The sequence below is a fragment of the Vigna angularis genome, chromosome 9 (assembly GCF_016808095.1).
Source record: "Vigna angularis cultivar LongXiaoDou No.4 chromosome 9, ASM1680809v1, whole genome shotgun sequence".
Lineage (NCBI taxonomy): Eukaryota > Viridiplantae > Streptophyta > Magnoliopsida > Fabales > Fabaceae > Vigna > Vigna angularis.
The window spans coordinates 28,041,803-28,113,197 of record NC_068978.1 but is presented as its reverse complement, the minus strand read 5'-3'; the positions used below and the strand labels follow the sequence as shown (position 1 = coordinate 28,113,197).

The 71,395-nt window shown below is 34.7% G+C and overlaps 6 protein-coding genes across 9 annotated transcripts; all 6 read right to left on the bottom strand.

Annotated features, from left to right (window-relative positions):
• Positions 1-19,017: 19,017 nt before the first annotated feature.
• On the bottom strand, positions 19,018-23,036 carry LOC108346747 (disease resistance protein Roq1). Of its 3 annotated transcripts, none has more exons than XM_017585798.2 (5): positions 22,356-23,029; positions 21,173-22,256; positions 20,806-21,090; positions 19,946-20,674; positions 19,018-19,567 (listed from the first exon to the last, which is right to left on the bottom strand). In XM_017585798.2, the coding sequence occupies exons 1-5, from the start codon at positions 22,859-22,861 to the stop codon at positions 19,115-19,117; spliced, it is 3,057 nt and encodes a 1,018-aa protein (XP_017441287.1). In that variant the 5' UTR covers positions 22,862-23,029; the 3' UTR covers positions 19,018-19,114. The 3 variants fall into 3 exon arrangements, with proteins under 3 accessions (XP_017441287.1, XP_052724608.1, XP_052724609.1); XM_052868648.1 differs by having other exon boundaries at positions 19,295-19,527; positions 22,356-23,034; XM_052868649.1 differs by lacking the exon at positions 19,018-19,567 and having other exon boundaries at positions 20,215-20,349; positions 20,468-20,674; positions 22,356-23,036.
• LOC108346746 (disease resistance protein RUN1) lies at positions 22,747-28,608 on the bottom strand. Its single transcript, XM_052868650.1, has 7 exons — positions 28,057-28,608; positions 26,883-27,966; positions 26,536-26,799; positions 25,679-26,407; positions 24,665-25,212; positions 23,996-24,229; positions 22,747-22,836 (listed from the first exon to the last, which is right to left on the bottom strand). Exons 1-5 carry the CDS (start codon positions 28,560-28,562, stop codon positions 24,745-24,747), a joined length of 3,051 nt encoding a protein of 1,016 aa, XP_052724610.1. The 5' UTR covers positions 28,563-28,608; the 3' UTR covers positions 22,747-22,836; positions 23,996-24,229; positions 24,665-24,744.
• A 1,981-nt stretch (positions 28,609-30,589) lies between these two features.
• LOC108347375 (disease resistance protein RUN1) lies at positions 30,590-35,528 on the bottom strand. 2 transcript variants are annotated; one of them, XM_052868647.1, is made up of 6 exons: positions 34,923-35,528; positions 33,727-34,831; positions 33,311-33,586; positions 32,429-33,181; positions 31,279-31,511; positions 31,129-31,216 (listed from the first exon to the last, which is right to left on the bottom strand). In XM_052868647.1, exons 1-6 carry the CDS (start codon positions 35,423-35,425, stop codon positions 31,177-31,179), a joined length of 2,910 nt encoding a protein of 969 aa, XP_052724607.1. In that variant the 5' UTR covers positions 35,426-35,528; the 3' UTR covers positions 31,129-31,176. The 2 variants fall into 2 exon arrangements, with proteins under 2 accessions (XP_017442061.1, XP_052724607.1); XM_017586572.2 differs by having other exon boundaries at positions 30,590-31,511; positions 34,923-35,526.
• Positions 35,529-40,828: 5,300 nt separating this feature from the next.
• On the bottom strand, positions 40,829-46,135 carry LOC108347454 (disease resistance protein RPV1). Its single transcript, XM_017586701.2, has 5 exons — positions 45,549-46,135; positions 43,755-44,856; positions 43,344-43,619; positions 42,467-43,243; positions 40,829-41,467 (listed from the first exon to the last, which is right to left on the bottom strand). Exons 1-5 carry the CDS (start codon positions 46,043-46,045, stop codon positions 40,982-40,984), a joined length of 3,138 nt encoding a protein of 1,045 aa, XP_017442190.1. The 5' UTR covers positions 46,046-46,135; the 3' UTR covers positions 40,829-40,981.
• Positions 46,136-53,551: 7,416 nt separating this feature from the next.
• LOC108347453 (disease resistance protein RPV1-like) lies at positions 53,552-58,966 on the bottom strand. Its single transcript, XM_017586700.2, has 6 exons — positions 58,405-58,966; positions 58,050-58,150; positions 56,605-57,700; positions 56,222-56,497; positions 55,351-56,127; positions 53,552-54,551 (listed from the first exon to the last, which is right to left on the bottom strand). The coding sequence occupies exons 1-6, from the start codon at positions 58,852-58,854 to the stop codon at positions 54,150-54,152; spliced, it is 3,102 nt and encodes a 1,033-aa protein (XP_017442189.1). The 5' UTR covers positions 58,855-58,966; the 3' UTR covers positions 53,552-54,149.
• Positions 58,967-63,414: 4,448 nt separating this feature from the next.
• Positions 63,415-64,482, bottom strand: LOC108346745 (protein ANTAGONIST OF LIKE HETEROCHROMATIN PROTEIN 1-like). Its single transcript, XM_017585796.2, has 3 exons — positions 64,261-64,482; positions 63,943-64,168; positions 63,415-63,866 (listed from the first exon to the last, which is right to left on the bottom strand). The coding sequence occupies exons 1-3, from the start codon at positions 64,480-64,482 to the stop codon at positions 63,415-63,417; spliced, it is 900 nt and encodes a 299-aa protein (XP_017441285.2).
• Positions 64,483-71,395: the final 6,913 nt, after the last annotated feature.

Here is a 71,395-nt window from a genome sequence, read left to right as displayed (position 1 = left end):
TGATATTATTATTTACCCTAGACACTTGAGAGAAACACTATAGTGCATCTGTGAGGTTTTGTTATTTTCAAATCACCTATTGAGCTGATTAATCATTTTGCTATGTATTGAATTGCTTGGATGATTTCTATGAGTATCTGCTTTCCTTGATGATGTGTTGGATAATTTCTACTTCTTTCATCTGTTCATAATTCTTGAGAACTATGTAAATTCTTTTTATTTTTCTTGTGAGTTTTATTTTCTGTATGCTGCATTTGTGTCACGTCCTCTGAAAGTCCTTTGAACTATTCCCTGATTTGTGTCTTAATTTTGCCCAGGAGTGCAAAAGACTAAGTGTGGTCTATTTTGATGAATCATTATTTTCTTCACTTCACTTAGCTTATTGTACTAGATTTAATCAGGGAATTGTGCATAATTATCCAGTATTTTCCTATTTTACTGAATTGAGCTTAATTCGATCAGAAATTCTTATTTTAATTAATTTGAATTGTCTGAGACTAATTACTTACATTATTGAGTGTAGGGAAAATTTTGGAAATAAAAATTGGGACAATTGGAAAAACATTCACACAATATTATTTATTTAGAAAAAGTTGTACTGTATTAATTTAATTTGTGTGTTGAGCAATGGAAAATTGAACAAAATTGGCTTAGAAGCATTACACACCACACGGCCTAGCAGCCAGCAGGAAAATCTTCTTTCTCTTTTAACAAATATAGGACAACAATGAAAGTGCAATGTTGAATGAAGTAAAGCTCACGGTTTTCTTTATTTAAGTAAAGGGTGCTATTTTAAGAGAATGTTTATACACTTTTGAAAATGAATTGAACTAGTATGTGGATTGGTTTTGTTATTTCTTTTAAATGGTTTAACATGCAGGTTGCACGGCCCCATATCAACAATTTAATTTGGCATATATGTTTGGAAAAGGGCCACCACTCATTCACGGTTTTCACTTGATAATGTGCCAAAATTCATAACCTTGGGAGACAATGATCACGTGAAAGAGAATTCACATTCTATTTAACAAATAAAGAAAGATGGAGGGGACCACAAGGAAAGAAGTTTACGATTCTTGGAGGAAAAAAAAAAGAGAGAATCTCTTTTAAAGTAAAGCATATGCGTTTTTGACTTGGCATGGGTGAAGATTAAAGAATGAATTTATGGAAACGCAAAACTCAACAATTGGAAAGAAAGGGGCGCTGAATTGTCAGAAGAGAGTGGCCACCTTTGTCACTTTTGTTTTTCATTGTTTTGGAGATATGAGAATGCGGTTTCAAAGAGGGAGAGGCCGCGAGTTTGAGGGGGAGGCCGTGAGAGTCCAGCTAATCCAGCACCTTCACGATCCATAAAAGAGGGAGTTGTTGCTGCCACTTCCAGGAGGTGTTCATGGTGATCTTTATTTTAGAAAAGAGAATACACGTTAGTCTTGATTCAATTTGATGGAGAAGGGTGAGCTGGAATGTGGAAATAGAGAGGAGAAATGACACGGCCCATGGAGAAATAATTCTGGAATAGTTTGGTGTGCATGAAGAGCTGAAGGAGGAGGTGTCTCGGTCTTGAGCAGCAGCACTCACTTGCCATTTGTTTTAGAGAATGATGCACGGTTGAGAAGAATGCAGCAGCGTGAAGAAGGGTTGAACGTCCAGCTGGAAGAAGATGTGGAGATCACAACCTGCTGGAAGTAAGAAGGAGTGCATCAGCTGGTCCACCAAAGAAGAGGAGGTCACGGCTGTGTTGATTTAATTTGGAAGGAAGAAGAGAGGCACCATGTGTACACGGAAAGGAAGATGGAACCAGCCACTTGTTGATTGGAGAAGAGAAGCCAGCAAGCGGTGCAGCTCCGTCCATGCATCCAGCCATCTCCACCAGTCCAGCTCCATCACGGTCCAGTAGCTTTGGACGCTGGCTGGAAGGAAGAAGAGAGCTACGTTCCAGTACAGAAGACGTGCATGGTAATGGCAGCAAAGAAAAGCAGCATAGGCTGCACTCATTGGCAGGGAGAATGGAGATGCAGCATGATGATTAATGGAGCTCTCGGTACCATCCAGCAAGCAGCCCACGGTGCAGCAAAGACAAACAACACACGGCCTTGGAAGAAGATTGGAAGCTCATGGTTCCCTTGAGTAGTTGCGTTCAGTGGTTTGGAGAATTAGCACAGAAGAGGGGCCGTTCAAAATGAAGGATTGTCGGTTTAGAGCCGGATGTGTAAGCTCACGGCCCCATTGGAAAATTTAGAAAAACATTTACCAAACATCACTAAGTTGGAATCAATTGAAGGGGCCACCATATTGCAAATGCAGTCACGGCCAGGAGGTGTTCACGGGAAGAGAATGGAATAGTGAAAAGAGCCATGGTTGGAAGGAAACTCACGAGAATTTTAGCTGGGAAGCAAGGAAGCAAACAGATACAAGAATGAAGGGACCCATCCTAATTTTTTTTGCAATTGTTGAAATGAAGGAGAAGTCACGGGAGGATGAGTTTTCTCTATAAAATGGAATGGGCAGCAGAGAAGAAATTATTAGATTTTAGGAGTAGAGTTAGGACTGCAAATTTACGTTCTGGTTTTCTCCTCCCCTTTGGGGAGGTTTTGTGTTTGATTCAATTTCCAGTGTCCAGAAGTGAATTATAATTGTATTTTTCAGTTGCATTTTTCAATCAATGTTGTTGAATTTCATTTTCATACAAATCAATTTCGTTTACAGTTCTGATTTCACATTTAGAATTTGGATCTATGAATTTCAGTCGTTCATTTTAATTCTGTCAAATTTCGATTCAAATTTATAAAACTTCATTTAGTTATTTCTTAGCTTTATATTTTACCGTTTTCCCAAATTTTCCGTTTTTCTCTATTTTCTTCATTGCTGTGTTTTCTGCACTTTTCTTTTTAATTTTAATTTTACCGCATTCAAACCAAAAAATCACAAACCCCCCCACTTCGTGTAAAAAAATCTGAGACTAAACCACCAAAATTGGTCCTTGAGAGACGACCTAGGAGTCACTTCCTAGTCCTGTACTGCATTAATTTTGTTGTATCAAATTTGTATGACCGCGACAGTCGTAGCAAATTTTGGCGCCGCTGCCGGGGACCAATAACGGTTTGGTTTTAGATTTTTGTTGTGTAAATTTTTGTTCTGTTAATATGTTTGTTTTGTGTGTTTTGTCTTGTATATTTTTGTAGGCGACAACGACACCTTCAGCAAATTTTGGCGGCGTTGTCACTTCAGTCCAGGTTCTTGTTTTAGATTTTTACTGTTTTTGTTTTATTACGTGGTTGTAATATATGTTTTGTCTTTTATATGTTTATTGTGTTGTGTTTTGTATTATATCTGTTAATTAAAAAAAAATTAATTAATAAAAAAAAAAAATTTAAAAAAAAAATATAAATAAATAAATAAAATTTCTATCTTGTTTGTGTCTGAAGCATGTTTAATTGTGTTGTGTTTTATTTTGTATTGTGATGTGATGTTCTATTTTCTGTATGCGTGTCATATGTATTTTATCTGTTAATTAAAAAAAAAAATTTGTGTTTTATTTTGAATTTTTCTTTTTAGATGTCTACCTATTTTAATTTTGTGAACAGTGTTTATTCTGCCAATACCTCTAATTATGAATCTCCTTCTGCATGGTACTTTAATTATTCTGCTGATTTTTGTAATGAGAACAATATTGTGCATCCTCTGGTGAGGGGCGTGCATGATGATGTTGCCAAGTCTATATCAGACTTTGAAAGCAAGTTGGACGATAAGATTGATTCTCTTGAGAAGTTGGTGACACAATTGACTACCAACCGGATATCTACATCTCCATCTGCGTTTGTTGCACGACTATGTGCTATTTGTCCTTCCAGTGACCACTATACAGATGCATGTCCTTCTTTGCAGTACCATGTTGCTTCTGTTGCACCTCAAGCTTATTCTGCGAACATCTACAACAGGCAACAAAAACAGCAACAACAGCAGATGCAATTTTATGATGCTCCCTTTCAAATAACTCCTCAACCTTCAACTTCTGAACCTACATTGAAGGAGTTATTAGAGCAGATGACCATGCAGAATCTCAAGTTCAAGCAAGAGAGCATGAAGATCCAGCAGGAAACTCAAGCTGCCATGCAGAATCTGAGTAATCAGATCAGGCAGATGGCCACTCTTGCACCTGAGGAGAATGCTGAAGTTTTTGAGGACCAGGCAAGAATAAGCAGTACTATGGAGCCAGGTAGACCATTTTTATCTTCCACCGTGGAGGTAAATGTACCTCAACTTGAATGTGCAGTTGATGAATTGGAAATTCATGAGAAAATTTCTACTGAGCAAAAACATGTTTATTCTGAAACTGATATAGATTTGATTGACAATTCTAAAGTTTTTGATTCAGTATTAGTTTCTGAAACCATTGGTATAAATGTTGTGTTGAATGAACATGATTACAGTGATGAAATTTCAATTGATAATAGCTTTGAACTGAATGTGGATTTTGTTGATAATGCATATGTCAATATTGATTTTGAGACAGGAATTTTGCAATCGCATAATATGATAGAGTTAGAACAAAATTTTGATCTGACTCAGTTTTCTGAGAATTGTGAATGTGATTGTGAATCTGGTTCTTGCCCGATTTGTATTGAAATTGATTATGTGTTACAAACAGATTCTGAATTCATAACAGATGCTATTGATTATGAGTTTGATGACCAGGTTACAAAAGTAAATGAGAATACAGGTACTGACATAGACGAAATAATGATAGATGAAGGAAAGTATTTTGCTATTTCTCTTATTACTCCGGTGTCACAGACTCAACAACTGCTAGTGGACAGAAGGCTCCTGATTTTATTGATTCAACAACTTGCTCGGAGGAGAAGCAAGAAAAGTCTTGATTTGAATGAGAGGGCAGTACTGGGCGAGCTGCTCCTGAAGACATCTTCGCCGGATCCTGAGGTGGAAGATATATCATTGATGGTCCAGAATTGGCAACTGCCACCATGACCAGGGAGCACTCTTTCTCCTCATTATGTACATATTATTTAGCTTTTCTAGTGTGTTTTCATGGTTGCATTTATTTCATTTTAAATTATTTTTTTTTAAATTGTGCGCATGAATTAATTTTTAAAAAAAAAAAAGCATAAAAAATTTTTTGTGATAAAATATTTTGTTTTAAGTGTGCCAAATCTTTATTCCGATATGTATATTTATTTATTTATTTATTTTGTTTTTTTTTCTTTTCTTTTTCTTAGTTTTCAAATTGTTATCCTTAAAAAAAAAAATTCAAAAATTGTTTTGCGTATTCCTTGATTTTATTTCGACCCTCAGTACCTTTTATTTCATACCAATAAAAATTTTCACTTCAGATCTTATTTTTCCTTATTTTCCTTCACTGTAAATATAATTTCTTAGTTGTTTTCATACAGATGTTTGATTGAAAAATTTGTTTAGACTAAGAAAATATTTCATTCATCAATGCTAAAATTACAGTAATGGAAAAGGGATTGAGCAGATCTGAAAATGAAAATTGGAGTAGATATATGAAAATAAAGTGTTCGAGGTTCGATCAATGCTGATCGTTAATATTACAGACCAAATAAAATAAAACACATAAAAAAAACACATATAAAAAAAAAATAATAATAACATAAAACATTAAAACTGGAAGAATTCACGAGCTGGTTGTGGTGGTCTAAGGGAGAGCTCCGTTGAGGGAGCTCTGGTACGAAAAGTCACGAGCGGAGGCGGAGGAATCTCTGTTTCTGGATCAATTATGATAGGAATGGGGAAGAGGTCCAACAGCCTCGGTGCCCTCATTACCACCCAGCCATTTTCTTTCAACAAAAAAAAATCTTGTTAATAAAAAAAAAAAGAAAAAAAAAGAAGAAAAAAATAATTTCAATAAAAATTGAGATCTGATGAGAGTTCTTACCGTACATGTACAGCGGCAGTTGTGAAAACTGAGTGCCAGTGGGGTCTATCTCCGCTTGCCAGCGCCTGACCCGATTGCCGTGGTTGTTGAACCAGCAGTGCACGTTGTATTCACTGGCATCTCCGTAGGTCCTTAGTCGAGACGTGATCTCGACGACTTGCGCTCGGCTTGGATGAGTGACCCCATAGTTGAAGATGTTGGTCATCATCTTGACCTGATCATCTGTTGGGCGCCACCGCTGACTCGTGTATCTCTCGATTTCCATCTCACTCATCATATTTTCTAAAAAAATATATATAAAAATAAAAAGAACAAAACATAAAAAAAAAATAAAAGGAAAAACATGAAGCATAAAAAAAATTAGATTAGTTCTGTGTTTTCTTTATTTGTTCTTGTTTCCTTTTAGATTTATTTTGTCCTGTCTGTCTTTGATTGTTTTTGTGTCTGGTCTCAGATTTGTTTCACGGTCCTTGCAAATGGGTCCTAAATGGATCTACGTCCAATTGTCCTTGTCCATATTGTTCTTGTATATTTATGTTTCTGTGTTTATTTAGTTTTAAGTGGGGTACGTGGCGTTGTTCTACCCGATTGTCTCTGCCATACCTTCAATCGAAGGGAGATTAACATCTGGTTTCCAGCCGATATACCCCTTAAGTTTTTTTGACAGTTGTGTTTTATGTGTTTAAGTGTTTTCAGTTTCAGAAAAATAAAAAAATTGATTGAAGAAGAAGAAAGAAGATAGATCGGGCAGGGGGAGAGGACCAGTATTGCAGAAATGAAAAAAAAAATGAAATGAAAGACTGGAAAGCAGTAAAGCAGGAAAGCAGGAAAAGGGAGAGGGAGAGCAGGAAAGAAGCAAGCAGAAAGAAACAGAGATCCAGGTGCAGAGGACTTACCTGGAGTAGTAGGGCTTGCAGATTCAGCAGGCGTAGTGGCAGGGGCTCTACGCTGATCTCAGATCTTCAGCGGACGCGGGGGGAGAGGCTCCCTGCAGAGATCCAGACGCTCAGGTTGAGAGAGTGAGGAGAGCGGAGAGAGAAGAGAGGGAAGAGAGGAGTAGAGAGATAAGAGAGGAGTAGAGAGAGAGCGAGGCTAGGTCAGGAAATGCTGCTCAGACGCCGATAATGGCCTATTTATAGCCAGATTGTTTCCACTGTAGCAACAGTTTCGGTCATTGCCACCGAAACTGTTGTCACAGTGCCGGTCATCTCCTTTTTTCAAAAAAAAAAAAATTAAAAAATTAAATAAAAAAAAATTATTAATTAGCATCTACTGATGGGTGCTAGGTGATTTAGACATCTACTGATGGATGTCACTGATAACATCTACTGATGGATGTCACTGATAACATCTACTGATGGATGTTGCTGAAAAATTTCTTCCTATTTTTCCTACTTTTTATTACACTTGTTTATCTTATTTCACTGCTCTGAAATTGATAATCTGATGATTGTTACACACTGAGGACATTGTGTGATTTAAGTGTGGTCTACTGGGGAGAAATTCTGATTTTTCTGTTAGTTTCTGTTAAGTTTGTATTTTGTGTGTTAAATTTTTTTTGTTTTTGAGTGTTAAATTTTTTTTTTTTTTGTTTTAAGTTGTTTTTAGTGTTCTTGAGTGAAATAAATTTTACATTTTTCTCTTGATTTCTGGATTATCTAAGTTGTAGATTTTTCCTTCACTTACTTACTACTTATAGATTGTAATCCTTGCTTTTCTTTGCTTGGAAAGATGATTATACGTTTGAGAGGTTGATTTGATTGTGACGAATACCCTGTGAGAGATTTGAGCCACTTAATTTTCTTTCTTGTGTGTGATATGTATCTTGAATGCTTGCACATATGCCTTGGCTTGATTCTTTTTGATATACTTAATTTATATGCATTTTTGGAAGTGATAAAGGCATTTTATTTCTTGAGCCTCTTTAGCCAAATAAGCCTACCTTGTTATTATCCTTTGATAACCCTTTGAGCCTATACTTTCCCCATTTCTTTGTTTTAAAGCTCATACACTGATCCTAAGTGAAAAATAAATGATTACCTCAACCTTAGGAAAGTCTGGAGCTATAGAAGTAATTTGTGAATAAGTGTGGTCTCCTTGGGAATTCTGATAAATTGGCTAGTTGGTTCCTCATCTTGTTTTGAAATGATAATTTATATCCTGTTGTGTGAAAAAAAAAAAAAAAAGAAGACAGGATAAAAAAAAAATTGATGAGAAAAAGAGAAAAATTGAAAAATAATTCTGTGAATAATGGAGTCGAGAAGAGGATTGAATTAGAGGTTTGGGGTGAGATTTCACTGTGTTTACATTTTTTCCTAGTGCACCTCTATTTCTTCTGAGCTATAGCTACTTATCCAAATTTATCCTCCCCTGTCCTTGGCCCCATTACAACCCAGTAAAGACCTTTTGATCTGAACATGCATATGTTTTAAGTATTGATAATTAGAGACTTGCCAAGTCTACTTGTGTTTGTTTTCTTGAGTACATCGAGCTGATATTATTATTTACCCTAGACACTTGAGAGAAACACTATAGTGCATCTGTGAGGTTTTGTTATTTTCAAATCACCTATTGAGCTGATTAATCATTTTGCTATGTATTGAATTGCTTGGATGATTTCTATGAGTATCTGCTTTCCTTGATGATGTGTTGGATAATTTCTACTTCTTTCATCTGTTCATAATTCTTGAGAACTATGTAAATTCTTTTTATTTTTCTTGTGAGTTTTATTTTCTGTATGCTGCATTTGTGTCACGTCCTCTGAAAGTCCTTTGAACTATTCCCTGATTTGTGTCTTAATTTTGCCCAGGAGTGCAAAAGACTAAGTGTGGTCTATTTTGATGAATCATTATTTTCTTCACTTCACTTAGCTTATTGTACTAGATTTAATCAGGGAATTGTGCATAATTATCCAGTATTTTCCTATTTTACTGAATTGAGCTTAATTCGATCAGAAATTCTTATTTTAATTAATTTGAATTGTCTGAGACTAATTACTTACATTATTGAGTGTAGGGAAAATTTTGGAAATAAAAATTGGGACAATTGGAAAAACATTCACACAATATTATTTATTTAGAAAAAGTTGTACTGTATTAATTTAATTTGTGTGTTGAGCAATGGAAAATTGAACAAAATTGGCTTAGAAGCATTACACACCACACGGCCTAGCAGCCAGCAGGAAAATCTTCTTTCTCTTTTAACAAATATAGGACAACAATGAAAGTGCAATGTTGAATGAAGTAAAGCTCACGGTTTTCTTTATTTAAGTAAAGGGTGCTATTTTAAGAGAATGTTTATACACTTTTGAAAATGAATTGAACTAGTATGTGGATTGGTTTTGTTATTTCTTTTAAATGGTTTAACATGCAGGTTGCACGGCCCCATATCAACAATTTAATTTGGCATATATGTTTGGAAAAGGGCCACCACTCATTCACGGTTTTCACTTGATAATGTGCCAAAATTCATAACCTTGGGAGACAATGATCACGTGAAAGAGAATTCACATTCTATTTAACAAATAAAGAAAGATGGAGGGGACCACAAGGAAAGAAGTTTACGATTCTTGGAGGAAAAAAAAAAGAGAGAATCTCTTTTAAAGTAAAGCATATGCGTTTTTGACTTGGCATGGGTGAAGATTAAAGAATGAATTTATGGAAACGCAAAACTCAACAATTGGAAAGAAAGGGGCGCTGAATTGTCAGAAGAGAGTGGCCACCTTTGTCACTTTTGTTTTTCATTGTTTTGGAGATATGAGAATGCGGTTTCAAAGAGGGAGAGGCCGCGAGTTTGAGGGGGAGGCCGTGAGAGTCCAGCTAATCCAGCACCTTCACGATCCATAAAAGAGGGAGTTGTTGCTGCCACTTCCAGGAGGTGTTCATGGTGATCTTTATTTTAGAAAAGAGAATACACGTTAGTCTTGATTCAATTTGATGGAGAAGGGTGAGCTGGAATGTGGAAATAGAGAGGAGAAATGACACGGCCCATGGAGAAATAATTCTGGAATAGTTTGGTGTGCATGAAGAGCTGAAGGAGGAGGTGTCTCGGTCTTGAGCAGCAGCACTCACTTGCCATTTGTTTTAGAGAATGATGCACGGTTGAGAAGAATGCAGCAGCGTGAAGAAGGGTTGAACGTCCAGCTGGAAGAAGATGTGGAGATCACAACCTGCTGGAAGTAAGAAGGAGTGCATCAGCTGGTCCACCAAAGAAGAGGAGGTCACGGCTGTGTTGATTTAATTTGGAAGGAAGAAGAGAGGCACCATGTGTACACGGAAAGGAAGATGGAACCAGCCACTTGTTGATTGGAGAAGAGAAGCCAGCAAGCGGTGCAGCTCCGTCCATGCATCCAGCCATCTCCACCAGTCCAGCTCCATCACGGTCCAGTAGCTTTGGACGCTGGCTGGAAGGAAGAAGAGAGCTACGTTCCAGTACAGAAGACGTGCATGGTAATGGCAGCAAAGAAAAGCAGCATAGGCTGCACTCATTGGCAGGGAGAATGGAGATGCAGCATGATGATTAATGGAGCTCTCGGTACCATCCAGCAAGCAGCCCACGGTGCAGCAAAGACAAACAACACACGGCCTTGGAAGAAGATTGGAAGCTCATGGTTCCCTTGAGTAGTTGCGTTCAGTGGTTTGGAGAATTAGCACAGAAGAGGGGCCGTTCAAAATGAAGGATTGTCGGTTTAGAGCCGGATGTGTAAGCTCACGGCCCCATTGGAAAATTTAGAAAAACATTTACCAAACATCACTAAGTTGGAATCAATTGAAGGGGCCACCATATTGCAAATGCAGTCACGGCCAGGAGGTGTTCACGGGAAGAGAATGGAATAGTGAAAAGAGCCATGGTTGGAAGGAAACTCACGAGAATTTTAGCTGGGAAGCAAGGAAGCAAACAGATACAAGAATGAAGGGACCCATCCTAATTTTTTTTGCAATTGTTGAAATGAAGGAGAAGTCACGGGAGGATGAGTTTTCTCTATAAAATGGAATGGGCAGCAGAGGAGAAATTATTAGATTTTAGGAGTAGAGTTAGGACTGCAAATTTACGTTCTGGTTTTCTCCTCCCCTTTGGGGAGGTTTTGTGTTTGATTCAATTTCCAGTGTCCAGAAGTGAATTATAATTGTATTTTTCAGTTGCATTTTTCAATCAATGTTGTTGAATTTCATTTTCATACAAATCAATTTCGTTTACAGTTCTGATTTCACATTTAGAATTTGGATCTATGAATTTCAGTCGTTCATTTTAATTCTGTCAAATTTCGATTCAAATTTATAAAACTTCATTTAGTTATTTCTTAGCTTTATATTTTACCGTTTTCCCAAATTTTCCGTTTTTCTCTATTTTCTTCATTGCTGTGTTTTCTGCACTTTTCTTTTTAATTTTAATTTTACCGCATTCAAACCAAAAAATCACAAACCCCCCCACTTCGTGTAAAAAAATCTGAGACTAAACCACCAAAATTGGTCCTTGAGAGACGACCTAGGAGTCACTTCCTAGTCCTGTACTGCATTAATTTTGTTGTATCAAATTTGTATGACCGCGACAGTCGTAGCAACGATCTCTAGAGATTTTCATTCCAAGTATCTTATTTACTGCACCCAGGTCTTTCATGGCAAAAGACTTGCTCAATGCCTTCTTGAGAGCAGCTATTTTAATTTTGTTCTTCCCTACAATCAACATATCATCAACATACAAGAGAAGTATGATGGACTCACCATTTTCATAATTCTTCACAAACACGCAATGGTCTGCGAAGGTCTTCTTGAAATTATGTTGGATCATGAAGGAATCAAATTTCTTGTACCATTGTCTTGGAGCTTGCTTCAGACCATAGAGGCTTCTCTTCAGACGACACACCAAGTGTTCTTTGCCTGGTTCTTCAAAACCCTCTGGTTGCTTCATGTAAATTTCTTCTTCTAGGTCTCCATGTAAGAATGTTGTCTTGACGTCCAGTTGTTCAATCTCCAGGTCTAGTGTTGCTGCCAGACCGATAATTGCTCTAATGGATGTCATCTTCACCACTGGTGAACATATTTCGTCAAAATCTATTCCTTTCTTCTGGTTGCACCCCTTCACGACAATTCGTGCTTTGTACCTTGGGCTTGGGTTGTTCTCTTCATTCTTGAGCTTGAACACCCATTTGTTTTGCAATGCTCTCCTTTCTTTTAGTAATTCTACCAAATCATAAGTCTGATTTTCCTTTAAGGATTGCATCTCCTCTTCCATGGCTTGCAACCATTTGCCTTTGTCTTTCATCTTCATTGCTTCTACAAAGCTTTGAGGTTCACCTTCATCAGTAAAATTAACATATTCATCTGAAAAATACCTTCTTGACGGTTGCTTCTGCCTTGTTGATCGTCTCAATTGGGGTTCTTGCGGAGCATCCTCAATTGGTTGATTTTCTTCCGTCAGATTAGGTTGATCTGCTTCTTCAGCCATTTCATCAAGTTGTAACTCTTGATCTGGCTCAGCTTGACGAGTCTTTCCCCCTAAGTTGTTCATGACAATAGGGCTTTGATCACTTATCACCTTAAGTGTTGGTTTATCCACTTTCTTGATGTCTTAGATCGTCTGATCTTCAAAGAACATCACATCTCTGCTTCGAACAATCTTTCTGTTTGCAGGATCCCATAATCTGAAACCAAATTCATCTCTTGGAGAACCAAGGTATATGCACTCTTTCGCCTTAGCATCGAGCTTTGCTCTTTCATCTTTCGGAATGTGAACTGATGCCTTACATCCGAAGACTTTCAAGTTGCGATATGAGGCCTTTTTACCGAACCATACTTCTTCTGGTATTTTACCGTTTAATGGTCTTGAAGGTGATAAGTTGATTAAATCAGTTGCTGTCACCACTACCTCCCCCCAGAATGACTTGGGAAGTTTTGCGTGAGACAACATGCTCCTGACCTTCTCGGCAATCGTTCTGTTGAATCTTTCAGCTACGCCATTCATTTGAGGTGTCTTGGGAGGTACTTTCTCATGTCTGATCCCATGAGTCTTGCAATAGTGCTCGAACGGACCCCTGTACTCTCCACCATTATCACTTCTCAAACATTTCAACTTTCTACCAGTTTCATGTTCAACTGAGGCGTGAAACTCCTTGAAGATTCGTAGAACTTCATCTTTTCTCTTCAATGGATAGACCCACAATTTTCTGGAGTGGTCATCAATGAAGGTAACAAAATATTGAGCACCACCAAGGGATTTTTCAGATGTTGAACAAACATCTGAGTGTACAAGATTCAAAATATGCTCTTTTCTTCTTCCATTTTCAGATCTACGGAAGGACACTCTATGCTGCTTACCTGCTAAGCAATCTTCACACAGTTCAAGTGGTTGCCCTTTTATACTTTGGAGATGATCTTTCGCAAGGATCTCTAATCCTTTCTCGCTCATGTGGCCTAGTCTTTTGTGCCACAACTCCTTACTTTCTTCTTGAGCAACATTCGTCTCTCCTTTGTATATTTTTCCTTGCATGCAGTACAAGGAGCCTTCCTTCTTGCCTCGAGCAACAATCATGCTTCCTCGGCTAAGTTTCCATTTTTCATCTCCAAACTGGTTGTTCATTCCAGCATCATCTAGCTTGCCAACTGAGATAAGGTTTAGACGCATCTCTGGTACACGTCTTACCTCCTTCAGCACAAGTTTGTTTCCATTTTCTGTCGTCAAAGTCACTTCTCCTATGCCCAAAATTTTGCTTGTGACATGATTACCCATCTTCACTGTTCCAAAGTCTCCTTTTTGATAGGATGAGAAGAATCCCTCATGAGGAGTAACATGGAAAGATGCTCCGGTATCTACTATCCAAGTGCAATAATCAAAATCAATATTTAGATAGTTTACCTCAGTGATAAGGAACACATTCTCATCATTTGATATCACCGCTGTTGTGGTCTTTTCCTCCAACTTCTTTTTGGGATCTACCATATCAGGGTGTACAGTTCCATTCTTCTGATCTCTCTTCAGGAATCTACATTCTGGCTTCTTGTGACCATCTTTTCCACAATAAAAGCATGTCAGACCTTTGGAACGAGACTTGAATCTTCCTCGTGACTTTTCACGTTTTACTTTGCTTCTGTTTTCACTCCTTCCTCTATTCTCAACAACATTGGCTTTTGAGTGACTACTCGATCCCCTTTCTTTCCTTCTGGATTCTTCATTCAGTAAACTGTTTGTAATGTTATCCAGACTGAGCTTTCCATCTGGTGCTGAGTTACTGAGAGTGACCACCAACGTGTCCCAACTCTCCGGTAGAGAACTAAGGAGTAGAAGAGCTTGTAGCTCGTCATCAATCTTCATATTCGCCTTCATTAATTGATTCACAATACCTTTGAAGGTGTTGAGGTGCTCGATCATATTCTGGTCGTCAGTGTACTCCAACTTTACGAGTCGTCTGACTAGGTGAGCTTTGTTCCTGGGAGTCTTCTTTTGAATCATTGATTCAAGCTTTGTCCATAACTCATACGCATTGGTATAAGTCGATACATGCTCAAAGAGACTTCTGTCGATGTATTTCCGAATCATAGCCACTATTTTACGATTCAGAATCTCCCAGTCTTTTTCGGCCTTCCCTTCCGGAATTTCCAGATTTGTGATCGGCTCATACAAATCCTTGCAGTATAGATGATCTTCCATCATCGGCTTCTAGTAGGAATAATTATCCGCAGTTAGCTTGAACATGTCTCCTTCCATCTTGAGTTTTACAGGATTCTGACTTTTTCGAACCGGTAGCTCTGATACCATTGTTGGGAAACAGCGGTACTTGTTCCCTCCTCTGTGAACCCCAAAATGGGCACTATGCAGAAGCGTAAAAAAAATGAAAGCGTAAGAAAAGAGAAAATTAACACTGGAAATTTTAACGTGGTTTTTTCCGAGAGGATTTTCCACGTTAAAATTTCCAGTGTTAATTTTCTCTTTTCTTACGCTTTCATTTTTTTTACGCTTCCGCATAGTGCCCATTTTGGGGTTCACAGAGGAGGGAACAAGTACCGCTGTTTCCCAACACCTAAGAGGGTGGACAAAGGAGAAGTTTGAGGAAAATGAAAAGGAATAATATATCCAAAGATTTTGTGGCGTAGTGGAGTATGTGAGTTACGTACGTGTCTATTTCCTGTGTTTTTGAGTGTCTCTTTGTTTGTTATTTTGTGTTACATTCTGATTATTCCTTATTCCTTTCCAGGTCTTTATTCTAGAGGAATGCAACCCTTGTTGATGCTATTTTAAAACTTTTAATACCACTAGTTATTAAATTTGACTTTTCAATTCATTGGGGGTTTATTTTCAATTGAATATTGGCAACCTTTAATTAGGTACAAATAGGGCCTTGAGCCAAGTATCGTTGGGAATTCAAGTGTGAGACTAAGTTTCACATTGGATAGAAATGAGAAAGTAGAACACTATATAAAAATGAAAGACTCATTTGGGTAGAGAGTGGTGTCAATCCCTTATATGGTTGGACTCGTATCTCATTGGTGTTTATGTTTTCTCGGTAAACCTCCTCCTCGATAGACCTAGTTTGTCTTTTACAGTGGTTGACCTTTCTAATGCTTTGACCAACTCATTTATGACTTTAGGCGATTTCTCAATAATCTTGGTCGACCTCTTAGCAACATTGACCAATCTCTTATTAGTCTCGTCCGAAATTTTACTCATCAAATTTTTTTCTTTCTCAATATTCGAGCTTTTCATACCTTGGTGCTTCTCAACATCTTCATCTTGCTCTTTGTCTGGTTCAAGACTCACCTTCTTTAGCTTCTCAAGCTCAACCCTCTGTTTATTCATAATTTCATTAGCTTCATTTAAAAGCCTCCTTATTTGCTGAATTTCTTCATCTTTTTGTTTGAGTTCCTTCTCCTCAAGCTCAATCCTCTGTTTATTCATAATTTCATTTACTAAGATCACTTCATCCATTATTGGGACCGAACTCTCCATGTCCATTACATCCAAGCTCTTTTTTGTCAACAAGATTCCACACTCTTCTTCATCTTCTTTTTCCATAAGAAGGTTTCTCTCACTTTTCTTCTCAGCTCGACAACATGTAGCACTTCCTATATATATGAGAAACAATTCAGAAAAAAATAAGAAGAGAAGAGAAGAAAGATGAAAACCTTTATATTAAACTAGATAATTACCAAAATAAAAATATTTCAAATAACGCAAAACAGAGATATATTTCCAAAGAGATATATTTTAGATATTAAGTTTTTAATTTATATAAAATAATATATAAACAAATTTATATTATTAAATAAAATTATATTTTATTAGAATCAAATTTTAGACATTTTATATCTTTAAATTAATAATACACCGTTATAGTTATTAATTCAATTTTAATAATATGATAAAATAGTAGAGTATAGTGCAGTATAGTTTGAAAGAAAAAAGTAGTATAGTTCATTTATTTGAACTAATTTTTAGTTTAGTTCAATTTAAACAAATTAGTTTTGGGTTCAATATAGTTTTTAAGAGTACAATTCAGTATAATTTATTTTGCCCACCGCTAGGTTTGGTATTTGAAATGTGGTCTTAATAGGAAAAATTATAAGATAATGGTTGGAGTAAGTAATTTGATATTTTCGGTCTACTTTCATTTGAATTCAAACTTGTTGGAGCTTAGAGATAACTTAAATCTGGGTTACAAACCAAGGTTAGTTAGTAAGGTAAAGTATAGAAGATGTTATCCTTAATATTAGGGCTTTAAACAGTTGAGAATTTGAATTAGTGAGCAAATGGAAGGAGTTGAGTTTTTATGGTTGTCTTATGGTCCTTTTAAACTTGTATAATTTTTTAATTAAGAGGAATATGATGTAAAATGGGTTAATATATGATAGGATAAGAGTCTTGGTTGGTTTTTGGGTCTTATTTGGGGGTTTTAATAGATGATTTTCTAAATGATTGGTTTTAGAGAAAAATATAATGTTTGGGGTCAATGTCTAGGCCATTTAAGACTTGTATAGCCTTTTTGTTCAACTAAATCTGAGGTAAAATGTTTAGAATCTAATATATGAGTTTTAGTTGTAGATTGATTGGTTGAACCTTGATTCCTTACCAAATCATCAAATAAGTATCTAATTTAAGTTATAAACATGTTTTTGGAATCATTTTCATTGTTTAGGATGACATTTTGATCATTTGGATAGGTATTTGGATCAACCAAAGCTAGTTTTAGAGCTGTTGTTTTCTAGTATAGGACTGAGTGCCAAGAAAGTAGCGTTGAGCGCCACTTTCCAGTAGGGATAGCGTTGAGTGCCAAAATGCTGGGGTTGAGCACCCTAGGTGCAGTATTTGTTTATGTTCTCTATTCTCTTATTTTTGTTGGGTTTTGAGTTGTATTTGGTAGTTTGATAACTTTATTGGGTTATTTCTAATTCTTTTAGTGGATGTTATGTGGGTTGATATATTTGGTATGCAATGCTAAATGAATTTTTGTTGGTGGATGAAATATTGTGGAAAAGAATTCCAAGGAAGAATTTCTTGTTGGATGTAAGAATGTTAGGACATGAAGGGTTCATGAAAGGAGAAAGAGAGTAGAGAAATAAGGAAGAATACTTAACTGCTGAACAGTTAAGGGAGGGCGGGAAAAAGGTCTATATAAGGGACCTCTTTTGTAGTTTCAGGGAGGGAGTTACTACATTCATTTGTGTTGACCGGTTCTGAACCTGGTGAAGGAGGTTAAGTTCCTGGTCTATAGATTGTATTCTTGATTCTTTTGCTGTGAATACAATCTAACTTTTACTCAATTCTTGACTTGTGATTACTGGTGTGTGTTAGAGAGTAAGTGAGTTGGGATTCTTACCTAGATTCCTAACAAAGAAGCTCGAAATGGAGGTTATCCTAACACTCTAATGATCATCCATGCTCAATTAGAGAGTGATGAGTCATGTCGTGAAAGGAGTAGGAGGTCTTAGCTCAGGGGCCTTTCTCCATGGTGGCAAAGGGTGTTTTAATGGAGTAACCTCTTGTGCTAGCTTTGAGTGGGTCAGTTGTTCCATCATACAAAATGCAAAACCTTCCATGGCTCGACATTTATACTATATTTCTTTTGCTCTGCCTGAGTATGTGGTATGAATGGAAATGATGTGTTATTATGTGTGAACTATGATAAATGATGAAGTTTTATATTACCATGGTTGAAGTATTTTATCACTAGTTTACCCTTGCTTTTGTGTTGTCTGTCGTTGTATTTTTTTTTCTTTTGTGATGATCACATTAACCAATGTGAGCTTAGAGAGTGGACATCTTCCTAGTAGTTTGAGCGTGAAAAGAAGGATGATGTAGTAGCATAAATAGAATTTGTTCTTCAAGTGTATGATTTTCTTATTCGGTGGTATGTTATTTTTTGTAAGTTATCATCTATGTAACATTGTATTCTAGAAGTTTTATACTTTAAAATGGGATGTTAAAACACTTAAATTTGAAGACACTATTTTCTTTTATAAATGCAGAAACAACTTGCTTGAAAAATGTTAAAAAGTAAACATATATAAAGAATCATTATTGGTTGTAAGGAACATGAAGCAATCGATATTAGTACAATATCATAAACATATTATTTCAAATGTTCTTTGCATATTTCCTTATTCATAGCTCGCAGTATTTATAAGGAAGTGCATCAATTTACAAGACCATGTACATGCAAACAATTCTGTTATCAAGCATAAAAGGATAATATCTCTAGAGATTATGCAAGAAACATTCTTATTTCTGAAGGCCTATATAAAGGACAAAGTTGTTACGTGATAAACTCAAGATATACAATGCTTGAATGTGATTTATTCTTTTTTGGAAGTCTTAAACCTCAATACATTTCATTATGTGAAGTCATACACCTATAAGGAAACCTCTAATTGTATATTTTTTTTTATAAATATCGAACCTCAACTATCTTTATTTCATAATGCAACAGCATCTTTTGCGATGATTTCTTAATGAAATATGCTAAAAGGTAAAAAATTGACAAAACCAACATTCAGAAAACAAAATACAATAAACAGCTCAAGTAAAGCCAAGTAAGCACAATGTGAGGAGCAGAAACAAGGTAAAATAAACATGAATTTCTTAAATGTAAGCTACTGAAAGAAACACAAGGAAAGTATGAGGAAACATAAATTGCATTCAAGGACAAGAGGATTAATTCCATAACCCAAGAGATCCTACTGCTCTAAAAGAAGATAAATGACTTGTCAGAGGTCACATTACAACTTTCTTTATAATTCTAACTAGGGAATTTTTCTTTGGCGCAGGCTCCTTTTGTGAATCGTTTAATTCACTACATATCAGATAGACAACTATGTTCTTGACTACCAATTCATGAGCAAAAGTCACACAAATCTCAACCTTGTCTCCTGATCCTAAATTTGATATTATACCTTGCCAATCTATATCATTAAAGGAAATTACCGTGCCATGGTTATGTATTTGCAATGTACACTTTGTGTAATTAACAATTAAGACACTTCTAAGACATTCAGTTGCCACAATTTCAGGGGTTGATAAATAAACGACACACAAAGCCATTCCCTTCAAGTCACGATCTCGAGGCACAGTGAAAGAAACAGAATGACCCTTACCCATGTGACCCAACCAATAAGGATCATTATCACCTGGGAGAGAAACATCACGTGACTCATTGCTTGCAAATACCTATATCATGAGATAATAAGGGCATGTTTGATTAAACAAAAATTAATATATGCTTAAAACAAGTCTGGTTAATAGTTTTTGTTCAGTGTATATCACCATCATTTCTTTAGGGATTCAGAATGAGTTTCTGTTTTTGTCTCTCACAGTTTATATTTCTAAGATCATTGGCAATAAAACAATCATGAAGCAAGTAAAGAAAGAAAGTGGAAATCATTTTGCGAGTACTTAATACAAGCATAATCACTTGGTTAGTTGGTTATTAAAATCAGATACTTTTGGATGAACCTGTATTATACTTTATTCGGATTATTGTGTTCTCTTAATCAATAGATAAAATGACTGTGAAGGTAATGAACGAAGGGAAAGCTAGAGATGAACCTTAGAAATGCTATCACTGACAGCATCGAAGAAATCCTTGCATCTTCCAACACCAATCAAAGAATACTTTAAGTTCTTCTCTGAAATTCCTGATTTTGTAACATTTACTCCATATTCGATCAGAATAGTTTCAACTTGCTTACATAGTTGAAACTCGGTGTCACATTGCACCAAAACACTTCGAAGATTTGCAAGGGTGCTAAGCAATGGCAAACAATCATTCCAACCATTATCCTCAATATCCATGCAAAACGAATGAATATAAGATAAGGGATTCATTATTGGTGACATCCAAGACCGAATGATAGAAGGAAAAATATTACATGACAATCCCTCTAAACCACGTAGAAATATATATCCAATGCTTTTTGAGCTTACAATTGAAAAAGGCACTTGTTTCACAGCTGCATTTTCAGCAATTAGAATTATCAAGGATTCCATTTCCACTATATATTTTTCCAACGGGTCAATCTTCAAACAACCAGAGAGAATGAGAGTGTTTAAAGATTTCAACTTATATACCTCTCTTGGGAGATTGCTCAGACTTGTACAGTCCTTCAAATTTAGCAATACAAGATTGTTGAGACATCCAATAGAATGGTGTACTTTGCGCAATCTTGGACAATCTTTGAGAATGAGCTGTTCAAGACGTGGTAGTCCGGAAAGGTCTGGAGTTTCTCTCAAGTACATGGAGTGACTAAGATTAAGGACTTTTAACCACTTCAAAACCTTTACAAAGATAGTTTTTGACAAAATGTTAGAGAAGAAAACGAAAAATAAAAACAGTTATAAAAGAAAATAGTATTTTTTATTTTAATTAATCTGAGTTTTAAAAGAAAATGACTACACGTGATAAAAACCTGAGGTTCTTTCCAGACGAATCGAAGAAGACTGTGTTTTAAATCAATCACCATTGCATCTTGCAAATAAAAGTCTTCAGGTAGGTATTCTGAAGAAAACCCTTGCAAACTGATCCATCTCAGTTTCCCAAAATCTCTAGTGAGTTTCAGAAGTCTTGATTTGTCTCTTACTACCGAAGGATGTTCGAATAACTCTCTTGTGGCTATTAAAAACATTTTCAAAGGTTTAGGGTTTATTTTCAAAGGCAATCTCCGAATGACTTTTGTCTGCTTGGATGAGAAGAGCTAAGAAAAACAATATAATGCACATTAGAAAGGAAACACTTCAAAAAGAAGTTTCAAAACAATAGATAAAAAATGTTCGTACAGTATTCTCTAACAGTTCATATTCTGCATCCTGGCCAAACCGTAGTCGAGGGTTCTTCCCAAGTTCCTTTCCTGAAATTTGACGAATAATTTTTCTTCCCATTTTTTGTAGCATCGGTTGTATTCCTAATTTGTTGTTCTTTTTCACTTGTATGAGGCCACGCTCTATGAGAATTCTTATTCCACTATCAGCATCTACTCCACAGTCATTTAGGATCTTTGTAACAAAGGCTCTGCCTTTACCAACAAAGAAACAACATACATCAAGGAATAAATCTTTTTCCATTTCATTGCGTAAACCATCAAAGCTTATTTTCAATTTCCGATGGACATCATGTTTGTAAATTTTCTTTAATTCTAACAATACAATCTTCCATTCTTCTTTCGTCCTTTCATATAAACTACTTCCAATGACTTCAAGAGCAAGAGGTAGTCCTCCACAATGAACAGCTACTCTTTCTGCAAGGTCATTGTATTCTTCTTTTGGTTTTGCTTCTCTAAATGCGTGCCAACAAAGAAGTTCAAGGGACTCATTTGTGCTCAACAGATTTATCGAAAAAACAGAACCAATCTGAGGTATCCTTAGTAAGCTTTCTTCTCTTGCTGTAATTATTATGACAGTTCCTTTAGCGAACCATACATGACTATCGCATAGGTCTAATAATGGATCAAATTTAGTATCGTCAAGTACAATGAGCAATTTTTTCCCAGAAAGTTTTTCCCTAATCATACATTTTCCCATCTCAATGCTACGTATCTCCATCTTTGTGTTTAGGACATCCGAAAGTAGTTGTTCTTGTAAATGAACATGCCCTCTTGTTTGACTAAATTGTGAAATATCTTCAATAAAACTTTTGTCTGTGAATGTACCATGAAGTTGATGGTAGATAGCTTTGGCAAGGGTGGTTTTACCTGACCCTCCCTCTCCCCATATTCCTATTACACAAACTTCCGTGGATTTATTTTTTATAATTTGAATCACATCTTTCACGCGGGATTGTAATCCAACTGGAAATTTAGTAGCAGACAAGACTGGTAAATTAAGAATGCCCTTAATAATTTTGTCCACAAGTTCAGCATCACTCCTTCAAGTTCAATAGCAATTACAGAAGAAGTCACGTAGTGCCAAAATTATACTACAAGCTCAAAATATGGTTGATTGAGTGAGTGAGTGAGTGATTTACCTGTAATTGCTCTCATCCCATCCAAAGAAATTTGCAACTTTGGTGAGTGCGTGGCTCCACCTGGACATGCCATGCTCCAGTTGTTGCCCTGGAAATGTTTGTTGTGCAGTTGCTTTGAAAGATTTTCCAAAATCACCCTTCTGAAGACGTACATCAGATGGCTGAATTTCGTAATATACGGGCAGAACATGTCGGGAATAAGTTTCTTGCCATTTGATGATTTGTTGAAGCTCATGAAGACACCAAGCAGATTGAGAATAGGTTTTGGTGAAAACAACTATTGCTACCCGACACAGATTAAGAATAGGTAGTTGGATGTGCATGCCCTTCACTGCATTCTCCTCGTGAAGAAAAGTGGTGAGTCCAACAGTAGAGAGAGCATAATCGAGATGAGAAACAAATTTCCTGCGGATGTCTTCTCCAGTGAAGTTGATGAGCACATCGTACTTCTGTGGGAGTTTGGAAGTTGAAGAGGCGAATTCTATGGAAGGAATTGAAGACGCCATGAAGTGTTAGAAGCGAAAGCAATAATGCAATACAGTGAAAGGGATGATCTCTGTACAGACACAAAAGCATTCAAAGTAGCTAAAGATAGTAACTTTTTTATATTAGTGGAAGCGCATTATATATGACTATCACAGAACGCTTTTTACTTTACCCATTTAAGATATTACACCAACATACTACTTTGAACCACAGAAAAAAAAAACACTTAAAATAATAAGTATGAAAACTTTTATAATTATATTCTATTTTTTTTAAAATTTACATATTAACTTTACTTTTTATTTTAAAAGCGTTATAGTATCTCTATTTTTATGTCAAGCAAGTATGTCTTTAAATTTTTAAAAAATAAGAAATACACATTAACGTATATCTATGGAGGCCGTTAATAATAATAAAGAAAAAAAAACAGAAAGCATAAATACAATTTAGAGATATATAGCTATACCTGAATTTACTTTTAAAATCAAATCAAATCAAATAACTAGATATAGCATAATTAGGACTTAGGAAGTTTTGTATCATTTATTAAAAATACAAAAGATGAGTGTCATTCATTTTATTAAAAACCCAAAGTAATGTAATTTTTCCTTTTATTTGAAACACAAAGTTGAAAACTGAAAATTAAAAAATTAGGTATAATAAAAATCCAAAACTGAAAATTATAACGAAACTTGTAAATGTAAACTGAAAAACAAAAGTTAACATATTTAAATTATACACAAACGAAATAGAATCAGTGTAAAAGGAGAAGTGAGATTAAAGTTTGTTTCATTTAGACTTAAAGAAAGGGATAAGGCTACGGTGTTTACAAAGAACAGAAACCACCTAGCAGATGGCAAAGCAAAACAAATAATAAAATATCGAACAACAAGAAATATTATTTGCTAAAGGGAAAAGATTTGATAAAAGGTGACCATCAGAAAACAAATACAATAAACAAGTCAGGTAAAGCCAAGGAAGCACCACTGAAGAGAGAGAAACAGGGTAAAATAAACATGATTTCTTTAACCATAATCTATACTCTAAAGAAAAGCAAGGAAAAGATGGAAAATAAATAAATAGGAATGAAGGATACTAGGATTAATTCCTTAATTAAAATGATTCTGATGTTCACAAGAAGATAAATGACTTACCACAAGTCACATTACAATTTTCTTTATGAATCTAATGAGGAAATTTTTCTCTGGCTCACCATACATCAGATACCTGACTGTCTTTTTAACCAACAATCCATGATCAAAAGTCATAAAAATCTCCACCTTGTCTCCACATTGTAAATTTGATATTATGCCATGCTAGTCTTCTCATAAAATGAAAATACTATGCAATGGTTGTGTATCTTAACGTGTAATATGTTTAGTCAACCACTGCAGAGATTGACAAATAGAATAAGCGTAAATAAGAAGAAATGAAATTAAACTTGAGGTCATAATGCTTATCATGTTGAAACAAAAATAGAGACTTCCCAACTGATACAAAAAAACACTAAGCAAAATATCGAGCCATAGCTATATTTATTTCATGATGCAATTTTTATTTACGAGGATGTTTTTGATGAAATGTTTGTTAAAAGGGAAAAGAGTTGACAAAAGTAGCAACGAGAAAACAAATACAATAAATAACTCCAGTAAAGCCAAGGAAGCACAATGTAACTAGTGAGAAACAGGTAAAATAAACAAGAATTTCTTAACTCTAAAAAAACCAATGAAAGGATTTAAAAAAGTAAATTGCAATCAAGAACACCAAGATTAATATCATAACACAAGGGGTCCTTCTGTTCTCAAAGAAGATGAATGACTTACCAGAAGTCTCATTACCAGAGATCCTTAGGAATTTTTCTTTGGTTCCAGCTCCTTTTCTGTTCTCAAAAAAGAACATTAACTTAACAGAAGTCACATATTAACATTTTCTTAATGAATTTATTTAAACCATTTTTCTTTGGCTCAGGACAAGGCTCCATTTCCAAGTCATTTGATTCACCATATATAAGATAGACAGCTGTGTTCTTGATCAGTAATCCATGACCAGAAGTCACAAAAATCTCCACCTTGTCTCCAGATTCTAAATTTGAACTTATGAAATCCCAATCTTCATCGTTAGAGGACACTACTGAGCTATGGTTGTGCATTTGTAATGTGCACTTCGTGTAATTAACAATTAAGACAGTGGCAACTTTAGGTTCGATGATTTTGGAGGTTGAAAAATAAACAACACACAAAGCGATTCCTTTCATGACACGATCCTGAGGCAAAGTGAAAGAAACAGAATGTCCCTCACCCATATGGGCCAACCAATAAGGATCATTGCCGCCAGGGAGAGAAACATCACTTGACTCACTGCTTGCCAATACCTGTACCATTAGATGAAAAGCTTAATTATTTATGTAATTTTGCTGTTCAAATTGCCATCTGCAATCATTATTTTATCATAAATATTATGAATTCAGCATTTATAATCTAACAAAAATGTGAAACATAATTAAGGCATCATTGATAATTAATTTAAACAAACCTAGTTAGTTTTGTTCTGTATATATCACCATCATGTCCTTAGAGATTTAGAATGCATTTATATTTTCATCTCTTTCAGTTTATAATTCTACAATCATTGGGAATAAAACAATCACGAATCAAGCAAAGAAAGGAAATGGAAATCAATTCCTAGTACTTAGTATAAGTATAATGACTCGGTTAGCTGATTACAAAAATCAGACAGAAGTAAAGGGTTTTAAAAGTTCCATATTGTAGTTTCGTTTTATTTATGTTCTCTTAATTAATGGTGAAGGTAATAAAGAAATAAGAGAGCTATGGAAGAACCTGAGATACGCTATCGCTCACAGTATTGAAGAATTCTCTGTGTCTTCCAAAGCCAATCAAAGAAAATCTGAAGTGATGCTTTGAAATTTCTGATTCTGAAATATTTACAACATATTCCACCATAGTAATTCTTACTTGCTTAGATAGTGGAAACTCGGTGTCACATTGCACCAAAACGCTTCGAAGATTTGCAAGGGTGTTAAATAGTGGAATAATGTCATCCCCACTATTATGCTCCTTATCCATGCAAAAGGAATGAATATAAGATAGGGGATTCACTGTTTGCGACATCCAACACCGAATGATAGAAGGGAGAAGATTATATAACAATCCCTCAAAATGATGTAGGGAAATATGTCCAATGCATTTTGAGCTTACAACGGAAAAAGGCACTTGTTTCACAGCTGTATTTTCAGCAATTAGAGTTATCAAGGATTCCATTTGCCCTATATCTTTTTCAATTAGGTCTATCTTTGAACAGCCAGAGAGAATGAGAGTTTTTAAAGATTTCAACCTATATATTTCTTCTGGGAGATTGTTTAGACCTGTACAATCCTTCACATTTAGAAGTGTAAGATTGCAGAGGCATCCAATAGATTGGTGTACTTGACGCAATCTTCGGCAATCTTTGAGAATGAGCTGTTCAAGACGTGGTAGTCTAGAAAAGTCAGGGGTTTCTGTCAAGTACATGGAGTGACTGAGATTAAGGACTTTTAGGGACACCAAAACCTTCAAGAAGATAGTTTTTTGATAAAATATTAGAAAAGAAAATGATGAAATAAAATAGTTATAAGTGGAAACAAGTATTATATATGATTTTAGTTAAGTTTCAAAAGAAAATGGCGCTTAACAAAAACCTGAGGTTCCTTCCAGAAGAATCGAAGAAGATTGTATTTTAAATCAATCACCATAGCATCATGCAGATAAAGTTCGTTAGGTAGGTATTCTGTAGGAAACCCTTGCCTACTGATCCATTTCAGTTTCTTAGGATGGAACTCAGAATCTCTAGTGATTTTCACCAATGTTAATGGGCCACTTATCTCTAAAGGAGGATAACGTTCAAATAAATCCTTTTCCATAGGCCATCTGTGAATGATTTTGTTCTCCTGTGATGAAAAGAGCTAAGAAAAAATAATATATTCGACATGAGAAAGCAATCACTTTCAAAAGAAGTTTCAAAACCTTAGATTAAGAATGTTCTTACAGTATTCTCTAATAGTGCGTGATGCATATCCTTATCAAGCCACAGCCGATTCTTATTTCGAGGTTCCTTTCTTGAAATTTCAAGAATAACTTCTCTTCCCATTTTTCGTAGCAGAGGATGCACTCCAAATTTGTTGTTCTTTTTAACTTTGATGAAGTTACGCTCTATGAGAACTCTTATTGCACTATCAGCGTCTACTCCACAGCCATTTAGAATCTTCCGAACATAAGCTTTGCCTTTACCAACAAAGAAACAGCATACATCAAGGAATAAATCTTTTTCCATTTGATTATGCAAACTGTCGAAGCTTACTTTCAATTTTTGTAGAACTTCATGTGGGGGAATATTGCCTAATTTTGACACTACACTCTTCCATTCTTCTTTCGTCCTTTCAAATAAACTACTTCCAATGACTTCAAGAGCTAGAGGTAGTCCTCCACATCTAGAAACTACTCTTTTTGCAAGGTCAATGTATTCTGCTTTTGGTTTTGCTTCTCTAAATGCGTGCCAACTAAGAAGTTCAAGGGACTTGTTTTCATTCATTAGATCTATCCGATAAACTGAACGAACTTCATGTTTCCTTAGCAGGTCTTCATCTCTTGTTGTAATGATTATTACTGTTCCTTCACCGAACCATGCCCTACTTTCCCATAGGTCTAATGGACAATGTTCATTCACATCGTCAAGTACAATGAGCACCCTTTTCCGATAAAGTCTTTCCAGAATCATACTTCTTCCCATTTCAACGTTATGTATCTCTACCTTTGTTTTCAGGACATCTGAAAGAAGCTGTCGTTGTAAATGTACATGCCCTCTCGTCCGACTAACTTCTGAAATATCTTCAATAAAACTTTTCTCCACAAATGTACCATGAATTTGACTGTAGATGGCTTTGGCAAGGGTGGTTTTACCCGATCCTCCCATTCCACATATCCCTATCCTACAAAGTCCCGTTGATTTATCTTTTATAATTTGAATCACTTCTTCCGCGAGAGAATGTAATTCAACTGGAAATTTTGTAGCAGACAAGACTGGTAAATTAATAATGCTCTTAACAATTGTGTCCACTAGTTCAGCATCACTCCTTCAAGTGCAATAGCAATTAATGAGGAAGTCATGTATTACCTAAATTCAAACAAAAGCTTAAAATATGCTTATTGAGTGAGTGATTTACCTGTAATTGCAATCATCCCATCCAAAGAAATTTGCAGCTTTTGTGATTGCGTGACTCCACCTGGACATGCCATGCTCCAGTTCTTGTGCTGAAAATGTTTGATGTGCAGTTTCTCTGAAGGCTTTCCCAAAGTCACCCTTCTGGAGACGTACATCGGATGGCTGAATTTCGTAATATACGGGCAAAACATGTCGGCCGTAAGTTTCGTGCCATTCAATGATTTGTTGGAGCTGATGAAGACAGCAAGCAGATTGAGAATAGGTTTCGGTGAAAACAACAATTGCTACCCGACACAGATTCAGAATAGGCTCTTGGATGTGTTTTGGCTGCACTGCATTGTCGTGCTGAAGGAAAGTAGTTAATCCAACAGAAGAGAGGACATAATCGAGATGAGAAACAAATTTCCTACGGATATCTTCTCCGGTGAAGTTGATGAGAACGTCGTACATCCGTGGGAGTTTGGAAGTCGATGAGACAAGTTCCATGGAAGGAATTGATAACGTCATGAAGTGTTGGAAGAGAAAGCAAATAATGCAACACAGTGAAGAGTTGACCACTGTACAGACACAAGAGCATTCAAAGTTGGCAAAGCTTAATATATATTTTATAGTAGACCATTAGCCATTTAAGAAAGTAGACCAACAGCGACTTTGAACTACAGAATAAAAGTATTACACTAATATATAAGTATTAAATTTTTTCCGTTCTTCGAAATTTACATGTTAACTTTACTTTTTATTTTAAAAGCATTACATTGTCTCTTTTTATGTTAGGCACGTATCTCTTTAAATTTTAAAAGGATAACAAAACATTTTATTTTCACATTAACTTATATCTAAAGAGGCCACTCTGATAATGAAAAAAATAGAAAGTATAAATACAATTTAGATAAGAGAAACGTCACACACACATGAAATTATTTTTAAAATAAATAAAATAAAAGAATTAGATGTCACTTTATTAAAATTTAGGAAGTTTACTATCATTTTATAAAAGTAAAAAGAAGTGTCATTCGTTTTTTAGAAACGCAAAGTAAATGTAATTTCCAGTTTTATTTGGAATACAAAATTATATGATAGACACTTTTATAACATTATTTTGATATCATTTTGTTGCAATTATTAAAAGAAAATAAAAGAAACCGTAATATCAATATATGATAATGAAGACTGAAATTATGTCTAAAACAAAAAAAATTAGAAAAAGAAAACATTCTATTTGGAATAGGCCTAATTAGGGATGTCAAAAATATCCTTTTGGATATTCATAAAATCTCTACTACTGAGGGGTAGTAAAGACAATGAATAACAAGTAATTTAATATCAATTTATAAATAAATCGAGACTGTTATTCGCAAAATATTAAAATAAAATTTATTTTATATTTTATTAGATTAAATTTAATTAAAATTAAAATTTAATTTATAATTAATTTAATTTACATATATTTTATATTCTTTTTGTAATTTTATTTTTTATCTTAAAAATCTATAAATTATTTTTTTTAGATATTGGCCGGTATTTTTTAAACGGATATCCGACAAATAAACGGGACAGGTAACGAATTGAATTTTTTGTTGCAGGTGAGTTTTTTAAAACTCGTGAGTATTTTTTAAACTGGTATCCGACAAATAAACGGGACAGGTAACAAGTTGAATTTTTTGTTGCGGGTCAAATAGCAGGTAGACACTATCCGTATCCAACCCGTTACCAATTTGACATTCAAACCCTTAAACCAGAGCTCTGGTAACAAAATGATGAAAACCCTATTTGAACAAAGGCTGAATTAGGATCTTTAGAATTAAAACCTCGTGGGAAATTTAGAAAATTAGTGACGATGTGGATTGAAAAGTGTTGAAAAATTCAAAGTTAGGAAAATTGTTAGAAACGTCGATATCTTGAGGTATATAATTTATATTAAGGTGATTCCGAATCAAGATGAAAGTACTCATTCTCAACGTCAATTTAGGCTAAAATATCACTCAATTTTGGTGAGTAGAAAATGAATTATGACCACGAGATGAATCTAGACAGAATATATTTTATGAATTCTGGTGAAGAAAGAACATGAAATGAACATGAAAGATGGAAGGAAATAATCACTCTTTCAAAGAGAGACAACTCACAAAGGATGTCAAAGTTCGTTGGTACAACCAAAGGATCCTTGAATCACTTAAAAACTTATAAGAATCACTCTCACTAAGATAAAAGAGTTACACTCTAATATTTCTGAATGAAACTCATATAGTTCCCTTGATAAAAAAATTTGCATCATAATTACAAAGATTCAATAAAGGAAAATACATTTCACTTAAGAGCATTACTTAAACCAAAAGACATAACCAACCATTCATAGAAACCATATTTGGTTTACTGACGGATTTTGAATTTTTTTAAGATAAAATAACTGATGTTGCTATTGAATCTTAAATCACGTTTGTTAGACATATGCTTACAACCTTTGCCTAGAAGCCCTAGACGTTCATTTCCTTCAAAAGTTATGTTTAACACTTTGTGCAAACAAGTGTAGAAGAAAAAACGTGGACATCAATTCATGAATTTGTGTGGGTGAGCAATTTACAATAAAACAATTTTCATAAATAACTACTAAAAGGAGAACACAACAAAAAAATCAAGGACAACAAAAGAGGCATTACGGTTAGAGTGAGAAACAGGGGAAAATAAACATGAATTTTCCCACTATAAGGTACTCAAAATCCAAAGAATTTGAATACAATCAAGGACACTACGATTTAATTCCAGAGCACAAGGGATTGAGAATTGTTCCCATAAAAGGGATATGAATATGACTTACCAGTCACACATTGCAAATTTCTTGAAGAATCTAATGCAGCCATTTCCGTTTGGCTTAGGATCAGACTTCATTTCCAAGACATTTGATTCGGAATTCATGGCCGCAATTTTGATATCATTTGCTTCACAAGGCATCGGCTTACTTTCAATATCATTTGGTATACATATTGCCTTAATTTCGATATTATTTGATTCACAATGCGGCGGCTCAATTTCTACATCATTCGATTCACAATTCGTCGGCCCACTTTCTATATCGTTCGATTCACCATACATCAGATAGACAGCCGTTTTCTTGACCACCAAGTCATGACCAAAAGTCACAAAAATCTCCACCTTGTCTCCACCTGCCAAATGTGATATTATCTCCTGCCAATCTTCATCATTAAATGAAATCACTGTTTCTTGCCTGTGTATCTGCAGGGTGCGCTTTGTGTAATTAGCAATTAAGACACTAGTAAGACATTCGGTGGGCTTGATTTCGGGGTTTGATAAATAAACAATACACAAAGTCATTCCCTTCATGCCACAGTCCTCCGGCACAGTGAAAAACACTGATTGTCCCTCACCTGTATGGGCCAACCAATAAGGTTTATTGTCAATTGGAAGTGAAACTTCACAAGCCTCATTGGTTACCAATCCCTGTAACATGAGAAAACAATCTTAGTCATTATGCAATGGACTCCTAACCCTGCAATAATTCTTTTATCATTCCAAAATTACAAAATGAGCATTTCTAATAAAAATAGAAATGAATTGTACAACTTTTTGGGGGAGGCAAATTATACTTTTAATTAAGCGGTTAATTGCCATATGGGAAGATTAAAAACTACAAGAGAAGGTGAATAATTCATGCTTTCATGTGTAAAATAATGATGCATATAATGAGGATTTAAGGTTACATTAGTGATAGTTAATTACTTTTCTACATTTAAAATTTTGTAATGGCACTAAAGACCATTAGTGGGAATTAGTGTGAAATTTAGAGGAGCTTATTATGATGATGGTCTATAGTAAAACATAATTTAACCTGTAGAAGGATGTGTATTAATAATGCAATGGCAGATATACTATGAATGAAGAAAATTCATCAAGCTTTAGTTTTAGTTCAGAGATATAAGAACCTAAATTTGATATCTTTTCCCATAACTCCCATTTTCTCATCCCAAACTCATGACTAAGTTTTTGAAATATTGAATGATATTCATATATGAGACTCGTCTTTTAACAAATATTTTTCTATACACAGAAACCTGAAGATCGAATCCCTGATCACTTATTGCATAAATTAAAACTCGGTAATGATAACTAATTCATACAGATTTGGTTAATAGTTTAGTTCTGTATATATATCAACAGCAGATCAATATGAATCTATAATGCATTTCTGTTTATGTCTCAGGAGATCTTTCAACTTTCTTTTACGTTCAATGAGAATCTAACAAATACTCATTGAATTTTCTTTTAGACGCATCATAAGGATTATTTCAGGTTCTCTTAATTAGTAGCTAAAATTGACGGTATAGTAGAGAAAGGTAAAATCTAGAGAAGGAATTAACCTTAGATATTTTATCGTTGAGAATATCAAAGTGTGCTTTGTAACTTCCAACTCCAATCAAAGATGACCTCAAGTGATGCCTTGAAATTCCTAATTCTGCAACATTTATAACATGTTCAACCAGAAAGGTTTCTACAAGTTTAGATAGTTGAGACTCTGTCTCATATCGCAGCAAAACACTTCGAAGATTTGGAAGGCTTCTAAGCATGGGTGCAAGTTCACCCAAAGTATTATTCTGTGTATTCATGGAAACCAGAGAACATGATGTGCCAGAATACGGACGAATAAATAACAGGGGATTCATTGTTGGTGACATCCAAGACTGGATGATAGAAGGAAAAACATTTCGTGCCAGTCCTTCAAATCCGCATAAGGATATATATCCAATGCTTTTCGAGCTTACTATTGAAACGGGGACCTGTTTCACAGCAGTATTATCAGCAATTAGAGTTGTCAAGGATTCCATCTGTGCTATATCTTCTTCCAATTTGTCAATCTTTGAACAACCAGAAAGGATAAATGTTTTCACAGATTTCAACTTGTATATCTCTTTGGGGAGATTGTTTAGGCTTGTACAATCCTTCAAATTTATCAATAAAATATTACAGAGATCACCAATGGATTTGTGTATCGCTAATAAACTTGGACAATCTTTGAGAATGAGCTGCTCAAGACTTGGTAGTCTAGAAAAGTCAGGGGTTTCTGTCAAGTACCTGGAGTGACTGAGATTAAGGACTTTTAGCCACTTCAAATCCTACAAGATTTTTTTTTTGACAAATATTAGAGAATAAAATAAAAAAATGAAATAGTAGCAAATAGAAACAATTACTATTTCTATTGTAATCAACCTATAACTTTTACAAGAAAAACATGTTATAAATACCTGGGATTGTTTCCAGACGAATCGAAGATGACTGTACTTTAAATCAATCGCAATTACATCATTCATACAAAAGCTGTTTGGCAGACAATTTGAAGGAAAGCCGTGCCAAGAGATCCATTTCAGTTGCTTAGAAAGGTACCCATAATTTCCATCAAGTTGTACATGATGGAGTTGCAACAGTCTCAATCTCTCCATTTTCTGGAAAGAATCGGCTTTGAAGCAATCTCTGCTGGTTAAATGCATTTTCAAAACCAATCCCTCAATATCTTCTGTCCCCTGTGATGTAAAGAGCAGAGGGAAATAAATCGAGAAACGTTTCTTGTTGGCCCAGCTGACCCTAACTACAGTTATATTGAACACGGCAAAGAAAACACTTTTAAAAGAAAATGAAAACCGTGCACAGGAAATGTACTTACAGTATTCTTTGTCAATACTTCAACTACTTCCTTTTGAAACCACAACCGACTGTGCTTCCCAGGTTCCTTTCTTGAGTTTTCACGAATTATCTCTCTTCCCATTTCTTGTAGCAAAGGATGCATTCCAAGTTTGTTGTTTTTTTCTACTTTTATGAGGCTACGTTCTATGAGAACCGGTATTCCAACGTCAGCACATAGTTCACAACCATTTAGTATTTCTGTGACATAACCTCTGTCTTTACCTATAAAGAAACAACATACATCAAGAAATATATCCTTCTCCATGTGATTGCTTAAACTATCAAAGCTTATTCTTAATTTCCGCTGAACCTCATCATTGGGAATTTTTTCTAGTATCGACAATACTCCTTCCCACACTTTCTTTGACGTCTTGTCAAATAAATAAGAACCAAGCACTTCAAGAGCCAGAGGTAGTCCTCCACAATAAGCAACAACGTTTCTTGAAAGCTCACTGAAGTCTTCTTTTGGTTTTGCATCTCCAAAACAATGAAAACTGAAAAGCTGAAGCGACTCTTCTTCATCCATTTTATCCATCCCATAAACATAATCAACGTCAAGTCTAGTAAGGAGACCAACATCTCTAGTTGTAATGATTATTACACTTCCTTGACCAATCCACTTACGATTTCCACAGACAGCTTTTAATTGGTTGTACTCATTCACATCATCAAGTACAATGAGTGCGGTTTTTCCATCAAGTCTGCTCTCGATCATAGTCGTCCCCATCCCAACGCTATGTATCTCCACCTTCGTTTTCAGAACATTTGAAAGAAGCTGTTCTTGCAAAGGAACATACCCTCTACCATGATTTTCACAAGTTTCTCTAATATTCTCAATGAAACTTTTATCCATGAATCTACGATGAATCTGATTGTAGACAGCTTTTGCAACGGTAGTTTTCCCCGATCCCCCCATACCCCAAATCCCTATCATACAGACTTGGGTGGAACGAGTTTCAATGAGTCCAATCACGTCTTGCGCACGGGATTCTAGTCCAACAGGGTATTCTGTAATAGACAAGACTTCGTAGTCCAGTAACTTCTGAACGCGGTCAACAATTTGTCTTACTAGTTCAGCTTCATTCCTTCAAGTTCAACAACAATTATAAAACACTCACTAACATATCCTTCATTCAGTCTCAAACCAAAGAAATTACGAAGGAGTCATTGGTTTACCTGAAATTTCTGACATCCCAACCAGAGATACCTGCAGCTTTGTTGAGTGCACGGCTCCACCGGGACAAGGCACGCTCCAGTTGTTCTCCTGAATAGGTTCTGCGTGCAGCTTCTTCCAACGATTTTCCAAAATCACCTTTCTGATGACGTACATCGGATGGGTCAATCTCGTAAAATACAGGGAGAACACTCTGGCCCTGGGTTTGGTTGCATTTGATGATTTGTTCAAGCTCATCAAGGCACCAAGTTGATTCAGTGTAGGTTTGGGAGAAAACAACGATCGCTATCTGAGATCCTTCTACTGCTCGCATGAGTTCTTGAAGCTGCATTCCTTTGACAAGATTCTCCTCGTCAAAGAAGGTGTTGACTCCAGCGTTTGAGAGAGCATAGTGGAGATGAGAAACGAACTTCCTGCGGGTGTCTTCTCCCCTGAAGTTGATGAACACGTCGTGAATCCGTTGGTGTTTCGCTTTCGAGAACGACGGCGAAGATGTGAAGTCCATCACACCAGTTCAGGTCAACCGTTGGAGAAGGGAACCCAATAATGCAGAAATGCTGAGAGAAGACCCAGAACTTTTTAGTCTTCTGAATGAATAGCTAAAATAGAATTTGGACAATTCTCTTTATGATATGCTTAGAATAGTAGAAAGAACTCTGACGTGAAAATACGAATACATTAGAAATAAAAATGAATATTTTATTATTTGATAGAGTAGAAATAAAAACTATAAAAAAAAAGTTGTGATATAATAGAAAATAAATAATTTAAATTGTATTTTATCTTTTACATGATTTTATATACTATAAAATATAAGGTTAGAATGGTCATTTCACATTTTAACTTATTGTATTTATCATATTCCATATCCTCCATCCTTCTATCAAACTAAGAGGTTTAATTTCTTTCATGTATACTTCATCAATAATCCCTAACTAACTCAAGTTAAGTTTACAAAATTTGAAGTTTTTTTGTATTAAATTACCTTGATACTTCCAATGATTTATCGTACTCGCTTTTTTTTTTTTTTTTTTGAACTGGTATTGTCAATGTAATTGACTTCACGTATAATAAGTTATAAAAACGACCTATACAATCTTATACCAATCAATATCAAAACAATTTAAATTTAAAATATAAATTACACATTAAAAATAAATAAGTAATAGAAATAGTTTTAGTAAACTAAAAGTACGATGAAACGAGTGTAGGCACTAATTGATCAAGAAATAATTTAAAATGATAACCATCCTTTTTATTTACGAGAATGTAAAATGTATTAAAATTAAAAAAATTATTTATGATGGACAAAGAATTGTAGAACAAAGGCCTCCTCATATCTAAAGCTCTGCTACTGAGAGTAGGTATGGCTGATTCATATATATTTAAGTCGTCAAAAATTATCCAATTTAAAAGGAGTGTGACAAATATTTTAAAAATGAAGAGGATTGGATTTAACAATTGTTTAGTGTATGTGTGGTTAATGGTAAATATACACTAATTAATATATATATATATATATATATATATATATATATATATATATATATATATATATATATATATATATATATATATATTCTCTGATTATTGGTTGAAGAGTAGGTAAACCTCATAAAATATGATTTCACAGAATTAAGTTATACTCAAAAATTTATTGATGATATTAAAATTATTCATAATTATATTGTATGACCGTACGGTAATGGAGATGGGCCGATTAGACAGGGTTAAAAGGACTGACAACTTCCAATTGCAAGTACCTTAAAATGTTGTCTCTAATTAGATTATTGATAAGTGTTAATCATAAGCTCATTTCGAAACTTATAAATAGAGGATAAAGATAAGAAGGTAGGAGATTACATTTATTGTGAATTTAAGATTTCACTATAACGTCCGTACGGTTTGGAGTTTGGACACCAAAGCTAAGGAAGGAATTTGACTAGGGATGCTACTATTTGTCCCTACCATCATGGAAACCCATATCTTAGAGCAGTTTGTCCCACCCAACTTCAAGGTGTATGATGGGACGACCGGTCCAAAGGAGCACCTCAAGATGTTCGTCAACCGGTTCATTTGGTAAACAAGCTGTGTAAAACAATGTCGCCAATCACGTTCACGGACACAAACTTCCAAGCGTCAGATCTTGATCAAGATGATCCGATAGTAATCATTATCAAAATAGTAAGATATGGGGTGAGCAAAGTGTTGATTGACCAAGTGAGTTCGGTCAACATCCTATACTGGAAGATTTTCCAACAGATGACCTGTCGGATGACTTTATTATTGTTCCCTACAATGAGCAGATCGTTAGGTGTCGGTCAGGACAACACTGAGAAAAGGGTCAGGTATCTTCTTGTGGACTAACACATCCTATAGTGTCTTGCTCGGATGATCATGTTTTAACGTGTTTGGTGCCATCATTTCAACGCACCATCTAGTTATGATGAAATGGGTGAACCACAAGACAGGCCAACTATTATTTATTGCGACAATGAATTGACAATAGCAATAGCGAAAGATCCAGTCCATCATCAAAGAACAAAACACATAGTTATTAAATATCATTTCATTCGAGATGAAGAGACAATTAAACAAATTTGACTTGAGTATTGTCCAACAGAAGACCGAATTGCAGGTTTTTTTGAAGGCATTACCACGACCAAGATTGGAACTGCTACGCACTATGCTTAGAGTTACCAAATTTGCTTTAATAACGAGTATTAAAGTGTAATGCAAATTCTAGAAGAATGTAGAAGCTCCTAAGATAGAAGAACTGAAATATAACACAAATTCTAGAATATTTTAGAAATGCCTAAGATAGGAAAAACAAAATCAAGAACATTCTACATAGGTAAAAATCTAGAACATTCCATATAAATTGTGGCTAGTTGATAACTTTTTGGCAAGTATACCAAATCATTCCAAGTAATACAATGAATAAGTAGAAGTATCGTCTCCCAAGGGACTTGTGCAACACATGACAATTCTTCCTTGTATAACTTAATTAGACATCAAAATGCACAAAAACTATTTTTGGTATTTTATCAAACAGTTGGTGTGCAAGGAATTTATATTTAAAAGAAACTTCGTTGGAATTGGGTTTCATGAATCATATGAATATACAACTCTGTTCAATATTTCATTACTTCATTCAAACATTCACATCAAGGGCATACTAGTCCTAATCCCTTAGCAACTAGTTCTAAATTAATATATTAAAATGATAATCCCTTAGTCAATTTAACATACAATTTGCATTAAGTCTGATGTTAAGAATGATCTTATTGAGTCTATTCCTAGATCCCAATCACTTAATGCTTTATTTACGTTCATGTTCAAAGTTACTTTCCAGTAATCAAAGACATTCAAATAACATTATATTTTCATACAATGATAATAAATTCAAGAAAGAGCATAGTATGCTAATTCATACAAATGATATTGAAAATTTTAAAAAGGTTGGTCTTTTGCGTCCGCTTCAAGACTGGATTACTAATCAACAAATCTTGGGAAAAACAACCACTTCTATATATAGAATAAAATATATAGAATCTAATTCTAGAATTTCATTGATTTTTTCACCTTATTCTTATACATAGAAAATTAGACTCAATATTTTTACTGCAATTTGAAATAATCATACTTTCTCTATCAGTAATAGAGTATGTATTCTATCAATTATATTCAATAAAAGTTGTTTTATTGCACTCATATAACTATCTGATTCAATTATTCAATCCAAATGCAAAAAGAATATAGATATATTCTTTATAGATTCTTTTTGTACTTTAAATATTAAATATAAGGAGAGGCTTATAGGAAAGAGTATCAAAAAATTTCTGTCTCAACGATATATTGAACAGGAAAATTACATCAGAATAAGTTCATTACATCCAATCCCAACGAAAAAGAAATTTAACTACTCCTAGTCATTTAAAACGTACACATTTGAAGCAATCCCTTGCAACAATGGTGTCTTGATGTCATGAAGTAGTCTCCGGAAGTTCCTGATGTTTTCGTTTCTTTCTTTTGTCCGGAACTTCTGTCCGAAGAAGATGTTTCTGTCGCTGTCACGTCTTTTAAAGCCACTTAAATCTATTAATTCGCTCAGCACACATGTACTGGTGCGCTATGCGAATTTTCTTAACTGATGCACTTTAACTGATGTTATTCGCTCAGTGCACAGGTACTGGTGTGCTATGCGAATTTCCTTCTTCTAGCAATGCGAATTTTGGCTTTCGCTTTGCGAAAATTGGCTGACAGAGTCTAAATAATACACCATTTTCTGTATAATATTTTATATAACAATCTACTACCTATTACAACTTTTCAATGAGGAACAACATGAATAATTACAAGATTGAGCTCATTTATAAGTATAAAAATAACTCTTTTTCACACTTATCACTAGTATGTTCTAGAATAATCTATAGGTTTATAAAAACCCATGTACTCTACCTTTTGAAGCAAGCCAACATCTACTACAACTAAGACAACTACAATACTTATTCCAACTACTACTTCCACATTCCACTATCTACACATTTTCTCTACATTTTACTATCTCTATATTTTCTCTATCCCATCAGTTATTCCTTTCACAAACTCAAAATACTAATAGTATTATACTAATATTGGACCAAAAGAGCATATAAATCGCAGAATTAAGATTCTCATCCGCATAACACCTTAAATACATCTCCAATGTCTTGTTTAAATTCTCAGTTGGCGATGATAAGTCGATCCCATTGACAAGATAGTTCCTTGAGACTTAAACAAGTGTTACTAGTAAGAACTAATAAAAACCTTATCCCTGTGACCCAATGGATTTTGGAATTCCATGAGCTTCGTTTTTTGGAAAAATCAAATTGCATTGTTGTGTAAACATTAGAAGGCGGAAAATGAGTAATAAAGTCACATGTGTCATAATAAACAACTTCATGTGATTCTAATAGGTGAGGTGAGGAAGACGAGAGGATAATCAAGAGGAGGAGGAAGTAGAGGGGCAGATGAATCTGCATCTACATGCTAGTAGCATCGCGGGAATGACTTCAAAAAATTGCCTAAAATTATGGGGATAATAACGGGAAAGAAGGTTATAGTTATGGTGGATTCGGGTGCCTGTCATAATATTTTGTCACCAAGTCTAGTTGAGTAGGTGAATATTCCAGTAGAAGAGACTAAGGGGTATTTTGTGGAGGTTAGGTCAAAGGTTGGGAGGCCAGGAGTTTGTATAGGAGTGGAGTTGCAGCTGCCCAATTTGAAGATAGTGCAGGATTTCTTTCTATTTGAATTGGTAGGGATGAAAGTAATTCTGGGATTTGAATGGCTTAAAAGTTTGGGCAAGTTCTCAACAGATTTGCGGCAACACGGAATAGAGGTGCAGCAGGATGGTCGAGTCATTGAAATTAATGCAGATACCACATTATCCAGAATGGTGGCATTCTTAAAGGCTTTGAGAACAGAGTTACGAAATGAGGCGAAAGCTTTTTACGTTTACGTTGAGTTGGGAATGATGAATGTAATTAAAATGGAGCATCCTTTAAATTTATTGAAGAGAGCCCTGAAAATTTGAAAGAACTATTATCGAAATTCAAGCATATGCTTAACGAGAGTTTATTTGGATAAGTTTTGATGCAAAGAGTTTAGGTCTAATTCAACCTTTTCTAATCTAATCTTCAAGGTGCCAAGTCTTTGATGTGGAGAGATGCGTTAAAAATTCTACATAGAATTAAAATATATTATATAAAGTCTTTGATGGGGAGAGATGCGTTAAAAATTCTATATAAATTAAAATATATTATATAAGTTTGTTTAAAACTCATTTTATAAACCAATTTTAAATTTTTTTTACCAAGAGTTAGGTTTAAAAACCATTTTCTAATACTTGAAGTTCTGCCTGTGACTTTTGTCTCTTCCTAGCAGAAACAATTTATTTGGTAAAAATCAATGGATAATTGTCATCCAAAAAGAGAAAATCAGCTTTTCTAGTAAGTGTCATTATATTCCGATGACTCATTAGTGTCATTATAAACAAATCTTTATGATTCTAATACTGTTACCATTGTCTCTTCCGGCTGCTTTCTTGATCCTTAAGATTCCTCTTCCTGCTATAAACCTTCATAACAGGTGGATTACTAACAGCTTTCACTTCCATGTCAATGAATTCATAATTTATGAGATAGACGGCTGTGTTTTTTATCACCAATTCATTCCTAAAAGACAGAAAAATCTCCACCTTGTCTCCAGCTTCCAAATGAGATATTATGCCCTGCCAATCTGCATCATTAAAGGAAATGACTGTGTCTCGCTTGTATAACTGGATGGTGTACTTTGTGTAATTAACCATTACTACACTAATAAGACACTCAGTTGCTACTGTTTCAGGTGTTGCTAAATACACAACACACAGAGCCATTCCCCTAATTTCCCAATCCTGAGGCACAGTGAAATACACTGAATGTCCCTCACCCGTATGAGCCAACCAAAAAGGATAATTGCCTCCTGGCAGAAAAACATGACAAGATCCACTGGTTGCCAATTCCTGCAGCATCAGCAGAATATAGTCATTTATGCAATTGTGCTATTCAAATTTCTTCAGTCATTATCTTGTCATTCCAAATTACAAACATGCATGTTTCAGAACATCACGATGTATACCATATATTAAAACACAACTATAATAGTAAATTAAAACAAATTTGGTTTCTAGTTTTGTTAAATATAAATCAATAGAAGATCATCAGGATCAATTTATGCTTATGACAGGTCTTTTGTTGCCAAAAGGAAGAGAAAAGAAATTCCGAGAAATCACCTATGCCAGCAGGACTTAATTCCGGAAAAATGATGTAAGAGATTAACAAAGAAAAAAGGAGAACAACACAATGTATGAGGTTCAACCAATGTTTCCAATATCCACGGGAGAAAGCAACTCCACCTTTAAAACTGGAATCCAAATCAAGACACAACGAAGAACCCCTTTCTTTCTCAGTAAAACCCTAACCTCTCGCTCTGGCTCTCTGTGTTCTTTCATCTGTGTCAACTCTATTCTTTCTGGCCTACTTTTCGAACATAACAAGGACTCTTTCACGCACTCAATTATTTCTTCTTTTGAGGGGTCTAAACTTTACTATATTTTACTTAACAGTTAACAAGGACTTTCACAACATGAAACTGAACACAATAGAGCAAGAAACAGACTAATGAAGCAGAATGCTATAATCAGACGAATAATAAGACAATACTCGTTTTGACTAAGAAACAACATCTCTTAACTCATATTACAAGAAACACAAAGCAAGAATAGCAGGAGGAAATGGAAACCAGTTTCCTAGTGCATAATATGGGCATTATCAGTTAGCTTCTTGAGAATTACTACATGCAATTTTTAAATGAAGTTGTGTGGATATTATAGAAGGGAAAAGGTGCTAAACTAAGGTGAGTATTGAAGTTTCCTTTTGATACCTAGAATTATTTCATGTTCTCTTAAGTAATATCTAAAACTAATAGATAAGGGAAGTAGACAAATAGAAAAAGAAGGAACCTTAGATATGCTCTTGTTAAGAGTATTGAAGTCTTCTTCTTTGTAGCTTCCAATTCCAATCAAATAAGATCTCAAGGAATTGTCTGAAATTTCTGATGTACAGGATGCTAGTCCTAACTCAGTGAAATGTACCCATCGTACGTCATTCAAAATTTTTCTTACTTGTTTAGTTATTTGAAACTCCGTGTCACATTGCACCCAAACACTTCGAAGATTTAAAAGGTTGGTAAGAATCGGTGCTAGGTCACCCAAATCAATGTTTTGCATATTCATGGAAACTAGAGATGATGATATGCCACATAACGGAAGAATACGAGACAGGGGATTCATTGTCGGTGACAACCAGCACCAAATAATAGATGGTAAAACATCATGGGAGAATCCTTCAAACCCACATGGAAAGAGATATCCAATGCTTTTGGAGCTTACTATTGAAAAGGGAACTTTCACAACAGCATTTTCAGCAATTAGAGTTGTCAAGGATTTCATCTCCGCTATATCTTCTTCCAATTTGTCAATCTTCTTACAACCAGATAGGATGAGAGTTTTCAAAGATTTCAACTTATATATCTCTCTTGGAAGACTGCTAAGGCCTGTACAATTCTTCAAATTTATCAACACAATATTACAGAGATCTCCAATGGACTTGTGTACACAGCGCAAACTTGGACAGTATTTGAGAATCAGCTTTTCAAGATATGGTAGACCAGAAAAGTCAGGAGTTTCAGTCAAGTACTTGGAATGACTAAGATTGAGGAACTTTAACATCAACAAAGCCTACAAAAAGATAGTATTTTGAAAAATTAAGGAAAAATAAAAATGGAAATAATGTTAAGTGTTAACTTTAGTTTAGGAAAAAAGGGCAACTACTACATACCTTGGGTTCTTTCCACACTTGTCTAAGATTACTGTGTTTGAAATTAATTGCAATTGCATCTTCCAGATAAAAGTTGTCAGGTATGTGCTTTGAAGGAAACCCTTGCCAATAGATCCATCTCAATTGCTTAGAAAGATGGCCATAATCTCCCATGAGTTCTACATGATGAAGTTGCAACAGTCTCAAACTCCTCATTTCCTCAAAAGCATCAGCTTTAAAGCATTCTCTGTTGTTTAAATTCAATTTCAGAGCCAGTCCCTCAACAGCATCTGTCCCCTGTGATGAAAAGACCAATCAAAAATTGAGAAAACTCAATCGTTAGCTCGGATGTTTAGGCAAACCACGCTAGTAATGCACATGAAAAGGAAAACTCTTTCAATTTTCAAAACTGCATGTAAAAAATGTACTTACGGTACTATTTGTCAATACATCACGGACATCCTCTTGTAACCATAATCTACTGCGCTTCCCAGGTTCTTTTCTTGAAAGTTCACGAATAATCTCTCTTCCCATGTCTTGTAGCAAATGATGCATTCTGAGTTTATTGTTCTTTTCGACTTTTATGAGGCCACGCTCTAACAGGACAGTTATTCCAATATCAGCATATAGTCCACAGCCATTTAGTACCTCCGTGACACAGCCTCTTTCCTTACCAATAAAAACACAACATACATCAAGAAATATTTCTTTTTCCATTTGATCACATAAATTGTCAAAACTTATCCTTAGTTTCTCTTGGACTTGGGTATTGGGACTTATTTTTAGTTTTGACAACACACTTCTCCACTCAGTCATTGTCCTATTACTCAAATAAGAACCCAGAACTTCAAGAGCTAGAGGTAGTCCACCACAATAAGAAACTGCACCTTTTGCAAGTTCATTGAAATCTTCTCTTGGTTTTGCTTCTCTGAACGCATGCCTACTAAAAAGTTCAAGGGACTCATTTGCTTCCATTTCCTTCATTTCATGAACATAATTAACTTCAAATTTCTTGAGTAAATGCAGATCTCTAGTTGTAATGATTATTACGCTTCTTTCACCCATCCACTGAGTATTTCCGCATAGTGCTTCTAGTTCGTCAAACTCATTCACATCATCAAGAACAATGAGCGCCCTTTTTCCAATAAATCTGTTGTCAATCATACCTTGTCCGATACCAATGTTTTGTATCTCCACCTTTACTTTCAGGATGTCAGAAAGAAGTTTTTCCTGCAAACGAACAAGCCCTCTTCTTCTATCTGTTTGACAAACTTCTCTAATATTTTCGATGAAACTTTTATTCTCGAATAAACGATGAAGTTTATTGTAGATGACTTTAGCAATGGTACTTTTACCAGATCCTCCCATTCCCCATATCCCTATCTTACAAGAGCTTTTGGTTCTTTCAATAAATCTAATCACTTCTTGCACCGGATGATCTAATCCAACATGAAATTTGGTGATAGAAAAGGCATTGTAATCAAGATTGGCAATAACGTGGTTAACAATGTCACGCACTAGCTCAGCTTCAGTCCTTCAAGGGCAATAATAATTATAGATAAAACAGAATGGTCACTATTACCATATTAAATCATAAGGAGTTCAAATATATGTCTCCTTATTCAAATCATAAAACATAAAGTAGCTTGTTGAGTATATAAATTAATCATTAATTAAATTTTAAGTATCTCTTACATTTAATTGTCAAAGGATTTAGGATTCTAGGATATTGGAGAAGTAATAAATAAGTTAATGGATGACGAAAACATTAAAATAACATGTTTCATCCAAATTTACAAGATATAGTTAAATCTGAACTAAACCATAAACTAATTAACAGGAATTAGTTTTCTTAAACTTTTATTAAATCTGTTTTTTAACTTATATATAATTTATATGTTTTAAATTAATAAAAAAGGTTGGACATATTTTTTATTCTCAAACTATTTTAAGAAAATTATATTACAGTTCTCTAAAACATTCTCTCAAAAAATAATATCTAAAGGTTATATTATATGCTATTGTATAATTTTGTTTGTCATGTAGAAAACACTTTATATATATATATATATATGACAAAACATATATTAAAAGTATATTTATAAACTATATGATTAAAAGTAAAATATAATTTTTGAAAATAATTTAAAATAAAAAATATATTTAATTCTAAAAATAATTATAATGAAGTTTTCTCCAAATAGATTCAAGTGGTGATTGATTTACCTCTGATCCGTCGCATTCCACCCAGACAGATTTGCAGCGTCGGTGAGTGTGCGTCTCCAACTCGACAACGCGAATTCCAGATGTTCTCCTGCATACCTACTTTCTGCAGCTGCTGTCAACGCATCTCCAAAATCACCCGTCTGGTGACGTACTTCGGACGGTTCAACATAGTAAAATACAGGCACAACTCTTAGGCCACAAGATTGGCGGCATTGAAAGATTGTTTGAAGCTCGTCAAGACACCAACTAGATTCAGCGTATCTTTTGGAGAAAACTATTATTGCTATCTGAGAGACTTGAATTGCTCGCAATAGTTCTTGCAGCTCCATTCCTTTGAGAAGATTCTCTTCGTCAAGGAACGTTTTGACTCCAGCTTTTGAGAGCGAAGAATGGAGATGAGAAACGAACTTCTTGCGGGTGTCTACTCCCCTGAAATTGATGAACACGTCGTATATCCATTCAGATTTCGCTGACGGTGAAGAAGACTCGAATGCCATCAGTAGAATTGAGGTCAACGGTTAGGAGAGAACGCAATGATACAAAATACAGAGAGATGATGATCTAGCACCCTTTCTCAACTTGTAAGACCCACCACACTTTTGATTTATGATTTAGTAAAGCTTAAATTATTTTGAAATTTCTAAATAGCTATAAGAAGTAAAAAATAAATTGAGTCTCTAAATTACATATGGTGATACGAAATCGTTAGAAAAATATTTATGACAATTTTCAAACGCAAAGGGTTAATCACTTAATAAAATTAGTTGGCTTACTCAAATATTTAAATTTTAATAAATTGAAATATAAGATGGCTCCCTCCAAGCTCAACTTTTAATTAAATATTAAAATGGACAATTTATTCATTAAATATTTAAATAAATAATTTCTAAAATAATTGTTTTTCATAACTTCATTTATTTTCTTTTTCTTTTTTTAATTTATGTTAAATATTATTATAAATTTTTGTCTTGGAAAGGTTGAAACATATTATTAAAAAATATATATATACAAAAATCACACCAAATCTATGTTTAGAAAATACAAAGCATCACCCTTAAAAAAAACTATATAACCAAAAAAGATAAGAGAGTTGATATCAAATATTGATTGACCCTCTAACCCTTTCATTTCCCTTCAAAATAAAGGATTGTCGTGAATATAATATTGTGATAGTTTTCATCATGGTACCCAAGTCTAATGATTCGTTGATCGGGGAGCATAAAATAAGAATGTCTGTTATATTAAAAACTGGTAAGGACAATTTAAGCAAAACAAGACAAAAGAAAGAAAAAAGAAGAAAGAAAATGAAGTTGATGTGTCAACTGCTACAGAGTTTTGTCTCAAGGTTAAGGTTGTGGGAAATAAGGCAACCAAGCTTCAAAATGACGTGTGGGCATTTTTCCTTCATCCAAATGATAAAAGAAATTTATCCAATTGCACCCCCTTTGAGGCACAAGTTATAAATGTTTTCATCACCCAAGACAAGAATCATTAGCATCTCGATGTCAACCCAAAAGGTACATCAAGGGCATCCAAAGTCAATGACAAGATTTCTGGGAAAAAGGAAAAGAAAAAGAGAGTCGCAGAAAGGGCTGCAACAGGGGCAACGATACGAATGACCTAATGGGAAAGAAAGAAAATGAAAAAAACAAAAAAAAATAAAAGGATGTCCAGAATTTCAAACTCTTGGAGACCTGTTGACTCGACACCTTGCAGATGATTCTTGTTAAAATAATCTAACCGTTAAACACTTATTTGGGCCTTTATTATCCATTTCTTTCATAACCCTTTGCCTTTTAGCCACGGTATAAGCCGATTAAAGTCCACACCGACTAAAGAATGTTTGTCCTGATCTTTCTCATGAACTTAACTCCGGAACGAAATGATATGGTGAATGACACAATCACTAGAAGAAAAGAAAAAGACATTGAAAATGAGAAATGAAAAAAATATAATGTAAAGTCTCCAAATCAAACCTATTGTGCGCAACAAAATTGGGGCAACCTTGTGAACCCCGCATGTTTCCATGATTAAATGTTTACAACACCTTCTCAGATGAGGAGAACACAAATGTTAATGTTGCCCACAAATAATCATTCAGCCTTTTACTTTTTTCATCCCTATTTCCCATACCTTCTCGAGTTCAAGCCAACTTGGATTGTAGGAAGCGGTAAAGGGAAATTAAACTCATGGTTACACTTTTTTCCTTCTCATTAGAGCATTCACCGTCTCTTGACGTTATTTTCAATGAATGTGTTTTGAATGTACATCGAGTTTGACGACAATGTTGACAACGAATTCCAAACATGTGCACAGTCTAATTAAGGGAGAGAAAACCAGTGACAAAAAGCAAAATGAAGCAAAAGAAAAGAACAAAACAAAGGTTTCATGCGTTTATGCATTCATGCACTCTCATGACATTGTACATACATCTCATAAGAAACAGGGAAAATTGTTTCAATAAAAAAATTGTTTAAGGAAAGAGAGAGAGAAGTTGTGAAAAAGGTTATTGCGACCTTTGTTTCTAAGTCTCTTCAATGTTTTGTTCAGTATTTACCAACTTTTCAAAATTTGAATCCAAGTTTTCGTCTGGTATTAGCCCTTTGCTAGGCAATGGTCAAACCTAGGTTTTCTTTTTGAGATATCGACCATATGCTAGGAATTGGTCGAATCCAATTTTTCGTTATGTAATGTTTGCTTCTGCTAGGCAATGGTCAAATCCAGTTTTTTCTTTTGCATATTGGCCCTCTAGTAGACAATGGTCGAATTCAGTTTTTTCTTTTATGTTTCGACCCTCTACTAGGCAATGGTCAAATTCAGTTTCTCTTTGGGATTTTTGTTCCTCTGCTAGGCAATGGTCATACCTAAGGTTTTTGTTTTGTGATGTTGGCCCTTTGTTAGACAATGGTCAAATCCAGATTTATGTTTCAGTATGTCGATCCTCTGCAATGATCGTATCCAAGTTTTCGTTCTGACCCTCTGCAAGGCAATGGTCAAATCCAGGTTTTTTTTTGTGATATCGACCCTTTGCTAGATAATGATCCAATATAAGATTTCGTTACATGATGTCGGCCCTGCTAAGCAATGGTCGAATCTTCTTTGTTGCATAAGAAAGATAGCTACCAATACCTAATTTCGTCTAGATTAGTAAATAAAGATTAAAAAGAAATAATAAAAACGTAAAATAAACTTTATATAAACTTATTATTTTTAAGAAAAAGTTTTTTGTTACATTTTCCCTTTCTTGTATGCTTTTTTATCTTTATTTTATTTTATTTTTTTGTTGTTTTTTATTTTATTGTGTTTTATTTTTATTTGCTTATTTTCGTTCTTTATTTTAATTTTTATTTTCGAACTTCTTTTTTGATTTTAATTATCACTGATTTCTCTTTTTATTTGTTTTTATTTTTTAAATAAAAAGAAAAAAATTCTAGAATATTAGATAAAAACGTGTGTAATAGTTTTGCTTTTAATATAAAAAAAAAGGGAAAAAAAAAAGGAAACTGAAAATGAGAAAATACGAACGCGACAACTATGTTTTCGCGTCTTTGGTTTTGCCGGAAGAACCCCTGTGCGTGCAGGAATGAAAGAGGAAACTGTTGGGAAATGCTTTTGGGTGTAGGGAGGGTTTGGCCGGAAAAAGGAAAGGAGAGAAAATAAAGAAAAAATCCTAAATCAGGAGGAGGGGGATCTTTCAGAAAAAGCAAAGAGGGGAGATTTTTTCTGGGCATGAATTGTTTCATCACCATTCACTCCCATTACCGAGTTCTCTTCTACTTAAGAAAAAAAAAAAGACACGAAGAAAGCTTCGAGAGACCTCATTACCAGAGCCTAGACACACAACTCTACCTCACCTCCACCATCAACTTTAATCAACTCTCGTCTTTAATCGACTCTCGTCGGCGCAGCTATCCTTCATTTTTACAAAGCAAAGAAGGAAGTTTCTTCAAGCATCCAATATCACCAAAAAAAGAAGTGAAGTTTAGTCAGAAGGGAAAGAGTTACAAGAAAAAAACGCAAGCGTAGTATACATGTTATTCCTGAATAATAGCTTATGGTCATCTGCTTGCCTTGAGTTGATAATGCCTCGTTTCGTTTTTCTACTCATGTTTGGATTAGCCATATAGTCATTGGGATAGAATTTGGGATGATATTTGATTTATTGCATTTGGCTTGTTTATGTAACTTCGTATGGTCGACCCTCCATTCATTCCCTTCATAACTCATCATCTGTTCTGACTGGGACCATCTTCTTGGTATCTTCTACGGTTCTATATTCTCCTCCAACAGAGTTCATGTCTTCAACCTGCACACAGAAAATACCACAGAAGCCATATCCAGAGAGGAAAACATCACTTTCCCCTTCAATTCCTCCCTATCATACCGTGTCAGAAAGCCAAAAAAAAAAAGATACCCAGCCTCTGCTCCTTCTTCGCCTGCGTCAAATGGAGCCAACCGCCAAATGAGATTCAATACACCTACCTGTTTCAATTTCTGAATTACCACATCAAATTTCATTCATAAGCCATTTTTCCCTAACCCCCGATTCCTCTCATCTGCAAGAAAAAGAAACCTAACCCAACCACCCCGAATTGATTACGGCAACCACAAACCAAAACAGATAATGAAACTATGCCTCCGCTCCTCTGTTCATCTCCAATCACCAACAAAGGAGTTGAATCCTTAAGCAAGAAACCCACACACAGAAAACCTAGAAATCCTTCTTCAATCTTCATTCGTCTGTATTCATGAATACGGTCTAGTTCAATACTACTCCCAACGACACCATTAGAGGTGGCATAAACAAAAAGAGGGAAAGGGTTTCCCAGTTTGCGAGCGAAGGAGGAGAGAGGACGTCGACAAGGTGACCGGCGGCGACCTCGGCCGCGACTGGTGGCGGCCGGCTTGGTGGAGGCGGCAGAGCGCGCGTGCAGGGGAAACCCCTCCCTGGGTTGCCATATTCGAAGGAGACCCTAGGTCTCTTGGGAGCTGGGTGAAAATGTTGGAACCCCTAATGGGTTCCTGAGTTGGGGACAAAAGGCTTCGGCCTAGCTCGTGGGCTGTCTTTCCCCTTTCTGTTTGAAGCGCTGTTCCCATTCACGCACCCCTTGGTTTTCTTTTTAACTTTAATAAATATTTTTTATTTTTCTTTCCTTTTTTACTAAAAACAATCTTCACTATCTTAATAATAATTTAATTTAATTTAAAATTTAAATATTATTTAAAATAATTTTTTATTTTAATAATTAATAAAATATAATTTATATTATAATAATAAAAACATAAAATAAAATAAAAAAAATAATAATAAATTTGATTTAATATATTTAAATATATTAAATTATAATAAAATATTAAAATAAATTAAATAATTATTAAATTTTAAATAAAAATGAAAATTTTAAAAAACTTATATATATATATATATATATATATATATATATATATATATATATATATATTAAAATCTATATGTTAATACTTTTGCTTTTTATTTAAAATTTAATAAATATTAAATTTAAATAAAAATTATAATATTACTTATAATATTTTTATATTTTAATAATTAATAAAATATAATTTATATTTTTAAAATAGTTTTATTAAGAAAATTCAAAAATAATACTAAAATAAGAATAAAAATGAAAATAAAAATAATACTTCAAATTATATTTAATATATTTAAATACATTTAAATATATTAAATTATTATATTAAATTTAATAATTATTAAAATTTTAAAAAAATAAAATTTTGAAAAATTTATTAATCGATATCCGATAAGTTATGAACCGGATATCATATCCGATAAAGAATGGTTTTTAAAATTTTATTTTATATATAAATTTTAGTAATTATTTAATTTAATTTAATATATTTTAAATATTTTATTTAATATAATTTTATTTGTTATTTGATAAATAATTGTTTTAAAATTTTGTTTATTATTTAATTTTAATAATTATTTAATTTAATTTAATATTTTAATATAATTTAATATATTTGAATATATTAAATATTTTATTAATATAATTTTATTTTTTTGTTATTATTTTTATTTTAATTATTTTATTTTTATATTTTTAATATAACTATTATTATAATATAAATTATATTTTAATAATTATTAAAATATAAAATTATATTAAATAATATTAGAATTTTAAATTTAATTATTATTAAGGTGGTGTAGAGTTTTTTAACAAGAAAAAGAAAATAAAATAAAAATATATTTATTAAAAATAATTTTTTTTATAAAGTTAAAGGTGTAGGATAATGATGAGATGTTAGAATGTTAAAAATAGAATTTTTGGAGGTGCAGGATGAAATCTTGGAGGTATAGGATTAAACACTCTTTCTTTAACACCCAATCCGTGTTTGGCCCAGTGTTGTTTTTATGTTTTTGATGCACCATTGGATTTTATCCCCTATACCTTCACTCATTGGGCTTTAATTTGCTTTACTTGGTGCACCCTTGCTTTTATTATGTTCTTTGTTCATGTGTGTCTAGTTTTCTTTTTGTGCACCCTCCTAGCTATTAACTTCACACCTCATTTTATATGTACTTTTAGACTTTTATTTATTTATATTTTAAAAATTATATTGTTCATATGTGTGTCTAGTTTTCTTTTATTATATTTTTATATTGTAAAAATAATAAAAATAAAAATATAAAACTACAAAAAATGATTTTTCAGTCTTTAAAAGTATGAGTACTCGTGTGATCGCTCACATCGTCCTAATACTTAATACTTTCTTTCTCTTTAAGAATAATTAAAAAATATATTTAAGTTGTATTATAAAAGTTGAACACTGGTGTGATCGTCCGCATTGTCCTAGTGCTTGGTACCTTTCTTTGGCCTTTTTAAAATAAATAAAAATAACAAAAATAACGTTTTCAAAGTATAAACACTCGTGTGATCGTCCGCATCGTCAGTGCTCAATACATTTCTTTCTCTTTTAAATTAAATATCTTTCTTTCTCTTTTAAATTAAATATCTTTCTTTCTAAAGGTATGAGTACTTGTGTGACCATTCGCATCGACCTAGTACTCATTACTCTTTTCTCTCAACCGGGTCAAAAATACCAAAAAAATACAAAATCTTCAAAAACTAAGAATATCTACATTTTCTAACAAACAATTAATCTTTCAAAGAACTACGTAACCTTGATTTCTCATTCTAAATGAAAATACTTAAGAGTAAGGTCAATCCTTGTCGGATCAAAAAACTAAAAATATATTTTGTTTTTAGAGTGTCATTTAATTTAGGATAGTTAAACATTTTGAAAATAAACTAGGATCCGACTTTGGCAGACCATGTCTTTCTTTATGATTTTTCTATACTTTTCCAAAATAAACTATGGTGGCGACTCCAAATCTCTTTTTCAAACTCGTCTTTTTTTGGTTCGTCGTCCCGTCACGATTCCAGTTGCGACAGTACTCTTTTGTTGGTATTGGTGAATTTTATACAACAAGAAAAAGGAAGTTATAGTCTCATCTAACCATAGTGAATTTTTTTTATCCCAATAGCGTAATTTCTTTTTTATTTTTCAAAATAAATAACTTTTAAAAATATTAGATAATTTCTAAAAATAAATAACTTTCAGAAAAATTACAAATATTGATAAGTCATATATAAAGGTGACACGACTTCCATGTGAAGAAGTCGTACTAAGACAATACTATCTTAGTTCAAAGAATTTTTGAAGTTGAAGTCACCTTAATATAGCGTGACTATAATTCAAAATATGTTAAGTTGTTATCCAACACTACTTTTAAAATTGAACTAAAATCATATCATCATTACGCAACTTTATTTAAAATGCAATGAATTGAAATTATACTGCATTAACACTTTAACTGAAAAATGTTTTGACCTAAAGTTATGAAATCTTGTTACAACTTTTTCTTAGTAAACTCGTCTCAAGATTATGCTAATTATTATTCATTTTAATGAATTTAGGATAAAAACGACAGTAACTTAGTAAAAAATAACAATGGGTACAAAGAAAGAAAAGCTTAATACACTTAAGGAAAGGGAACCAATGAAAGAGGATGAGTGCAACTTCTTGACCCCAAGCCCCTCATTCCCTACCTTCTTATTCTTAGTCGTTTTTACCGCCATATCATTAGGGTTCACTAAATCTTTTGGAAATCAGTGAGTCTAAGTTTTCTATTGGATACAAATAAAAAAGTGGAGCACTATATAAAGGTGAAAGACTCATTAATCCATTGCCTTAAGATTTTTGGTAGAGAGTGGTGTCAATCCTTTATATATGGTTGGACTCAGATCTTATTGGTGTTTGTATCTCTCTATTGAACATCCTCCTTAAATAGACCCAACAGTGGTATCAGAGCCGATGATTTGTCTTTCAAACTGACTGAGACGAGTAAGCCTATTACCTTAAAATAATGATACTTTGACAACATTTTTTTGACAACATTTTAACATCATCTACGTGTCATTTTGTGATTGGTCCAAAATTACTCCACAATCAATAATAATCATAAACACTAACATGGATCAATCATAGAATGACACGTAAATGATATTAAAATGTTGTCAAAAAAATATTATTAAAGTATCATTATCCATTACCTTAAGGTTTTGAATAGAGAGTAATTGATCCATTACACACTAGATAGACCGCTGTCTTCTGGACTTCAAATCCTTTTTCAAAAATAATAAAAATCTCCAACTGGTCTCCACATCCCATATGTGATATCACGTCCTGCCAGTCAACATCATTCAAGGAAGTTATTGTCTCTCGATTGAATAACTGGATTGTGCACTTTGAGTAATTAGCCACTAAGACACAAATAAGATATTGAGTTGGGTCTCCCAAGCGTGATAAATGCTCAACACACAAAATCATTCCATCCATGTGAAAATTGTCAGGCAAGGTGAAAGTGACTGAGTGTCCCTCATTCATATAAGCCAACCAATGAGGATAATTGTCACTAGGGAGAAAAACTTTACGAGACTGTCTGCCTGCCAATCCCTGTAGCATGAGAAAAATAGCTTTGTCATTTTGAAATTGTTCTGTTCATATGGACTTCTTCCATCATTTTACCATTTCAAAGTACAAAACACACAATTTAAGAAAATAACATGATGCTGAATAAATTACACCATAATTCTTGTAAGTAATTCGCTTAGAAAGTGGAATTAGACCCAACTAAATACTACAAAACCTGCTGGTATGTGAAATTTTAATCTGAGAATTATGTAAATTTTCACATATTATTAGTTATGTTGAGATCTCTAACACTCATTTTTGTTGAGGATTGCATATATCTAGCATATTATGAATGCTTTAATAGTTGTATGATGTTACGATATCTCAAAAAAAATTTAACTCTAAAAAATCAACTTATAAAATAAGCTTTAAATTAGTTATGTACTATAATTTAGTCATACTTCCATTTGATATGAAACTTCTAACAAATTCAATCAAATTTGGTTTAATAGTTTTGGTGTGTATAAATCAGCCAATCATGTGGACAAAGATCTTTCAACAGATAACTTTTTATTATCTATGTGAATATAACCAGAATGAGGCAAGCATTGCAAAAGGTGGAAATCAACTTCCTAGTGCTTGATATGAGCATGATCACTCGGCTTTTTGATTATTAGAAAAAGATATTTTAAATGAAGACAGGTGGTTATAGAAGGGGAAGGTACTAAAAGAATGTTAAGATTGAAGTTACTTTGTATTTAATGGAATGTTTCATGTTCTTAAAATTAACAGCAAAAATGAATAGTAAAAGTAAGTAGATAAAGTAAAAAAGAGATGGAACCTCATCATAAATGCTTTTTCGGAGAGTATTGAAGACTTCTTCTTGATAACCTCCAAATTGAATCAAATATGGACTGAATGGATTGTTGGAAAGTTGTGTAGATGTAGTCCAAGTTACACGACGAACTTGTTGAACTTCTTCCAAAAATGCTATTAGTTGATGAGGTATTGGATACTCCGTGACATATTGTTGTACTAAAACAGTACGCAGATTTAAAATGCTTCCAAGGATTGGTGCTAGATCTACCAAAGCATTATGCTCCACATTCATGGATACTAGAGATGATGAAATGCCACGAAACGGACGATTACGATACAGGGGATTAAAAGTATGGGACATCCAAGACAAAATTATAGAATGAAGAACAGTAAGTGATAATCCCTTTTCTTCGTCTACATGTATATATCCAATGCTTTTTGAGCTTACAACTGAAATGGGAACTTGTTCCACAGCAGTATTTTCAGAAATTAGAGTTTTCAAGGATTTCATGTGCAATATATCTTCTTTAAAGATGTCAATCTTCAGACAACCAGATAGGATAAGAGTTTTCAAAGATTTCAACTTATATGCCTCACTTGGGAGATTGCTTAGGTTTGTACAGCCTTTCAAATTTATTAGTACAAGATTGTGTAAATATCCAATAGATTGGTGTACCTTGCCCAAACTTACACAATGCTTGAGAATGAGCTTTTCAAGACTTGGTAATTTTGAAAAATCAGGGGTTTCTGTCAAGTACTTTGAATGACTAAGATTGAGGATTTTTAGCAACGGAAAAACCTGCAAAAATATAGTATTTTTACAAAATAAAGGAAACCGCGATAAGTGATAATTGTTATTAATGTGAAAAGAAAATTGGATGTAATATATCTACCGTGGGTTCTTTCCACAGTAGTCTGAGATTACTGTGCTGGAAATCCATCGCAATTGCACCTTCCAAGTAAAAGTTGTTAGGTATGTGCTCTAAAGAAAATCCATGCCAGGAGATACATCTCAGTTGCTTAGAAAGATACCCATAATCTCCAGTCAGCCGTACATGATCTAGTTGCAAGAATCTCAACTTCTTCATTTCCTTAAAAGCATCAGCTTTGAAGGAATCACTGTTTGTTAACTTACCGTTCAGAGACAATCCCACAATAGCTTCTGTCCCCTGTAATGATACTTGAAAATAAATAAATTTGGAATAGCTCACTGGAAAATGAAACATAAAGCAAAACACGTTCAAGTTTCAAAATGTTTTATAAAGAATGTACTCACAGTATTCTTTGTCAATACATCAAGTACATCCTTGGGAACCCATAATCTACTGCGCTTTCCAGGTTGCATTGTTGAAGTTTGACGCACAATCTCTCGTCCCATGTTCCGAAGCAAATGATGCATTCCAAGTTTATTGTTCTTTTCAATTTTTAAAAGACCACGTTCTATAAGAATTTTTATTCCAATATCAGCATGTAGTCCACAGCCATTTAGTATCTCCGTGACATACTCTCTATCTTTACCAATAAAGAAACAGCATACATCAAGAAATATATCCTTTTCCATTTCATTACATAAGTCGTCAAAGCTTATTCTTAGGATGTTCTGAACTTGAGTATTGGGAATTTTTTCTAGTTTTGATAATACACTTCTCCATTCATTCTCTGACCTCTTACTTAAATAAGAACCAAGGACTTCAAGAGCCAGTGGTAGTCCACCACAATAAGCAATGACTGATCTTGCAAGTTTATTGAAGTCTTCTCTTGGTTCTGCTTCTCTAAAAGCATGCCAACTAAAAAGTTCAACCGAGTCATGTTCGTCCAGTTCATCCATCTCATAAACATAATCAACTTTTTGTTGATACAGCAGGTCTAAATGTCTAGTCGTAATGATTATTACACTTCCCGCACCCAACCTTATACCGTTTCCACATAGGTGTTTTAGTTGGTCTATCCCATTCACATCGTCAAACACAATGAACAACTTTTTTCCAGAAAGACGGTCGATCGTAGTTTTTTCCATCTCACCACTCTCTATTTTCACATATTTAAGGACATCTGAAAGAAGTTGCTTTTGTAATTGAACAAGGCCTCTTCTGCCATCTGTTTGACAAACCTTTCTAATATCTTGAATGAAACTTTTATCACCAAATGTAAAAGGAATTTTATTGTAGATGGCTTTCGCTAAGGTAGTTTTACCCGATCCTCCCATTCCCCATATCCCTATCCTACAGACTTCGATGGGTTGATTTTCAAACAATCCAATCACATTTTTCACGTGGGTTTCTAATTCAACAGAAAATTTAGTTACAGGAAAGGCGCGGTCTAGTTTAGCGAGAACAGACTTAACAATTTCCTCCACTAGTTCAGCATCATCCCTTCCAGTTTAATAAATACAAAAGACGCAAATGTCAGATAAAATGAATCCATAACAGTAGAGATTTGTTCAGATAAATATGTACTTTCAAGAGAAGAAAAAAAATAATCGAAGTCTTTAAAATTGAATTTTTAATTACAGAAACCTATGAGTTTTCTCTCCTTTGTACATTTAGATAAAGATAAAAAGATTGGGTAAATTTTTCTATAACAAATTAAAATTTTAAAGAGAATTATGAGAGAGTTTTACAAATTAATTTATATATAAATTAAATTTAGATTATAAAAAATATATAGATTTGTAGATTTTTTTTTTTGGTGAAAAAGTTTCCAAAGTATGGATTGATTTACCTGTGTTTGCTCTCATCCCAAGTAGGCAAATTTGCAACCCTGTTGACTGCGTGACTCCCCGCAGAAGTGTATAGTATGAATGGATAGTTGAATCTTTCGGTCTGAAACAAATTCAGGAATATTTTTTTTTCTTAAACATAATTTTATAATTAATTTAATAAAATTATATTAATAAAAATAAAAATTTTACTTTAAGTATAATCTTATAATTAATATAATAAAAACATAATAGAAATATATTAATGGTAAAAAATTTAAATTTTATTTTTCAAACATAATTTTATAATTAATATAATAAAAAATTATTAATAAAAAGTTTTTTTAAATTCTTTTTAACTTAAAAGGAATATTTTACCTCCATCTGAGTCACCTTTACGGTCGTCTTTACGCTCCATACTTTCGGATTCTTTTTGAATCCACCCGTTATCGGATCGCGTACATAGGATGACTCCATTTTGAGATCAGGTAGATCGGATGGGTCAATATCGTAAAACACGGGCATAACTATTAGGCCGTGATTTTCGTGACATTCAATGATTCTCAGAAGGTCTTCAACACACCGATAAGATTCAATGTATGCTTTGGTGAAAACAACTATTCCAATCTGAAACCTTGTAATTGATGGCATAAATTTTTCCGACAGCATTTCCGCAGAAACTAGGGAATGTTTTACTCCAGCCTGTAGAAGGGAAGAACTCAGATGTGAAACGAAATTTCTATGGATGTCGTCCCCCAAACAATGGATGAAAACCTCGCCTGAGACTCTAAAATTTGAGAAAATCGAAAGAGAAGAAGCCACGTCCATCAAAGAATCTGAGGTCAATGGATAGAAGAGAAAGCAATAATGCAGAATAGAGATGAGATCTTTGTAGCTCTTCACTGAATTCTTTTTTTTTTTTGGGAAAGTCAATAAATGTCTTCCTTTATTGCTATCCACCCACCTTTGTCTTATATACGGCTAATACCGGTAATATATTAAAATAAAGTTTATATATTTTAAAATATTAAAATTATTGAAATTATCAATTTGGTATAAGTTTTAAACAATTAAAATTTAAAATAAATTATATCAAAAGTGACATAATTTTAATATTTGAAAGTCAAGTTAATATTAGGGCTCTAAAAAATTCGCGAGCCAACCCGGTTCATCACAGGTTTGAGCCGTATTAGGTTTAAGAAAATGTAATTTTTTTTATGCAGGTTAGTTTTCAACTCGACTTACTTAGAACCCGGTTCACCTTGGTTGAACCTGTAATGAGTCGGGTTGGCTCACCAACCCACCTAATTTAATTTAATTATTTATTATTTGGTGTTTTAATATTATTAGTTAGTATTTTTTTATTATATTATAGATGGGATAAAAAAAGATGTTTCAAGAGAAAAAAATATTATAGATAAAAAAAATGTTTCAAGAGAGAAAAATATTCAAGACTCTAATATTATAAATTGACAAGTGATACCAAAATTATCAATTAAAAACTTATTTATTCGCCTTTTAGGCTTGATTTTGGATTACGCTTGTATTGTATGATATTTTTTTTATTTTGAATTGTCTTTGGAGTTTAACATTAGGATGAAATTTATTTAGATTTGAATTAAAAAAGTTATAATTTTTTTTATTTAAAAAAAACTTATTATTTAGTGAGTCAGTAAGTCAACTCGTTTAACCCACCAACCTGTTGTGGGTCGGGTTGGGTTCAAATTCTTTCAGCTCGCTAATAAGTGAACCGGGTTGGGTTGGCTTACTAAGGGTGTGCTCACTTGGGGGTGATTGGGATAGATGATTTGGGGGAGAGTGATTGAATGGATTTGAGGAGATTTGATGGTAATTTTTTTTATGTTTATTTGAGTGAATTTGAAGGTAATTGAGAGTGGATTTAGAGGTAAAGTTTGTGAGAATTAGTATAAAATTTGATTGATGTGACCGTTTTAAAAAATTTGTTTAATTGGTAAAAAGTAAATATTACCAAAATGCCCCTAGAAATTAAAGTAATATAAAATGATATTTGTTAATGTTATATTTAATTGTAAATGTGTTTATGAAGAGTAAAAAATTAAAAATAATTATTATAAATATTTTTTATAAGTAATTAAATTAAATTTGAGTAAAATGAATTTATTTGAAATAATAGTATTGGTTTGTAATATAATTTATTTCCAAGTAGTATGAATTTATTTGTTATGGAAGTGAGATTTATTAATTTTGAATACAATTGATAATTAGACGAAGTTATAATATTACATGACATAATATAAAAACTGCGAACATAATAACATACAAATATATTTGGTATAGATCATGATGAAGTTGCTTCAGTGAGGTATGTAAGCAATTTATTGAAACGATATTGTGTCGGCATCCCTATTAAACGTCTTGTATGGGATGAATGTGAAGATAGAAAGTCGAAACACTGTCTTAATAAATTGCCATCGTGAATGTTCATAGCCCGTAATAAGTTATGAATTTCTTCTGAAGTTGGATTAGATGATTGATTCCTAGCCGTTAACAGTGAATTTTGACGCTCCATGGCCTATATTTGGCTTTCAAGAGCCGCATTGAGTCTTGTTGTTTGAGTAATTACATCTTCCACTTCATCAATTATTCGTTTAACCATTTGATATGTAGTTAATTAAGTTGACAATAAATAGAAGTATTCAAATTGATGTGAAAGCAAGTACAATTCAAAAATAGGTAATGTAAGAAATCAATCACATAAGTGAAGTACAGGAAAAAAGTCATGTAATGCAGTAACGGAATACTAAGCAACTTAATCATCTAAATGGTGAAGAATTAAGTTAACATTTTGAGTCACGTGAGCAAATTGTCGATTCATGTCGAGAGATAGGTTTGATAAGTTATCTTCAATACGTTGAACCCGCACCTGCATTTGTTCCATACCCTGCATGTTGTGTTGCAAATCTTGTACCCCCTCCCACATTTGAGTCATCATATTAGGATGTGAAAGATGTGAAGGAGGTTGCACATGGTTGTCATGATGGTGTGGTTGTTGTTCTTCTTCATCGCCGACATCGTGTTGCCAAACACCGTTGACATTAACAATATTCAACCTCTTCAAAGAATTAATTGAAAAATGATGTCTTGTCCCAATATGAGTGCTGGCATCGGCCTCAACATGTACTCCACAATATTGCATGATTTGGGTGATAAGGACACTGTACAAAAGGGGTGTGTCACCGACCTTACATTTAAGCATATACTGCATTATGTGATGAGGCCAATTGATAGCTATATTATTTTTAAGCACCCATATCATAAAGATATCCTTCTGCAATAACCTTGCAAAATTTCCAGGTCGTGGAGTCAACATGTGGACAATAACATAATGCAGAAGTCTATCATTAGTATTCAAAGATCCAACTATTTTAATTCGTTCACCCTATATGTCCAGTCTAACCATAGTAGCTAATGCCATATCCCTATCATAGGAAAAGTCGTCTGGGATAGTAGAATAACACAATTTTTGACCCTCATACTTCAAATTAGCAACATTCAACCAATCAACAGGTTTCAATTTAATTCTTCTCTTGTTGACCTCACTGAGCAAATATCCATTTGCAGAAATCTTAAGATTTGAATAGAAAACTTTGATCAAATCTGGATATAAGGCTCCCTGCAATGTCAACAATTCAACCACTCCTTGAAATAGAAGATGATGTTGAAAATATAAGTTTGAACCGACAAATGATTCGAAATTCATTATTTTAGGAACGACAATATTCCTTGTGTACAAATCAGCTGCGTAGTTTTCCATCTGATGGCTATGACTGAAGAAACGACGTTGATCTAATTGTTCTGCAAGAGATGGTCTGACATAGGCTCCATCTTCTGGCTCAGTTACGGTTTCTTTTCCCTTACGACTTTTTCTAGGCCTTTTGGTTGATGATGAGACCATTTAACAATTTCTTCAACATAACTATACATACAAACAATAACTTACAGTAAGTCATACAAATATAAAGAATATTAATACTAACAATTATTAAAGACAAACCATTAGATCATAACCATGAACATAACTTCAATATTAAACATAGATGAAGCCCAATAAGTGACAATTACAATACAAGTACATGTAATAGTATAATGCTAATACAAAAAAAAATTGCAATACATTCTAACAGTCACCACCCGATATCATTTTACATAACTTGTTCCACCTCTTGTGTGGTGGAAGTCCCATTAACCTCTTTGTACATGTGGGGTTTGAACATAAGAAATCATATCATTGTTCGAGCAAGTTTTCATCAGAAATATTCATAGCACTCAACATTTCGTAAATGTCGCCCTCTGTGTATGTGTACGTGGAGGTGCGATGGAGTATTTGATTTCTATCTTCCATTGTTGAGACTTGACGCACGACAGCATAAAAAACTACACCAAAGTGAACATTCGTAGAGCCAAGGACATTTGTGAAACCATCCAGGCTAGTGGTCAACTTATCAAATTGCGTATCTATCACATCGACCATAGGTGCCTTCCTTTTGGAACCTCGTGACGATGAAGTTCCTCCGGATGGAATGGATGGCACAGATTGAGTCTGCCCTGGACTGTACTCATCCATAGATGGAGGAGGTGATGGTGGATTTGGGTCTCTATATTCCTGATATATAGGCTCTTCAAGAATGTACTCCATATTCTGATTCAGATCAACCTGTACACGAGGCCCAACCCGCTGACAACGCGCTTGATGAGCGGTCCGAACACCACTCCCAGTTGCTCAATCCGCAGCCCATAGGTCCACCATTAAATTGTAGTGTCTGATGCTATTAACTCTCCACTTTGTTGCACTTGGCCTCGACTGAAACAACATACATGAAACAGATAGTGGTTGAACTTATGTATTTTAAGAATCTACCAAATCTAAATATTTAACAAATACCTAAATCAGGTCAGCCCGCACTTCGTCCTTAGCTTCAAATTTCATACTTACGGCATTCCAAGCAAATCCACTCAATCCACCAAAAAGGTCATGAACCTCACGCCATCTGTCTTTCAATACCTTTTGACAATTTTTTACATTATTTTTACTAACATTAACATAACCACAACTATGAAGGTATTGAACCATGTTATTATGCGCTTGGGTTGTCCAACTGTCATCAACTCTGTTACCCAAATGAGTCTCCTCGATCATAGAATGCAAAAGCCTAGAATCCATGTCCTTAGTCTATTTAATGAACTCTCTTGTACCAGCAGATGACTTAATGATTACTCCCTTACCCCTTTCCATATTAAACCTATTTAATAAACAAAATGGTAACAAGATTCAGTTGAGTTAATCATAAAACCAAATAGATGTCATATTCAAAGAACAAAGTCTTAAAAAACTATCAATTACAATAACTATGAGTTTTGATAATCTTGCCACATTTCATCAGCTATGGCATCCCTAATAGTACTACCAAGCCTATAATCATCTTCTCGAACTTGAGAAGACGACACATTATGTTCTTCCCTTTCATTCAACTCATTATCAACCTCATTAATCAATGGGTCATCGTTATCAACTCCACGAATAAAGTTGTGTAGAATACAACAACATAAAATAATGTCTGTCATTGTCTCCAATCCATAATGTGGTTCAGTGCCACTTGGAATGATAGGAAACCGTTTCTTCAACACACCGAATGTCCTTTCTATAACATTTCTCAATGATGAATGTCTATGGTTAAAGAGCTCGCGTGCATTTTGTGGTCCTCTGCGTGTAAATTCTTTAAGGTGATATCGAACGCCTCTATATGGTGTCATAACCGTACTTTTAAGCATAAATCCAGCGTCGCCAAGATAGTACTTTCCTACAATAATGCATATTATCAGCAATTACTAAGTAATAAAAAACCAAGGTCTGACATCCCAATGAAGACACTTTACCTTGGGGGATGACCAACGGATCATCTCGATCAAGATCATTTTTTAAGATTCTAGAATCAGATGCTGTTCCTTCCCACCCAGCTAGAACGTATGTGAATTTCATTTCAAAGTCACATGCGACAAACACATTTTGAGTTGGCCAATCTTTTCTTCCACGAAATCTTGGAGCATCTGTTCTCGGCACCCTTACACGAACATGAGTTCCATCTATGGCCCCTAAGCAATCCTAAACATTCAATTAAGAAGTCATCATACAACTTCATGTAATAAACATCGTTTCGTAAAATTACATCAAAACTGACAAATTCATATGATTACCTTAAAGTAAGGATAAAACCGATTGTTGTTTAAGACATATGGATGAACCTCGTCTCCTGATGGCTGAGTTAAAAATTCTGATTCTAGACTTAAAATAGCATCCAACACATTGTGAAAGTGTTTGCTAACCGTCGTCCCAGATCGATGAAAGAAAAATGCGGCACTTTGATTCTTAATATTATGCTCAATTATATGAAGAAATTGAGCTACTTGTTCCTCCATTGTCGAGCGAATGATGTCTTTAACACCCAGTTGTTCTTAGTCTCTCACAAAGATTAATAAATGCCTTTGCACCCATCCGAATAATGTCACGACATTGATTAGTATGCACCAGGTACGACATTAACTGCTCCCTACGACGGTCTTTGTCGGGAAGGAAATTGCTTACACTACTTGGATCACTCGAGCACATATTCAATATATTCAAGGCATGACATACAATGCATAACATTGTTAGTGCAGCCAGTAAGGTGTCTATTTCTAATTGTTGATGTAGCATTGCGACTATATTGAAGTCTACACCAACCACATCGTCATCTATATCTTCACGGTCCAAATAAGATAAATCTAATTCTTCTTCCATCTATATTTACTTTCACAAATATACATACTATTAAAATCATGCATTCATATATTCATTAAACATAATTGAACAATATATTCATTCAACAAAATTCATATATACATTAATTCATTCATATATTCATTAAACTGAAACAAAATATATAACGTAACTCAATAAACTCATTCATACATTTTATAAGAATTAACATTATGTAACACTTACCTGTTGAAGACTTATGAAAATTTGAAGTCAGATGAAGCCAAAAATTAGCACGAGACCTCCAACCAATATAACTCACAGATTCTCCAAGATTCACTTAATCTCAAATTATGTTCTTCAATTATTCTGAAGATGCAATGAATTTTGGAAGACTGCAGTCACCCAAAACCAAAACAAAATACATGAGAATTTTATATCATACTACAACAAATGATAAATTCATAAGTTTGTTAAAATGAAAATGTACCTTCAACCAAGTCAAGACACATAAACAAGCAATTCAACACTTTTCTTCAAATTTCCTTCAATCTTGCACGTCCTATATATACTTCATCATCTTTGCAGCCACAAAATATGGACAAAAAACCACCACAATTTCCACCGAAACAAATAATCTCCTCACACTTCCACCACCTTCATAATATTAACAAACAAACATCATTAACTACTTCTCCTATCAACAAACAAAACTCCAAATCTAAAAATCATACAATACCAACTACAAATAACACCCTTGATGCACTTCTTTGTGCTTCCTTACACTACACATCACCTCAAATGCTCCACCTGCTGCCCAATGTTCAATTCCTTCACGCTTGACCTAGCTTCATCACGTTTAGAACACCTCCACCAGATCCACTCAACACCTGCGTCACAAACAAAGGGTTCATTACAAGTGCATCCATTTCAACCACCTCCTCCCCCTCGTACACTGCTCCAACGACCATTGAAATTATCGCTGCATCCTCCACCATGACAGACAACTTCGTCTTCATCATCATCCACCAATGTTGGCTGCATCGTCCATGGAAAAACCAACAACTTCGTCTTCATTGTCAACGACGCTGCATCCTCCATCATCAACGAGAGCTTCCTCCACTGCTTCAACGACGATGCCATGGTTGCTGCATCCTCCACCTTCAAGCTTCCAGCACCAACCTCCAAAGTTGACACCACACTGCATCGTCCACCATCGTCACATGCGTACACCACCAAGCGAGCAACGTCCACCGTCGTCAACATGCCGCCGCGATAACCACCAACCTTGTAACCAGAATCCTCCAACGCACGGGCTGTTTACCTGAATACCATCCACGCCTGAATCGGATACACCTTATATGTAAACGAATACAGCTCCACCTTGTGCTTCTTCATGCAGTTGTAACCGGTTACAGGTACTCTTGTAACCGAATACGGTTTGTCCAGATCAAACACGTTCCACTTCCTTTCTTCATCTTCCACCAACCTCATCTTCTCATCTACCACTAACCCTGCAAACATTACAGAAATAGAGTTCCCTAAACAAATACACTCATGGACCCTCACCTGAGCTTGCTCTTATTTCTCGGTTAGCCAACGCGAGCTTTCTCTTCTTTCTCCTCTTTCGCACTCAACGCATGCACATAACACAATGCTCTCCTTCTTCTAGCTCAATGAACATAACAACCAAATACCAAGCACATATTAAACCTTGTTTTACGGTCAAAAATAATATGTCCTAGTGTATTGTCAATGGTGTAGGAATCTTTTATGTGTGCAATGATGTGTGTGAAGGACCAAATCTGCACTGTTCTATGGCTGTGTGAAGCAACTTCACAGACTCGGGAATCTCTGCTTTAGAACAAAAGTCGTAGCTCCTCACACTCATACTCGTGATGGCACAATGAAAGCTGTGTATTTTAAATCTATAGTGCATTTCAATTTTTTAATTGTAGATGTATTGATTTGTAATATATTTATAAGAAGAGGGGCATTTGAGACAAACTCTATGTCATCCCTCCAAATCTCTTTAGATGTGCGGGTGACTGAACAGTACATGAATCCCTCAATTCTCTTCAATTCTATCCGTGCTAATCAACTGAAGTGAACACGAAAAAAGCGTAATTCATCGCTCGCCAATTGCCGCAAACAGTATAATCCACGGAAGTGAACATAACATAATTGACCAACCCGTGGTGGACCGGGCCAGGTCGAGCCAGATTACCCGTTTTGACAGTTCTTGTTAATATGATATAATTCTCAAAATAAAATTATATTATTACATTGACACAATTTATCTCAAATAATAATTTTTTTAGAATTTGTATTAAATTAATAATTTTGTAATAAATAAGTTAAAAAAAAATCTTATATACTTTCTGTTTTGGGCATAAGGTTGAAGACCCATACTTAAAGCACTCCAATTTGTCTTAAAAGTCAGACGAGCTACCTAGTGGTCGTCTAGTTAACAGGTAGGACGGACGGGCTCCATAGTGGTCATCCAGTAGACACAAAGGCCAAACGGGCTCCCTGGTGGTCGTCTAGTTGACACGTAGGCCGGGCGGCTTCCTGGTGGTCCTCCTTCCTTCAAGTTACGTTGTTCGTTCTCCCTCCTCCTTGTCCAAACTGTGTGGGCGGGCACTTGTCAAAGGCACTTTGATGCTCAAGTTAGTAATGTAACCGAGCGGTTGACAAAACAACTAATGCATGTATGTTGTGCGCCGTGATCCCAAAGTCATACCTGAGACCTTTATTTATACTAGTTGTGATGGGCCTTTACCTTTTGCTGGCCTAATGACGACCCAATCACACCTTAATCTGCTTTAGGGGCTTAATGAGTCATTATCGTTTATAATCAAACTGTATGGTCGGCCTGGGTGATCGGCCTGGATGGTCAACCTGGTCGTCGACTGCTCAGTCTCGTGGTCGACCTAGTGGTTGGTCTGGTGGTGCCCGAAGACCGTACGGTACACAAGCCCCCAAGCTCGAGCATGATGTTAATTGTGTGAAGGGGTTCTACATATGCCACTCCTGATAAAGACGGGTTCTCCGATTGATTTTTGTCTTCGTGTCCTCTTTGTTCGCCGAGTTGGATAGGCCACTGATCCGGCCTAATTGACATCATGGAGATCTTCGGTGAGGCTGGTTGGGTTTCCTTTATGGCCTAACAGTTGAGGCTGAACACTTGAAATTAAATTTGACTAAATACTTGAGGCCAAGGTAGGTCGAGAAGTTAAGGCCAAATGGCCAAATAATTGAGGTCGAATGGCCAAATAGTTGAGCATTTGATGCCAAATTTGGCTAAGTATCTGTGAGGTCATGGAAGGCTAGATAGTTGAGGCTAGACGACCGAATAGTTGAACATTTGATGCCAAATTTGGCTAAGTACTCTTGAGGCCATGGAAGGCCGAATAGTTTAGGCCGGACGACCAAATAGTTGAACATTTAATGCCAAGTTTGGCTAAGTACCTGTGAGGCCATGGAAGGCCGAATAATTGAGATCGGATAGCCGAATAATTGAACATTTGATGCCAAATTTGGCTAAGTACTTGTGAGGTCATGGAAGGTCGGATAGGTGATGTCAAACAGGGCCGAATAGTTGAGGTCGGACGACCAAATACTTGAACAATTGATGTTAAATTTGGTTAAGTACCTGTGAGGTCATGGAAGGCCAAATAATTGAGGATGGACGGCTGAATAGTTGAATATTTGATGCCAAATTTGGCTAAGTACCTGAGGCGATGGTAGGCCAAGAAGTTGAGGTTGGACCTCCAAGTAGTTTTGGTGAAGATCCACGATCGTCGACCTTCGGTGAGGCCGACCGGGATACCTTTGGTGAAGATCCACGGTCGTTGACCTTCGGTGTTGTTCGTACCGGATGACAATGGTTCCTCTTAGAACTCATCGTTCACCGCTCGATCAAGTTGACAGTGATTCCTTTCGAAAGGCTCCGTTCATCAACTTTGGTTTTGTTCGTACCTGACAATAGTGGTTCCTCTCGAAACTCGCCGTTCACCGCCTGACCAAGTTGACAACGATTCCTTTTGGAACGCTCTGTTCATCAACTTGGGTTGGGTTTATGCTGACGAGTCTATTTGTTTGTCCGATTTCGTTTTTCTTCTTTTACAATTTTGCTGAGGTTAAATGATCAAGCAAGTGAGGCAAAAAGGCCGAATGGTTGACTTCCTGTGAAGCCAAATGGTTGAACACCTGTGAGGTCGAATTTGAGAAAGTACCTGAGAGGTCAAAGTATGACCGGACGATTGAGACCATGGGAGGCTAAGAAGTTGAGACTAAGGTATGGTCAGATGGTTGATTCTCAACACTTGGGGCCAAATGAAGTTGAGGCCAAGGTATGGCCGGACAGGTGATTCTAATACTTGGGGCCAAATGGTTGAATACATGTGAGGTTGAGTTTGAGAAAGTACTTGAGAGGTCAAGGTATGACCGGACGACTGAGGCCAGATGACTGCGGCCGGATGCCGGTAGTTAGATGGCTGAGACCGGATGGCCGGGGCCGGATGCTTGAGGCTAGATGGTTGAGGTCAGATGACTAAGGCTAGATGGCCGGGGCCAGATGACGGAGGCTAGATGGCCAAAAACGGATGGCCGGGATCCGGAGGCTTAAGGCGAGATGGTTGAGACTGGATGACTAAGGCTAGATGGCCGGGGCTAGATGACGGAGCAATTAATGTCCTTTAAAGCACCACTCATTGATTCCTTATGGCTATTATGGATGATACTTGCTCGGCCCTAATGTGGGCACCAAAATGATTCGGGCATAGGGTTTAAGTCCCATATTGAAAGCACTCCAATTTGTCTCGAAGGTTGGACGAGCTACCTAGTGGTCCTCCAGTTGATAGGTAGGCTGCACGGGCTCCCTGGTGGTCGTCCAGTTGACATGTAGGCCAGACGAGCTCCCTCGTGGTCCTCCTTCCTTCAAGTTATGTTGTTTGTTCTCTCTCATCCTTGTCCAAACCGTGTGGGCGGACACCTGTCAAGTTAGTAATGTAACCGAATGGTTGGCAAATTAAGTAATGCATGTATATTATGCATCGTGATCCCAAAGTCATACCTGAGACCTTTATTTATACTAGTCGTGATGGGCATTTACCTTTCGTTGGCCTAATGGTGGCTCAATCACACTTTAATCTGCTTTAGGGGCTTAATGAGTCATTATCGTTTATAATCAAACTGTATGGTCGGCCTGAGTGGTCGGTCTGGTGGGTGGTCGACCTGATCGTCGGTCACTCAGTCTGGTGGTCGGCCTAGTGATTGACTTGGTGGTGCCCCGAGACCAATACACTTTCTAAAAATGTAAAAGAAATACAAATTTATCACTAAATTTTATGAATTAATGTTGGAGTGATTTTTAAAAAATAAATGTAGTGTCAAATTAATTTGTAAACAATAGATGTTAATGTGTGTATTTGTGGGTCCTATATGTGATTAGTTTGATTTAATTAGATTTTTCTTAATAAATAATTAAATATTTAAATTAATGATATTTATTTTAGTTTGACCTAACTTGAGATCTATGTTTGTTATTGTTTGATTTTATTTTTTAAATTTGTATTAAGAAAACTAATATAATTATTATATTTAAATAAATAATTTATTTAGATGATTGCATCGTGTTATGATTATGTATAGTTATAAATAAAACATTTAAATAAAGAATTTGATAATACGAAGAAAAAAATAATTAACCAATTTTTTTATACATATATTAAAATATTTAAGAGTTAAATATGTTTTTAGTTTAAGAAAATTTATTTTTAGTCCTTCTTTCAAACTAAGTTACATTTTGGTCATTTTTTTTAACGAAATCTTAATTTTTCGTCTTTCAAAACAGTGTTAAAAATCTGCTGAGTTGGCTAACGGTGGTGTGGCAGGTATTTTTTTTTCTGACAATGGATCAATCTCCTTCCGTTTTCTCACTCCCATCTTTGTTGAGTCTTCTCCTTACTCATTCCATTTTGGCGCCGCAAGCCTTCAAGATAGAAACCAGCCACCCTGAGTGGCACCACGGTGCCTTCCACGACGTCCGCGACAACGTTCGATCCGACGTCTGTCGCATGCTTCATTCTATGGGTATTGGAACACCGGAGGGTACTGCAATAGCACAGGTTCGATGAGTGAGAGTGAGGTGGATTTTGGGAAGTTTGAATGGGAAGTGAGGAATGTTCATATGGAGGAGTTTGAGAGAGGAAGGAAAAATGGTGGTAGGTTTGAGGTGGTGGATGTTTCAAGAGCCATGCTTATGAGACTAGATGGGCACCCTGGAGAGCATTGGGGGAACAAGTGGATGAAGCGTTACAATGATTGCTGTAACACCCCGAGTTTTTTTTGGCGCTACATCGACTAAATTTTTCCGTAAAAAAATAAATGTAGAAATTTTGAAATTTTAAACTTCAACATAGACAGAAAATAGTACATTATTTATTACAATCGATTCTTCCGAAAATAAAATGTCCACATAGTCAGGATCGAAATAAATTTTTAAAACACTAAAATCACAATCCTAAGTCCTTTATCCCATCTCTCTTTCGACCTTTATGCATGTTCAAAAGCGTCAGCCATCGCATCTGT

Coding starts and splice junctions, on each gene's coding strand:
- LOC108346746 (XM_052868650.1), bottom strand. CDS start 28,562: ATGACGTTATCAATTCCTTCCATGGAACTTGTCTCATCGACTTCCAAA. Junction 27,967..28,056: donor TGGGATGATTGCAATTACAG/GTAAATCACTCA, acceptor TTGCACTTGAAG/GAGTGATGCTGAACTAGTGG. Junction 25,213..25,678: donor TGAGCGATAGCGTATCTCAG/GTTCTTCCATAG, acceptor CTAATGGTACAG/GTATTGGCAAGCAGTGAGTC.
- LOC108346747 (XM_017585798.2), bottom strand. CDS start 22,861: ATGGCGTCTTCAATTCCTTCCATAGAATTCGCCTCTTCAACTTCCAAA. Junction 22,257..22,355: donor TGGGATGAGAGCAATTACAG/GTAAATCACTCA, acceptor TTGAACTTGAAG/GAGTGATGCTGAACTTGTGG. Junction 21,091..21,172: donor ATGAACTGTTAGAGAATACT/GTACGAACATTT, acceptor TGTTTTTCTTAG/CTCTTCTCATCCAAGCAGAC.
- LOC108346745 (XM_017585796.2), bottom strand. CDS start 64,482: ATGGAGGAACAAGTAGCTCAATTTCTTCATATAATTGAGCATAATATT. Junction 64,169..64,260: donor GGTTTTATCCTTACTTTAAG/GTAATCATATGA, acceptor TTGAATGTTTAG/GATTGCTTAGGGGCCATAGA. Junction 63,867..63,942: donor TCCGTTGGTCATCCCCCAAG/GTAAAGTGTCTT, acceptor GCATTATTGTAG/GAAAGTACTATCTTGGCGAC.
- LOC108347375 (XM_017586572.2), bottom strand. CDS start 35,425: ATGGACTTCACATCTTCGCCGTCGTTCTCGAAAGCGAAACACCAACGG. Junction 34,832..34,922: donor TGGGATGTCAGAAATTTCAG/GTAAACCAATGA, acceptor TTGAACTTGAAG/GAATGAAGCTGAACTAGTAA. Junction 33,182..33,310: donor TCGTCTGGAAACAATCCCAG/GTATTTATAACA, acceptor AAAATCTTGTAG/GATTTGAAGTGGCTAAAAGT.
- LOC108347454 (XM_017586701.2), bottom strand. CDS start 46,045: ATGGCATTCGAGTCTTCTTCACCGTCAGCGAAATCTGAATGGATATAC. Junction 44,857..45,548: donor TGGAATGCGACGGATCAGAG/GTAAATCAATCA, acceptor TTGCCCTTGAAG/GACTGAAGCTGAGCTAGTGC. Junction 43,620..43,754: donor ATGTATTGACAAATAGTACC/GTAAGTACATTT, acceptor TTTTCATCACAG/GGGACAGATGCTGTTGAGGG.
- LOC108347453 (XM_017586700.2), bottom strand. CDS start 58,854: ATGGACGTGGCTTCTTCTCTTTCGATTTTCTCAAATTTTAGAGTCTCA. Junction 58,151..58,404: donor TAAAGGTGACTCAGATGGAG/GTAAAATATTCC, acceptor AATTTGTTTCAG/ACCGAAAGATTCAACTATCC. Junction 56,128..56,221: donor TACTGTGGAAAGAACCCACG/GTAGATATATTA, acceptor ATATTTTTGCAG/GTTTTTCCGTTGCTAAAAAT.